The 72089-nt window shown below is 45.3% G+C and overlaps 2 protein-coding genes across 3 annotated transcripts; one reads left to right on the top strand and one right to left on the bottom strand.

The window, feature by feature from the left end:
- Window positions 1-54899: 54899 nt before the first annotated feature.
- On the bottom strand, window positions 54900-57854 carry LOC123137385 (methionine aminopeptidase 1B, chloroplastic). Of its 2 annotated transcripts, none has more exons than XM_044557125.1 (10): window positions 57616-57854; window positions 57456-57543; window positions 57092-57329; window positions 56783-56944; window positions 56640-56684; window positions 56495-56566; window positions 56337-56416; window positions 55804-55898; window positions 55633-55680; window positions 54900-55336 (listed from the first exon to the last, which is right to left on the bottom strand). In XM_044557125.1, exons 1-10 carry the CDS (start codon window positions 57674-57676, stop codon window positions 55191-55193), a joined length of 1035 nt encoding a protein of 344 aa, XP_044413060.1. In that variant the 5' UTR covers window positions 57677-57854; the 3' UTR covers window positions 54900-55190. The 2 variants fall into 2 exon arrangements, with proteins under 2 accessions (XP_044413060.1, XP_044413061.1); XM_044557126.1 differs by having other exon boundaries at window positions 56643-56684.
- LOC123137386 (oxygen-dependent coproporphyrinogen-III oxidase, chloroplastic) lies at window positions 57828-60108 on the top strand. Its single transcript, XM_044557127.1, has 8 exons — window positions 57828-58214; window positions 58391-58466; window positions 58548-58642; window positions 58775-58858; window positions 59066-59153; window positions 59236-59360; window positions 59449-59547; window positions 59845-60108. The coding sequence occupies exons 1-8, from the start codon at window positions 57828-57830 to the stop codon at window positions 59911-59913; spliced, it is 1023 nt and encodes a 340-aa protein (XP_044413062.1). The 3' UTR covers window positions 59914-60108.
- The last annotated feature ends 11981 nt before the right edge of the window (window positions 60109-72089 follow it).

Below are 72089 nucleotides of genomic sequence, written 5' to 3'. Positions count from 1 at the left end.
GAAGATCTTCAAAAAGAGAATGAGTCACTTCGCGCTCAACAGATCAGTCCCGCTCAGGATGGATTTGAACCACCATGTCTAAAATGCATTGAGCGTGATAACGCTACATCTGTTGCTGAATGTTCCACTGTTGCTGCTGTTTCATTGTCTTCAACTACTGATGTGGTTACTAACCCCTCTGCGGAGGATACCACTACTATTGCTGATGAAAATGCTAGGTTGAAGACATTGCTTGAAACAGGGATGTACAAAAGTTTGAAGGGACATCAGACACTCTGCGATGTCCTCAAAAAGCAGATTCTGAACCAAAACCCTAGGAAAGAGGGTGTTGGGTTCGAGAGGAAAATGAATGCTGATGGTTCCTACTGGAAGCCTGAGCAGTATCCCAAAACCACTTGGGTTGCTGCAAAGGAACCTTCAGTGGATCCATCCACTTTATCTGGATTTACCTGTGCTAATCCTATTATCATTGATGAATCATTTGATGCAAACTATAAACTGTTCAAAAATCAGAATGGTGAAGTGTTTGCCAGGTATATTGGTACTAACTGCAGGAATGGACCACCTATGAAGAAGATCTGGGTTCCCAAAAGCTGCCTTGAGAATCTTCCAGTGAATGTCATCATGACACCACCAGGGAAGAAGACAAACCCCAGACCAAAGGCATCATATGGTCCAACGGCTTCATACGAACACAGGACTCACTTGAGTCACCCTAACGCCAATGTTTTGCAGGGAAATCATACTCTGGCTCATGAATATGAGCATGTGTCTTCAAACCACTATGTTCATAGAACTAAGAACTTTTCTGCTTATTCACATGAGTATCATTCATCTCCTGCAAGGCTATTTGCTAGGGCTTCAAAGCCGAAATTCTCAGATGCTGCACTTAGACTCATTGCTTCTAAGCCACCCCTGAAAATGTGGGTGGTGAAGAAGAATTAGCTCTCTTTTGCAGAATGTGGTCTCCAGCCAGCAATCAAAGGTGTCCGATATTATTGCTGGGGACCTAAAACATAAAGGGGCGCATGATAAAATGACTTACTATGTATTCCACATATGAATCTCTTATCTGTCATACTATGTGTTCTAATCTTGATCTAAGCTGTGATAATCCTAGTGTGCGTCAAATGCTTATGCTTCACAACATACCTTGTGAAGCCTATCCTCCTAACTGCACTGTAGGGCATGTCACCAAAAGCTTCAAAATGGATTATTGACAGCGGATGCACTAATCATATGACTGGTGATCGAAATCTTCTCATGGACTCAACCTTACATCCATCCGACAAGAGCAATATCAGATGTCCATGATGGGTGAGCTGAAGTTCTTCCTTGGTCTTCAAATTCGTCAGCAAAGCAATGACATCTTCATATCTCATGAAAAATACCTCAAAGATTGTCTGAAGAAGTTTGGAATGGAAGACTGCTAAGGTTATACGACGCCAATGCCAGCCAAACACCATCTTGGTCCCGAGGACAATGGTAAAGAGTTTGATCAAAAGGTATACCGCTCCATGATTGGTTCTTTACTTTATCTATGTGCATCTAGGCCAGATATTATGCTTAGTGTTTTCATGTGTGCTTGATTCCAAGCGGAACCAAAGGAATCGCATCACTTAGTTGTGAACCGAATTCTTAGATATTTGGCTTACACCCCAACACTCGGAATATGGTATCCCAAGGGCTCAAAATTTGATTTGATTGGATTCTCGGATGCTGATTATGCTGGTGACAAGGTGGATCGCAAGTCTACATCAGGCACATGTCACTTTCTTGGTTGATCACTTGTCTGTTGGTCTTCAAAGAAGCAGAATTGTGTATCACTCTCAACTGCTGAATCTGAATACATTGCTGCTGGATCCTATTGTGCTCAGCTTCTATGGATGAAGCAAACTCTCAAGGACTATGGCATCAACCTGAAACAAGTACCTCTCTTCTGCGACAACGAGAGTGCCATCAAGATAGCCAACAATCCAGTCCAACACTCGATAACAAAGCACATTGAAATTCGTCATCACTTTCTCAGAGATCATGTCATGAAGAAAGATATCGATATCATTCACGTCAACACTGAAGAGCAACTGGCAGATATCTTCACAAAGCCCTTGGATGAGAAAAGGTTTTGCAAGTTACGGTGTGAGCTAAATATCTTGGAATCCTCTAATGTCCTGTGATCAGGCACACATCCTAACACTTATGCATGTTGATGACTTAGATGTGCAACACACAAAGTAATGTATATCTTCAATCAATGAAGATTTACACTCTGAGTGTGAATACATTAACATGGAATTTGACTTCGGAGCGCCACGATAATTGTGCGCCGTGTCTGGGTCTAATACTTCCTATACGGTGGGTAACGCCACCACCAAATTTCTCTGTTTGAAGTGTTTCACTCATGGCGTTACTTTTGCAAAGACTTCGCATTTGGTTTGTCTTCAGTTTCAATTTATCTTCATGATTTTCTGCGCTATGATGATTTGATTGCATATATATATACTAGTGTTCTGTCCTCTACAGCATTCACTTATAGCTATGTCTTCAAGTTGAATCTTTTGAACTAAGTGAATGTGATCGGACCCTAACCTCTCTATGCTTTCTATCTCAAACTCTATCTGTCCAAATCATATGCATTCTATTGAAACTGTCGAATGTCTTCTCTGCGTCCTAGTCAGCAGAAGGCAAAGAGACAAACATTAAATTTGTTTTAAATGACTTATCTTTATTGTTGAAATCCGGAGAAGCCGGAACAACTCTCCGACATGCCTGGCGGGCGTGGGAACGTGGGACAACTCTGAGTATGTTGCAGGCTTGCCACGTGCCCCTCAGATGTGAACCGCCAGGGGCACCAGCGTAATTGCGCTGTGCCGCTCACCTACTTATAAATACTTGTCCCCTGCGGTAAAGAAATCCTTCTTCCACCTCTCCACCTCGTCAAAACCCTAGCGCCACCGCTAGCTCTCGACGACGCCGGCGACGAAGCGCTTAGCTGCCGCGACTTCTCCGACGCCGTCCTCACGCCGGCCGCGGACATCGTCCTCTCCGCCGTCGCCGTAGGTGTCCTCCGTCGCCAAGTTAGGGCACGGTGGGCTGAACTGCTCGGTCTCCTATTCATCCCATCTAGCAGTTCTTCGTGCGGTAATTATAACTCTATTTTTACCACCTTTTTGATCTTCAAGATTCATCCTGTTTACCGAAAGTGGTTTCTTCCTATTCAATGTTAGATCTATTCTGTCTGCGTCTCATACTGCCTAGTCAATTCACTTAGATTTCCTGTCTAGTTTGATTCCTCACTTGTACTTATTCACGGATTGGTACAAATCTGGAACCAACTCACCTATATAAGTGAATGTCTTCGCATCATGAGGTCAATGTCTTCAAACTGATTTATCTTCAAAATCTTCTGAGAATGCATATGACCTCTTCCCCTTCCCTCGCATCTCTAATGCTGTCACAGGTACATGTCCGTGGGAGAATCCCTTGGTTCTCATAGTCTGCATTCGTTTGCAGAATACTTACAGCATCATGTCAATTCTCCTGAAGCCAGTTCCTGCTTGACCAGCAAGCGTAAGTCTCTGAAGCCATTGAACATATTGAAGCCATTCAGTTTGAAGTTCATGGCTGCAGAAAAATCAGCAAGGAAGGGTGGCAGACAGCGCAGAGAAGGAACATCCAAAGATCTGCCTGATGACCTAGCAGAGCTCTACAAGACAGATCCTGAAGAGACATATCATCAGCGCAAGACACGAATCCAATGGATTCGACGCTATTGGGCTGAAGAATGGTTCAAGTACAAATTCGTGACCAAGGAATATGCAGAGAAGAATGCTATCAAGAGTCCTTGGGGCGATATTCTCTATCGAGGCCTTCAACCCAAGAACAGAGCTGAAGCTATTGCACAAGACTTCTATCCTTGCATGGTCCGTGGACCTCAGCCTGAGAATGCCGATCCCACATCATTACTCTGGTGTCGTGATGATGCTCTCTTCAAGCGCAACTTCCAGCACGCAAAGGCTTCGGCCAAGGAAAACAAGAAGTCATTGGGATTAGACTTCAACCCTGGTCCCTCTGCTCCTCGTGCTGACGGCTCTCGTGATGCAGAACCCAATGTCATCGGCCCCTTCTCCAACCTTGACGGCCTCATCACCTACATCTTGGTTCAGGGTGCCAGAGTAGATCATTCTGATAATGATGCTGACACTGATGAAGCCCCAGCTCCTCCTCCGAAGCCGCAGAAGCAAAAGCTTTACGTGCGAAGCCTCTGGCCACTGCACCTCCTGAAGCCAGTGTGCAGTCTGAAGATCAATCCCGTATCTCCAAGAAGACGGAGAAGAAAAAGCAACTTGTCAGGCATACTGATCAAGCCTTGACTCCTGCCGCCATTCTGCGTGAAGAACCCATTGATCTGTCCAGTGATGAAGATCTTGCTGATGATGCCCTTGAGCAACTGATAAAGAGCACGGAAGAAGCAGAAATCTTCAACAACTTGCCTCTCTTTGATGTGGCAATCATTCATAACTTCATTGATGAGTGGTTCGACACCCCCAATCTCAGCTTTGATGATCTACAGCTTCCCATTGGCCTCAGCGTCTCCTTCAATGGCGCCATTGCTTCTGAGCTAGCTCTTGCGCAGCGCATCGTTGAGCTGAAGAACAAAATTGATTATGAGAAGGCTCAATTCAAGAAGCATGTGGCGAAGCTCAGTGTTCAAGACGTCAGAAACTTCAAGGTCATGCTGCATGAGCTTAAAGAAGCTTTTCTGAAGAAGCGCCAAGAAGCTCAAGGCTCTCGTGAGCGCATGAAGAGTTTGGCTGATAAGTGTGTGCTTGCCTACAATGAGGCTGAGAAGCGCAAGTCACTTGGCCGTCCTGGCATTGACCCCAGGATGGCTGCAAAGAAAAAGAAGAAGCTTCCTGCTGACCAGCCTGCACCTTCAAGCCAAGAAGCCCCTCGCATTATCTTCCCAAGCAGCATGACTGGCTCGAAGCCAAAGGTCACCACAACCGCTTCAGAACAGAAGAAGACGAGGGCTGCCGAGGCTGAAGCCAGAAAGAGGAAGAATACTGAAGCCTCTGATGCCGCTCCCTCCAAGAAGAAGCGCAAGACCAAGAAGACTAGGGCTGCTCCCACAGAGCCCTTAGTTGTTGAACCCATTTCAGTGGTTCGCCCTGCGTCAGAACATCAAGAAAGAAGGATGATAGTTCATGAGCCTGCTTACACAGAGGCTCATGAAGCTGAAGATATTCCAACAGCTGAACCCACCGCTGCTAAATACATTGGTCATGATGACAATGTTGAAGATGATGAAGTTCTTCCTCAGATCGAACATAACGTGGTATCATCGCCTGTTCTTACGAACAGCGAACTCATCAGCATTGGTCGTCCTCTGACGCCAATTGCTCAGGATGCATCGTGGGCTGATCACCCACAGCAACAAGACTCCCCAAGTACTCCCGAACAACAACAACAACAAGCTACACCACCCATGCAAGAAGAAGATGAAGACTTTGAGGCCCAGCCAACTCCATCTCCAAAGGCGTTGCCAGCACTTCGCAGGCTTCGCAAAGGACAAAGGCCTCAAGTCCCTCTGTCGAGCGTTCCAGAAGGAGAAGTGCAACGCCAACCTGTTGCACGTCAAGTATTTTCTGAACCCACTCCAACTGTGAATGTCTTCATGTCTCAAGCCCAAGCTGCTGAAGACATTCCGGCTGCATCAGCCGAAGAGAATCAAGAAGACGTACGTGTCCCTACTCCCCCAGTTATTGAAGAAGTTGTTCCTGATGTGAATGTGCCAGTGCCCAATCCTCCTGTTCATCAAGAGGATGTTGAAAATGTTGAAGCTGCCGCCACCAACGCCAATGAAGCCGATGACATTGTCATGGCTGACGCTAATGTGGAGCCTGCACCAACCAGTGTGCCTGAAGCCAGTGAGGCCACTGCGCCTGAAGCTAATGAGGCCACTGCACCTGAAGCTAATGAGGCAACTGCTCCTGAAGCACCTGTTGTGCAGCCTGAAGCCTCAGTTGTTGCCCCTACTCCTATTCTGCCACCAAGGCCCCATACAATTGAGCAAGCATACAGTCATGGTCAGCTAACCATTGTTCGATGGCCCATTCTGGTACCTCCGCCTACTGCCTCTGGACCTCAATTTGATTATCATGTTGAGCATAGGCCTCAGGTCCAGAAGCCAAAGCCAAGACTGCCAAGGTTTCCCGGTACTGCAAACTCACCAGGGTCCTTCAATGCTAATGGCTTCAAAAGCCACAATACCTTCTTTGACAGCACCAAGAACCCCTACTCCAAACCAAGGATATCATCAGATCGGTTCTGGAGCTATCAGCAGAGAAGCTATTACTCCTGCGTTCTATATGATCAAGGGCGCATTTTCCCTCATATGTGCCTTGACAATGAAGCCATTGCTGGACTGCCGTGCTTAGAAGAAGCACTTGATTGCTTTCGTGATGCTAGTCTGCTCAACTTTGTGACAGACAAAGAACACTGGAATGAAGAGCTATTGCTTCAATTCTATGCTACTCTACACATTCGCGGCTACAACAGAGATATCAAGACATGGGTCCTCGAGTGGATGACCGGAAATGCTCATCATGAAGCCAAAGCTCTTGACATCATTGAGCTTACAGGGCTAGCCACTCCTAGCGAGCTATATGAACCTGATTGTCAGCTACACCGCAATGCATTGGAGAGCATTTTCCATAAGTCAGAACCCAACATGAGCCAGATGTTGAGCATGATGAAGCCCTTGCCATCTGACGCTGAATATCCAACAGAGTTCTTTGTTGAAGACCTTGAGTATCTGCCACGCACAATATATCATATTATCAGGCGAACTCTATGGCCTATCAAAGGACATTCATCAGCGGCCAAGCTTGAAGGAGCTATGAAGACTTTGGTCTTCTACATTCTCAATGGCATCAGCTTCAATACTCAAGAATTCTTCATCAGGCAACTTGCTGCTTCTGGATCTGATCTGTTTGGTCTGAAGTTTTATGCTCCATGGGTCATGCGCCTCATCAAGCGACACTCATCTGTCAACTATTTGCCATCTGCTCGCAATCATCTGATCTTTTTACCAGAGGTTGATACATCAGTTGAAGCCATATACTCTGACCCTGCCAAGAAGCCTCTTTGTCTTCAGAATGCCGAGCACCAAAGCTTCACTCAACCCATTGAAGGTGTTCAAGCAGCAACACGAATCTATCCATTGGCTGGAAATACTCGTCTGCCTCATCGAGCACCTACTGAAGCCACTGAAAGCACCATTGCCCAAAGGCCTCGGAAGCGTTCTCGCGTTCTCAATGACCGAGAACTTCTTGTGGCCCTTCATCAGAAACAGGATAAACATCACTTTTGGCTCAAGAGACAGATGCAAAGCCTCTTGGTGGATGTCAATCGCATTCGTAACCATGCCACCAAGAATGCATTTGTTGCTCATGAGACTTGCCAACGATCATGGAAGAGCTTGACCCTGCTTAGTGCTGAAGCAGATCTTCAAGATGATGGTTTCAATGAAAGATTTCAGTTTGACTCCACTCCTCCACGGACTGCTGTCCTACGTCGCACTCCATCTCTTGAAGACTCTGAATATTCTTCCTCCGCGGCAACTGTCAATGCCAGAGTGATCGATGATGAAGATGATGCTACTTCACCACCTCCTACTACCGCACGCATCGACACTGCAACAAGTTCGTATGCACCGCCAACCAACAACGATAACCCTGCTGCTTCACCTGCTCATGAGAACGAGTAGATGCTCTATGTCTTCAAACCTTTTTGGTCCTTACTGACAAAAGGGGAGAAGCGTATGAGTTGACAGTCTTCAAGCGGGTTCATATGGGCGGTTGCATTATATTTTGCCTCGTGCTTACAACTCTTGCTTTTTAAAACATTTGGTTCTTTGAGTTGTAACACCTAAACTTGATGGTCGTCTGCTACTTATTTGCTTTACTGTGATGCGATGATAAATTCCGCATGTGCGATGATAACTTCCGCACTTAGATCATTCTGCAGACGTCCATTTTTCATTATGCATGTCATTCTACTTGCTATATCATTTCATGCATGATGAATTATCTTCATAAGTTGAAGTGGATCTCCACAAGTACAACCTGCCATGTGCATTTGCATTCCAAAAGCAAATTACTTATATGCACATCTTCAGGGGGAGCCCTTGCTACTTATGAAGACAATTCCCTATCCTTTACAATTTCACATACTTTATCCCCGTTGAAAACTTCAACCAGTTTGTCATCAATCACCAAAAAGGGGGAGATTGTAAGTGCATCTAGTGCCACCCCTAGTTGGTTTTGGAGTATTGACGACAAAGTTGGTTGAGGGACTAATGCGTTTGTGAGAATTGCAGGATAACGCAGGTAGTGTCCCTCATTGATTCGGTTTACCTACCGGAGATGACCCCTAAAAATGTATGAAGACATTGAAGACAATGGTGGTATGAGAAGATATTCATATTGAAGACTATGACATGAGAAGACATTGCGTGAAGACTATGGAGCGCGAAGACTGTGTGGTTTCGTTGTTTCCTTTTCTTCTTTGTTGAGTCATAGGAACCACCGTACTGTTAAGTGGGGTCCAAGTGAACTAAGTCAGAGTGACTGAAGTGATGCTCAACCCAAATCCTATGTCTTCGAGCGAAGACAATGAGAGCAAATCTTATCCAGAGCTGGATGAGTCAGCTTTGCTTGTAGCCCAAGTAAAGTTGCCGCGTGTGTTTGAAATCTGACCGTTGGAACACGTGTCAGTTCCTTAGTGACCCAGGGTCATTTCGGACAAATCAGGTCGGGTTGCCTTGTGGCTATAAATAGCCCACCCCCTACACCATAAATTGGTGGCTGCTCAGAGTTAGTGCACGGCTTTTGTCGTTTGAGAGCAACCCACCTCGAAGCATTTGAGAGAGAAATCCTTGCAAGGACGAAGCCCAAACACCCAGAGCCAAAGAGTGTTAGGCATCACTGAAGTCTTTCTGTCCGTGTGACTTGAAGACTTATTACACTTGAGGACTGTGAATCCTCCAGCCGGTTAGGCGTCGCGTTCTGAGCATCCAAGAGTCATTGTGGATTGCCGGTGAACGAAGTCTGTGAAGGTTTGGAAGTCTACCTTGAAGACTTACCAGAGTGATTGGGCGAGGACTGTGTGTTCTTAGCTCAAGGAGAATACAGGTGAGGACTGTGTCCGGACTGGGTCCTCGAGTTTAAATACTCAGCCGCTCCAACCAGACGTACAGTTGTCACAGCAACTGGAACTGGTCCAACAAATCCTGTGTCTTCAACAAGCGACTGGTTCTATCCCTTTCCATCCTTTACTTAAGTTTGTCTTCGTGAAGTCACTGCCTATCTATGTATCTGTTCGACTTCATTGCTTGACTACTACTGTTGATTGGCTTCACACTATCTTCCATCCTGATCCTTACTACTTAGCCGCTATTAGTCCTGTACTTTCACATCATTGCATATTTGACTATGGCTTGCTTATGGTAGTTTATCTTCCGCTGCATATCAACTAGGTCATTTCTGTTGTTTGACTTCGAAACTTCTAAGTTTTGAAGACTTTCATAAAAATCGCCTATTCACCCCCCCCCCTCTAGTCGATACTAGCACTTTCAGATATGATATCCAATTATTCATGTCGATTAGTTGCAAACAATAAGTACTAGACCAACTTGATTCAGATTTTGGATGGTCTCTTACTACAGTTACGATTCTGCATACTTGTCCTAGTAAGCTCACTGGTAATGTTTGATTCACTACCACTATGCTTGCCTTGTCATATTTGTTGTCAATATTCTTTTAGGGTGGACCACCCTATTTCGAAATACTGGAACCGTGGACATGAGTGAATAGTATTTCTCTGTGTGATCTCTTCCATCATGTGTGGGCAACGAACACTGCATTGTATAGAAAGAAAGTGGCATATCCACCTTTTACATAGACTACGATCTTTTACATGGAAAACAATCTGCCTACTTGCTTTGTGTCGCACTACCAGCACTCAACCCTTGAAGCTAAACATTATGCCACTTATAATTCCTTAGTTTATTTGTTCAAATATGAATTTGATATGATTCTAATGTTCCTACTTCAGTTTTGAAATGTGTGGCTGCCTATTATAAAGACATAAGAGGTTTGTATTTCTGTGTGTGGTCTGGTCAGCATGGTTTGGGGGTGAACTTTGTATATGCAAGGGTTTGTAGGGAGACACTCTTTGAGTTGAATCCGCAATGCATTCCATAGATAATCTAACTACTTTTTATGTTTTCATGAATCTTAGATACTGAACAACATCATAATGATTATGAGCTTGTGCGCATGAAAAGAATAAAGCAGAACAATGCCATGGCTGTCAAACTTGGCATTAAGGGACTGGAATCAAGTCTGGATGTAATGCAATGCAAACGCTCTCCACCTACAGATTCATGCTCAGAATATGATCCTAACAATGATTCTGAGCTAGAGGGAGACCTAAGTCAGTGTAGCTCCCTAGTGGAGGAGTCAGAGGCAGATGCCCTATCTTATTCACCCATCAAGGTGCTTGCTCTAACTTTCCAAGGTTATATTGGTTGCACATATCTTGCAACTGATGCTTTGCATTGCTTCTACTTTGTTGCACTGCCATTAGTTTAGTTTGCATATTGTGTGTGTGAATATGCCTTGCCTATCCATTTTCAGTACATATTTCATCTGTCATCATACCATATTATCCATTCAAATGTTGTTCTTGTGTATTAGACGTTCAAAAGGAAGAGGGCGATTGATGATCACGGAGGAGCATAAACAAAGTATTTGGAAAAGGTAGTGACACCTGATAGAACAAAGTATTTGGACGGTTGCAATTTCACCAGACCCAGAAAACACGGCCACAACTCTACTAGACTCTAGCCCTACTACATTGGCCATCTCTGATGACCCAACTCAGCAGACCCCAACTGCAGCAAATAGTATGATGATGCCAGTGGACATAGCACCAGCTCTACGACGTAAAACCCCATTCCAGCAAAGAGTACACCAAATCCAGTTGCCAAATCCCTTTTCGAACGAGAGAGAACCCCAATTGCAGCAAATAGGGATCCTTTTCCACTTCTTCCTAGTTTAGGAGACGAAGCTTATATTGTTGTTAGGAACTTTGTGCGCATCTTTCCTTCATGGAAAGATTATACCACGGACAAAGAACAATTTCAAATCTTCCTCCACAACTTATGTGTAAGTAATGTACTACTGTTATTCATGGTAATTACCGCATATGTTTCCGCTGATAGAAGACACGAGATTTCATTCTTTTAAATAGGCGAGGACTAAACTGGATAGTTGCTACATCTTGAGCTTGCGTTGGTTTTCCTTGAATAGGAAAGGGTGATGCAACAATAGTAGCGTAAGTATTTCCCCTAATGTTCTCGGGGTATGTGGGTATATATAGGAGGAAGAAGTAGGTTGGTGGATGCCCGAGGGGCCCACGATATAGGGGGGCACACCCTCCACTCTCGAGGCCGCCTCGACTGCTTCTTGACTTGCACTCCAAGTCCTCTGGATCATGTTCGTTCCAAAAATCATGCTCCCGAAGGTTTCATTCCGTTTGGACTCCGTTTGATATTCCTTTTCTTTGAAATACTGAAATAGGCAAAAAAACAACAATACGGGCTGGGCCTCCGGTTAGTAGGTTAGTCCCAAAAATGATATAAATGTGTAAAGTAAAGCCCATAAACATCCAAAACGGGTAATATAATAGCATGGAACAATCAAAAATTATAGATACGTTAGAGACGTATCAAGCATCCCCAAGCTTAATTCATGCTCGTCCTCGAGTAGGTAAATGATAAAAACAGAATTTTTGATGTGGAATGCTACCTAGCATAATTCTTAGTGTAATTTTCTTTATTGTGGCATGATTGTTCAGATCCAAATGATTCAAGATAAAAGCTTATAAAACATAAAAAATAGTAATGCTTCGAAGCATACTAACAAATAATCATGTCCTATCAAAATAGCATAGCCAAAGAAAGCTTATCCCTACAAAATCATATAGTTAGGCCATGCTTCATTTTCATTACACAAAATACTCCCATCATGCACAACCACGGTTTCAGCCAAGCAATTGATTCATACTTTTTAACGTGCTTCAGCTTTTTCAACTCTTACGCAATACATGAGCGCAAGCCATGGACATAACACTATGGTGGTATATGGTGGTGGTTGTGAGGACAAAAAAAGGAGAAGATAGTCGCACATCAACTAGGCGTAACAACGGGCTATGGAGATGCCCATCAATAGATATCAATGTGAGTGAGTAGGGATTGCCATGCAACGGATGCACTAGAGCTATAAATGTATGAAAGCTCAACAAAAGAAACTAAGTGGGTGTGCATCCAACTCGCTTGCTCATGAAGACCTAGGGCATTTTGAGGAAGCCCATCATTGGAATATACAAGCCAAGTTCTATAATGAAAAATTCCCACTTAGTATATGAAAGTGACAACATAAGAGACTCTCTATCATGAAGATCATGGTGCTATATCGAAGCACAAGTGTGGAAAAGAGATAGTAGCATTGTCCCTTCTCTCTTTTTCTCTCATTTTTTTATTTTTTATTTTTTTATTTTTTTATTTGGCCTTTCTCTTTTTTTTGGCCTTTTTTTGTGGGCTCTCTGGCCTTTTTTTTTCTTTTCTCTTTTTTTTTCTTTAGTCCGAAGTCTCATCCCGACTTGTGGGGGAATCATAGTCTTCATCATCCTTTCCTCACTTGGGACAATGCTCTAATAATGAAGATCATCACCCTTTTATTAATTTACAACTCGAGACTTACAACTCAACACTTAGAACAAAATATGACTCTATATGAATGCCTCCGGCGGTGTGCCGGGATATGCAATGAATCAAGAGTGACATGTATGAAAATTATGATGGTGGCCTTGCCACAAATACTATGTCAACTACATGATCATGCAAAGAGCAATATGACAATGATGGAGCGTGTCATAATAACAGAACGGTGGAAAGTTGCATGGCAATATATCTCGGAATGGCTATGGAAATGCCATGATAGGTAGGTTTGGTGGCTGTTTTGAGGAAGGTAAATAATGGATGCATGATACCGGCGAGAGTTGCGCGGTATAATAGAGGCTAGCAAAGTGGAAGGGTGAGTGTGCGTATATCCATGGACTCACATTAGTCATAAAGAATTCATATACTTATTGCAAAAGTCTACTTGCCCTCGAAGCAAAGTACTACTATGCATGCTCCTAGGGGAAGGGTTGGTAGGAGTTAACCATCGTGCGATCCCGACCTCCCTCATAAGGAAGACAATTAAAAGAGCACCTCATGCAACAAATTTGTCACATAACTTTTACCATACGTGCATGCTACGGGACTTACCAACTTCAACACAAGTATTTCTCAATTTCATAATTACCCACTAGCATGAGTCTAACATTACCACCTCTATATCTCAAAACAATTATCAAGCATCAAATTGATCCTAGTGTTTTATGCAAAAGGTGTGTACAGCAAAGATGAGTGTGTAAAACTAAAAGGAAAATACTAATATCATCTCAGATGCTCCAAGCAAAACACATATCATGTCGCGAATAAAAATATAGCTCCAAGTAAAGTTTACCGATAAACGAAGACGAAAGAGGGGATGCCTTCCGGGGGCATCCCCAAGCTTAGGCTTTTGGTTATTATTGAATATCTTGGGGTGCCATGGGCATCCCCAAGCTTAGGCTCTTGCCACTCCTTATTCCATAGTCCATCAAATCTTTACCCAAAACTTGAAAACTTCACAACACAAAACTCAACAGGAAATCTCATAAGCTCCGTTAGTGAAAGAAAGCAAAACTACCACATAAGGTACTATAATGAACTCATTATTTATTTATATTAGTGTTAAACCTACTGTATTTCAAGTTCTCTATAGTTCATACCACTTAATACTAGCCATAGATGCATCAAAATAAGCAAACATCACACGAAAGGCAGAATCTGTCAAAAACAGAACATTCTATAGAAATCTGTAACCCTCCAATACTTCTAGAACTCTAAAAATCCTAGCAAAGTAGGAAGTCCTGGAAAATTTGTCTATTGATCTACAGAAAAAAGAATCAACGCAAAATCACGTTTCTGTGAATTATCAAAACTAATTTCGTGTGCGCAAAGTTTTTGTTTTTCAGCAGAATCAAATTAACTATCGCCATAGGTTATCCTATAGGTTCTACTTGGCACAAACACTAATTAAAACATAAAACACATCTAAACAGAAGGTAGATGCAAAATTTATTACTAAACAGGAAGAAAAACATAAAACACAAATAAAATTGTGTTGCCTCCCAACTAGCACTATCGTTTAACGCCCCTAGCTAGGCAATGATAATTTTAATGATGCTCACATGAAAGACAAGAATTGAAGCACAAAGAGAGCATCATGAAACACGTGAAAAACACATCTAAGTCTAACATACTTCCTATGCATAGGCATATTATAAGAAAACAAATTTGCAAGGCAAACAAAAACTAGCATATGCAAGGAAGAAGAAAGAGACGATAGCAATCTCAACACGACAAGAGGTAATTTAGTAAGATAAAAATTTCTACGACCATATTTTCCTCTCTCATAATAATTACATGTAGGATCATAGGAAAATTCAATAAAATAGCTATCACATAACATATTTTCAACGCGATCCACATCCATGCGAAGTTGACACTCTTCCAAAATAGTGGGATTAACATTAACTAAAGCCATGACCTCTCCAAATCCACTTTGATCAAAAAATTCATAATATTGAATATTCTCCATATATGTGGGATATAAAGTTGACACTCTTCCAAACCCACTTTCAATATTATTGCAAACACGATTATCAATCTCATATTCATCATGGGGCTTAAGATCATAAGAAGAATCACCCCAATCATGATCATTGCAACAAGTAGAGGACATAGCAAAACTAGCATCCCCAAGCTTAGGGTTTTGCATATTATTAGCACAATTGACATCAAGAGAATTTATAGTAAAATCATTGCAATCATGCTTTTCGTCGAAGGTATGGGTGCAATAGCAATGATCTCATGTTTAACATAAGGAACTATAGCAAATTCGTCTTCATAAATATTGGCATCATGGCCACAAGAATAGCAAGCATCATGTTCATCAAGGGATATTTCAATCAAATCATCGGGATCACAATTATCTAAAGATTCATGCATATCATTGTTTTCTTTAGAAGCCACGGTCATTCTTTCAATAAATTCTTTGACATAGACATTATGAGCATAGTTTTCATAGCAATATTCAAGTATGTCAAAATTTTCAGATTCGTAAAGAGTAATATCATACTTTTCAATCAAGGAAGCAACTTCATAAGAACCCTTAAAAGCAACAAATTCTTCAATTTGTTCGATATCATAGTAACTATAAACACCCTTTGCATAAGAAGATAAGATTTCATTTTCATTAAACTCACATAGGTAGGGAAGGTGTTTTTTAGGGTTCTTAGAGCAAAAGATAATATCACAAATTTCACAAAGATTCCAAGCATAACACAACAAACGGTTTATTTGATCCCATAAGAGTGCCCCTTTTTGTGACACACGATGATGCACAAAATGAGCATGCTCATCTAAAGATTTCCCATCAACTAGGCTAGTTGGGGTTTCAGCACGAGCGCATAAGGATCAAAGATGATCCAAGTAGAACACTTTAAGTGAATCCATATCAATAGATTTTTAGCAAGCAAGGATGCAAGCAAATAGAAGGCACAAGCAAACATAAAGGCAAGCGAAAGAGAGAGAGGAGATTGGGAAAGAGGGGGCAAATAAAACGGCAAGGGTGAAGTGGGGGAGAGGAAAACGAGAGGCAAATGGCAAATAATGTAATGCGAGGGAGATGAGTTTGTGATGGCTACTTGGTATGTCTTGACTTGATCGAAGACCTCCCTGGCAACAGCGCCAGAAATCCTTTTTGTTACGTCTTGAGCTTGCATTGGTTTTCCTTGAAGAGGAAAGGGTGATGCAGCAATAGTAGCGTAAGTATTTCCCTCAGTTTTTTAGAACCAAGGTATCAATCCAGTAGGAGGCTCCTCAAAAGTCCCATGCACCTACACAAACAAACAAAGAACTCGCAACCAACGCAATAAAGGGGTTGTCAATCCCTTCACGGCCACTTGCAAAAGTGAGATCTGATAGAGACAATATGATAAGATAAATATATTTTTGGTATTTTATAATATAGATTGGAAAAGTAAAGATACAAATAAAAGTAAATTGAAAGCTTATATGATAAGAGATAGACCCGGGGCCATAGGTTTCACTAGTGACTTCTCTCAAGATCGCATAAGTATTACGGTGGGTGAACAAATTACTGTCGAGCAATTGATAGAAAAGCGAATAATTATGAGATTATCTAGGCATGATCATGTATATAGGCATCACGTCCGTGACAAGTAGACCGACTCCTTCCTGCATCTACTACTATTACTCCACACATCGACCGCTATCCAGCATGCATCTAGAGTATTAAATTCATAAAGAACAGAGTAACGCATTAAGAAAGATGACATGATGTAAAGGGATAAACTCATGCAATATGATATAAACCCCATATTTTTATCCTCGATGGCAACAGTACAATACGTGCCTTGCTGCCCCTGCTGTCACTGGGAAAGGACACCGCGAGAATGAACCCAAAGCTAAGCACTTCTCCCATTGCAAGAAAGATCAATCTAGTAGGCCAAACCAAACTGATAATTCAAAGAGACTTGCAAAGATAACTTAATCACACATAAAATAATTCAGAGGAGATTCAAATATTTCTCATAGATAACTTAATCATAAACCCACAATTCATCAAATCTCGACAAACACACCGAAAAAAGAGTTACATCGAATAGATCTCCAAGAAGATCGAGGAGAACAAGGTATTGAGATCCAAAAAGAGAGAAGAAGCCATCTAGCTATTAACTATGGACCCGAAGGTCTGTGGTAAACTACTCACAACTCATCGGAGGGGCTATGGTGTTGATGTAGAAGCCCTCCGTGGTCGATTCCCCCTCCGGTGGAGCGCCGGCGAAGGCTCCAAGATGGGATCTTGCGGATACAGAAGTTTACGGTGGTGGAAATAGTTTTTCGTGGCCGCCCCTGATGTTCTCGGGGTACGTGGGTATATATAGGAGGAAGAAGTAGGTCGGTGGACGCCCGAGGGGCCCACGAGATAGGGGGGCATGCCCAGTAGGGGTGGGCGCGCCCTCCACCCTCGTGGCCGCCTCGATTGCTTCTTGACTTGCACTCCAAGTCTTCTAGACCACGTTCATTCCAAAAATCACGCTCCCGAAGGTTTCATTCCGTTTGGACTCCATTTGATATTCCTTTTCTTCGAAATACTAAAATAGGCAAAAAAAACAGCAATATGGGCTGGGCCTCCGGTTAGTAGGTTAGTCCCAAAAATGATATAAATGTGTAAAGTAAAGACCATAAACATCCAAAACAGGTAATATAATAGCATGGAACAATCAAAAATTATAGATACATTGGAGACATATCAATAGTCAAGATGAGCAAGGGTCGGTTGTGCTTTTTAAGCACTTGTTGATGAAGTATCGTTCCTACCTGAGGCAAGCGCACTTCAATCGCAAGCATCTAAACGAAATTTCTGTAAAGTCTCCGGTGCTACATTTATCAGACAGTGACTGGAATAATCTTGGTACACATTGGTCTCGTCTACAACGTAAGGTACTGTCTATGATATGAAGGAAATATGCCCTAGAGGCAATAATAAAGTTATTATTTATTTCCTCATATCATGATAAATGTTTATTATTCATGCTAGAATTGTATTAACCGGAAACATAATACATGTGTGAATACATAGACAAACATAGTGTCACTAGTATGCCTCTACTTGACTAGCTCGTTGATCAAAGATGGTTGTGTTTCCTAGCCATAGACAGGAGTTGTCATTTGATTAACAGGATCACATCATTAGGAGAATGATGTGATTGACTTGACCCATTCCGTTAGCTTAGCATTTGACTGTTTAGTATGTTGCTATTGCTTTCTTCATGACTAATACATGTTCCTATGACTATGGGATTATGCAACTCCCGTTTACCAGAGGAACACTTTGTGTGCTACCAAACGTCACAACATAACTGGGTGATTATAAAGGAGCTCTACAGGTGTCTCCAAAGGTACATGTTGAGTTGGCGTATTTCGAGATTAGGATTTGTCACTCCGACTGTCGGAGAGGTATCTCTGGGCCCTCTCAGTAATGCACATCACTATAAGCCTTGCAAGCAATTTACCTAATGAGTTAGTTGCGGGATGATGCATTACATAACGAGTAAAGAGACTTGCCGGTTGAACTAGGTATTGAGATACCGGCAATCGAATATCAGGCAAGTAACATACCGATGACAAAGGGAACAACGTATGTTGTTATGCGGCTTGACCGATGACAAAGATCTTCGTAGAATATGTAGGAGCCAATATGAGCATCTAGGTTCCGCTATTGGTTATTGACCAGAGACGTGTCTCCGTCATGTCTACATAGTTCTCGAACCCGTACGGTCCGCACGCTTAAAGTTCAGTGACGATCGGTATTATGAGTTTATGTGTTTTGATGTACCGAAGGTAGTTCAGAGTCCCGGATGAGATTGGGGACATGACGAGGAGTCTCGAAATGGTCGAGACATAAAGATCGAGATATTGGATGACTATATTCGGACTTCGAAAAGGTTTTGAGTGATTCGGGTATTTTTCGGAGTAGCGGAGAGTTACAGGAATTCGTCGGGGAGTATATGGGCCTTATTGGGCCATACGGGAATAGAGGAGAGAGGCGAAAAGGAAGGAGGCGCGTGCCCCCCCTCTTGTCCGAATTGGACACGGGGTGCAGCCCCCTTTTCCTTCTCCCTCTCCCCCTCTTTCCTTCTCTCCTACTCCGGAGAGGAAAGGGGAATCCTACTAGGACTTGGGAGTCCTAGTAGGACTCCCCACACTTGGCACGCCCTCCTCTAGGGCTGGCCTCTCCCTCCCTCCTTTATATACAGGGGCAGGGGGGCACCTCTAGACACGACAATTGATCTCTTGATCTCTTAGCCATGTGCGGTGCCCCCCTCCACCATATTCCACCTCGGTAATATCGTAGCAGTGCTTAGGCGAAGCCCTGCGTCGGTAGCATCATCAACACCATCACCACGCCGTCGTGCTAACGGAACTCTCCCTCAAAGCTCGGCTGGATCGGAGTTCGAGGGATGTCATCGAGCTGAACGTGCGCTGAACTTGGAGGTGCCGTACGTTCGGTACTTGGATCGGTCGGATCGTGAAGACGTACGACTACATCAACTGCATTGTGCTAACGCTTTCGCTTTCGGTCTACGAGGGTATGTGGACACACTCTCCACTCTCGTTGCTATGCATCACCATGATCCTGTGTGTGCGTAGGATTTTTTTTGAAATTACTACGTTCCCCAACAATGGCATCTGAGCCAGGTTTTATGCATAGATGTTATATGCACGAGTAGAACACAAGTGAGTTGTGGGCGATACAAGTCATACTGCTTACCAGTATGTCATACTTTGGTTCGGCGGTATTGTTGGATGAAGCGGCCCGGACCGACATTACGCGTGTGCTTACGCGAGACTAGTTCTACCAACGTGCTTTGCACATAGGTGGCTGGCGGGTGTCAGTTTCACCAACTTTAGTTGAACCAAGTGTGGCTACGCCCGGTCCTTGAGAAGGTTAAAACAGCACTAACTTGACGAACTATCGTTGTGGTTTTGATGAGTAGGTAAGAACGGTTCTTGCTCAGCCTGTAGCAGCCACGTAAAACTTGCAACAACAAAGTAGAGGACGTCTAACATGTTTTTGCAGGGCATGTTGTGATGTGATATGGTCAAGACATGATGCTAAATTTTATTGTATGAGATGATCATGTTTTGTAACAAAGTTATCGGCAACTGGCAGGAGCCATATGGTTGTTGCTTTATTGTATGCAATGCAATCGCCCTGTAATTGCTTTACTTTATCACTAAGCGGTAGCACTAGTCGTAGAAGCAATAGGTGGTGAAATGACAACGATGCTACGATGAAGATCAAGGTGTCGCGCCAGTGACGATGGTGATCATGACGGTGCTTCGGAGATGGTGATCACAAGCACAAGATGATGATGGCCATATCATATCACTTATATTGATTGCATGTGATGTTTATCCTTTATGCATCTTATTTTGCTTTGATTGACAGTAGCACTATAAGATGATATCTCGCTAAATTTCAAGGTATAAGTGTTCTCCCTGAGTATGCACCATTGTGAAAGTTCTTCGTGCTGAGACACCACGTGATGATCGGGTGTGATAGGCTCTACGTTCAAATACAATGGGTGCAAAATAGTTGCACACGCGGAATACTCAGGTTAAACTTGACGAGCCTAGCATATACAGATATGGCCTCGGAACACTGAGACCGAAAGGTCGAGCGTGAATCATATAGTAGATATGATCAACATAGTGATGTTCACCATTGAAAACTACTCCATCTCACGTGATGATCGGACATGGTTTAGTTGATTTGGATCACGTGATCACTTAGATGATTAGAGGGATGTCTATCTAAGTGGGAGTTCTTAAGTAATATGATTAATTGAACTTTAATTTATCATGAACTTAGTCCTGGTAGTATTTTGCAAATAATGTTGTAGATCAATAGCTCCCGTTGTTGCTTCCATATGTTTTATATGTGTTCCTAGAGAAAACTAAGTTGAAAAATGATAGTAGCAATGATGCGGACTGGGTCCGTAATCTGAGGTTTATCCTCATTGCTGCACAGAAGAATTATATCCTTAATGCACCGCTAGGTGACATACCTATTGTAGGAGCAGATGCAGAAGTTATAAACATTTGGCTAGTTCAATATGATGACTACTTGATAGTTTTGTGCACCATGCTTAACGGCTTAGAATCGGGAGTTCAAAGACATTTTGAACGTCATGGACCATATGAGATGTTCCAGGAGTTGAAGTTAATATTTCAAGCAAATACCCGAGTTGAGAGATTTGAAGTCTCTAACAAGTTCTATAGCTAAAAGATGGAGGAGAATTGCTCAATTAGTGAGCATGTGCTCAGATTGTCTGGGTACTACAATCGCTTGAATCAAGTGGGAGTTAATCTTCCAGATAAGATAGTGATTCACAGAGTTCTCTTGTCACCATCACCAAGTTACTAGAACTTTGTGATGAACTATAGTATGCAAGGGATGACGAAAACGATTCCCGAGCTCTTTGTGATGTTGAAATCGACGAAGGTAGAAATCAAGAAAGAGCATCAAGTGTTGATGATTGACAAGACCACTAGTTTCAAGAAAAGGGCAAAGGGAAAGAAAGGGAACTTCAAGTAGAATGGCAAGCAAGTTTTCACTCCCGTGAAGAATCCCAAAGCTGGACCAAAGCCTGAAACTGAGTGCTTCTACTGCAAAGGAAATGGTCACTGGAAGTGGAAATTCCCTGAATATTTGGTGAATAAGTAGGATGGCAAAGTGAACAAGGGTATATTTGATATACAGGTTATTGATGTGTACCATACTAGTGTTTATAGTAGCCCATAAGTGTTTGATACTTGTTCGGTTGCTAAAAGTTAGTAACTCGAAACAGGAGTTACAGAATAAATAGAGACTAGTTGAGGGTGAAGTGACGATGTGTGTTGGAAGTAGTTCCAAGATTGATATGATCATCATCGCACACTCCCTATACTTTTGGGATTAGTGTTAAACCTAAATAAATGTTATTTGGCATTTGCGTTGAGCATGAATATGATTTGATCATGTTTATTGCAATACGGTTATTCATTTAAAGTCAGAACATAATTGTTGTTCTGTTTACATGAATAAAACCTTCGATGGTCATACACCCAATGAAAATAGTTTGTTGGATCTCGATCGTAGTGATACACATATTCATAATATTGATGCCAAAAGATGCAAAGTTGATAATGATAGTGCAACTTATTTGTGGCACTGCCGTTTAGGTCATATCGGTGTAAAGCGCATGAAGAAACTCCATAAAGATGGATTTTTGGAATCACTTGGTTATGAATCATTTGATGCTTGCGAACCGTGCCTTTTTGGCAAGATGACTAAAACTCCGTTCTCCGGAACAATGGAACGAGCTACTGACTTGTTGGAAATAATACATACTGATGTATGTGGTCCAATGTGTGTTGATGCTCGTGGCGAGTATCGTTATTTTCTGACCTTCACAAATGATTTGAGAAGATATGAGTATATATACTTAATGAAGCACAAGTCTGAAACATTTGAAATGTTCAAAGAGTTTTAGAGTGAAGTGGAGAATCATCGTAACAAGAAAGTAAAGTTTCTACAATCTGATCGCAGAGGAAAATATTTGAGTTCTGAGTTTGGCCTTCATTTAAATATAATGTGGAATAGTTTCATAGCTCACGCCACATGGAACACCACAGCGTAATGGTGTATCCGAACATCGTAACCGCACTTTATTGGATGTGGTACGATCTATGATGTCTCTTACCGATTTACCACTATCGTTTTGGGGTTATGCATTAGAGACAGCTGCATTCACTTTAAATAGGGTACCATTAAAATCCGTTTGAGACGACGCCTTATGAACTGTGGTTTGGCAAAGAAACCAAAGTTTTCATTTCTTAAATTTTGGGGTTGCGATGCTTATGTGAAAAAGTTTCAACCTGATAAGCTCGAACCCAAATCGGAGAAATGTGTCTTCATAGAATACCCAAAGGAAACTGTTGGGTACACCTTCTATCACAGATCCGAAGGCAAGATATTCGTTGCTAAGATGGATCTTTTCTAGAGAAGGAGTTTCTCTCGAAAGAAGTGAGTGGGAGGAAAGTAGAGCTTGATAAGGTAATTGTACCTTCTCCCGAATTGGAAAGTAGTTCATCACAAAAATCAGTTCTAGTGATTCCTACACCAAATAGTGAGGAAGCTAATGATGATGATCATGAAACTTTAGATTAAGTTACTACAGAACCTCGTAGGTCTTCCAAAGTACAGTACACACCAGAGTGGTACGGTAATCCTGTTCTGGAAGTCATGTTACTAGACCATGGTGAACCTACGAACTATGAGGAAGCGATGATGAGCCCAGATTCCGTGAAATGGCTTGAGGCCATGAAATCTGAGTTGGGATCCATGTATGAGAACAAAGTGTGGACTTCGATGGAGTTGCCCGATGATCGGCAAGCCATATTGTATAAATGGATCTTCAAGAGGAAGACAGACGCTGATAGTAGTGTTACTATCTATAAATCTAGACTTGTCACAAAAAGTTTTTCGACAAGTTCAAGGTGTTGAATACGATAAGATTTTCTCACTCGTATCGATGCTTAAGTCTTTCCGAATCATGTTAGCAATTGCCACATTTTATGAAATTTGGCAAATGGATGTCAAAACTACATTCCTTAATGTATTTATTAAAGAAGAGTTGTATATGATACAACCAGAAGGTTTTGCCAATCCTAAAGGTGCTAACAAAGTGAACAAGCTCCAGTGATCCATCTATGGACTGGTGCAAGCATCTCGGAGTTGGAATATACGCTTTGATGAGTTGATCAAAGCATATGGTTTTATACAGACTTTTGGAGAAGCTTGTATTTACAAGAAAGTGAGTGGGAGCACTACAGCATTTCTGATAAGTATATGTGAATAACATATTGTTGATCGGAAATAATGTAGAATTTTTTGGAAAGCATAAAGGAGTATTTGAAAAGAGTTTTTCAAAGGAAGACCTAGGTGAAGCTGCTTACACATTGAGCATCAAGATCTATAGAGATAGATCAAGACACTTGATAAGATTTTTCAATGAGTACATACCTTGATAAGATTTTGAAGTAATTCAAAATGGAACAGCCAAAGAAGGAGTTCTTGCCTGTGTTGCAAGGTGTGAACTTGAGTAAGACTCAAAACCCGACCATGGCAGAAAATAGAAAAAGAATGAAAAGTCATTCCCTATCCCTCAGTCATAGGTTCTATAAAGTATGCTATGTTGTGTAGCAGACCTATTGTATACCTTGCTCTGAGTTTGGCAAGGGAGTACAATTTTGATCTAGGAGTAGATCACTGGACAACAGTCAAGAATATCCTTAGTGAGGACTAAGGAGATATTTCTCGATTATGGAGGTGATAAAAGAGCCCGTCGTAAAGAGTTACATCGGTGCAATCTTTTACACCGAGCTAGATGACTCTAAGTCTCCATCTGGATACATATTGAAAGTGGGAGCAATTAGCTAGAGTAGCTCTGTGCAGAGCATTGTAGACATAAAATATTTGCAAAATACATACGGCTCTGAATGTGACAGACCCGTTGACTAAACTTCTTTCACGAGCAAAACATGATCATACCTTAGTAGTCTTTGGGTGTTAATCACATAGCAATGTGAACTAGATTATTGACTCTAATAAACCCTTTGGGTGTTGATCACATGACGATCTGAATTATGGGTATTAATCACATACAGATGTGAATATTGGTGTTAAATCACATGATGATGTGAACTAGATTATTGACTCGAGTGCAAGTGGGAGACCGAAGGAAATATGCCCTAGAGGCAATAATAAAGTTATTATTTATTTCCTCATATCATGATAAATGTTTATTATTCATGCTAGAATTGTATTAACCGGAAACATAATACATGTGTGAATACATAGACAAACATAGTGTCACTAGTATGCCTCTACTTGACTAGCTCATTGAGCAAAGATGGTTGTGTTTCCTAGCCATAGACATGAGTTGTCATTTTATTAACAGGATCACATCATTAAGAGAATGATGTGATTGACTAGACCCATTCCGTTAGCCTAGCACTTGATCGTTTAGTATGTTGCTATTGCTTTCTTCATGACTTATACATGTTCCTATGACTATGAGATTATACAACTCCCGTTTACCGGAGGAACACTTCGTGTGCTACCAAACATCACAACGTAACTGGCTGATTATAAAGGAGCTCTACAGGTGTCTCCGAAGGTACATGTTGAGTTGGCGTATTTCGAGATTAGGATTTGTCACTCGTCGGAGAGGTATCTCTGGGCCCTCTTGGTAATGCACATCACTATAAGCCTTGCAAGCAATGTAGCTAATGAGTTAGTTGCGGGATGATGCATTACATAACGAGTAAAGAGACTTGCCGGTAACGAGATTGAACTAGGTACGGAGATACCGACGATCGAATCTCGGGCAAGTAACATATCGATGACAAAGGGAACAACATATGTTGTTATGCGGTTTGACCGATAAAGATCTTCATAGAATATGTAGGAGACAATATGAGCATCCAGGTTCCGCTATTGGTTATTGACCGAAGACGTGTCTCGGTCATGTCTACATAGTTCTCGAACCCGTAGGGTCCGCACGCTTAAAGTTCGGTGACGATCGGTATTATGAGTTTATGTGTTTTGATGTACCGAAGGTAGTTCAGAGTCCCGGATGAGATCGGGGACATGACGAGGAGTCTCGAAATGGTCAAGACGTAAAGATCGAGATATTGGACGACTATATTCGGACTTCGGAAAGGTTCCGAGTGATTCGGGTATTTTTCGGAGTACCGGAGAGTTACGGGAATTCGCCGGGGAGTATATGGGCCTTATTGAGCCATACGAGAATAGAGGAGAGAGACAAAAAGGAAGGAGGCACCCCCCCCCTGTGGTCCGAATTAGACAAGGGGTGCAGCCCCCTTTTCCTTCTCCTTCTCCCCCTCTTTCCTTCTCTCCTACTCCAGAAAGGAAAGGGGAATCCTACTAGGACTTGGGAGTCCTAGTAGGACTCCCCACACTTGGCACGCCCTCCTCTAGGGTCGGCCTCTCCCTCCGTCCTTTATATACGGGGGCAGGGGGCACCTCTAGACACAACAATTGATCTCTTGATCTCTTAGCTGTGTGCAGTGCCCCCCTCCACCATATTCCACCTCGGTAATATCATAGTAGTGCTTAGGCGAAGCCCTGCGTTGGTAGCATCACCAACACCGTCACCACGCCGTCGTGCTGACGGAACTCTCCCTCGAAGCTCGGCTGGATCGGAGTTCGAGGGACGTCATCGAGTTGAACGTGTGCTGAACTCGGAGGTGCCGCACGTTCGGTACTTGGATCGGTTGGATCATGAAGACGTATGACTACATCAACCGCGTTGTGCTAATGCTTCCGCTTTCGGTCTACGAGGGTACGTGGACACACTCTCCCCTCTCGTTGTTATGCATCACCATGATCCTGTGTGTGCGTAGGAATTTTTTTGAAATTACTACGTTCCCCAACATGATATCACATCACAATTTGAACTACATTTCTGCATGTGCCTTAATGTCTCACTTGTACGAAAAATGTTTGCAGAAAAACATTCATTCTTAAGGGACCACATAATCTCGCAACTATACTGCACACTGCGTTGCTCTTGTGAGTACCTCTTGCCCTGTATGTCCATACTTACTTTCATAGCTGATTGATTATGTAGCATCACTGCACATGTTAGCCTCGTTATCCTTCATTTGGTGGACATTATAAGATCGGTATCAACTCTTACATAAATTTAAAATCAACCAATGCTTTTGAAGAGGTTTAGCTCTGCAGTCCTCTTGTAAAGACTGAATGCCGTCTAACACTGTACTTATATTAATAGCTACTCCATCCGTCCCATAATATAAGAGCATTTTGTATAGTACACCAGTGTTCAAAACACTCTTATATTATGGGAAGAGGGATTGGTTCATTGTGTAGCATTCTGCATCTTATCTCCCTCACCCATCATTTACTGAAAATATCATATCTATATTAATCTTACCAAAAAGTTGAATACACAGACAATGTCGGTGCAGAAGTGTAGCCCATTGCTCTTGTTAGTACATTTTGTCCTATAACGCTTGTACTTCCACGGATTGATAGTTGATTATGTAGCATCAATCTGCATCTTATCTTCATTATCCTCTATCCCTTCAAATATTATCATATCTATAATTACTCTCTAGAAAATGTAGAGTACAGGCAATGCTTATGAAGAAGATTATGTGTTGAAATTCTTGAGTTATCCTTCCCTTGACATGGAGAAGGCCATTATAAAGCCGGTGTTAACTGTTAATGTAAGTCTGTCCTTCTAAAGCCTTTATCCTCAACTGTTGTTTAATTTTCTCATACTCCCTATCGTCAACTACTGTTTAGTTTGTTGTTTCTATCAAAATGCATGTTCGCAACAACTGTAAGATCCAAGTTTTACTTGTAAAACCAAATTCCTTATTCATACTATGCACATTACTCAATACTCCCTATATGTATGTTTGTTTTTTTTGGATCTATAATCCAGTGTGTGGTGAAGCAGCCCACGTTTGCACCTTGTAATCTCCAGTTTTATCTTACTGATGCGCTTGATGATATGAACAACATGCCATGCACATTAACCAAAATAGATACAATGATTGTCTTTGCCTTTCATCTATGCTTGTTTTGTTGACATGGTAATCCAGTAGTGTGGTGAAGCTCCCCGCATTATGAACAATGCCAAATTATGCTATTGATATTCTGAACTTACTCTTTATTTTCTAATTTGAAATTGGATGGAATTGACAGCACAGTTACCATCTTTGTTTATTCACGTGCAAAACTTATCATCTCTCTGTTTGTTTCAGGGTGATATGCTTGATGGCATGCACAAGTCTGCCGAAGGCTGCGAGACAAACCCAACATATATAGCAAAGAAGGCAAAAAATCTTGAAGATAGCGAGACAACCCCAAAGTCTTGTCTTGATGCAGTGTTCAAGTTACTTGAGACTAGTAGTCAGACAAGCTCACAGAATTCGATGTCTGAATCAGTTTGACTTCTTCAGTCCCAAGTTCTAGCAGAAAGGCATTCTACAAATCAACCTCGACTTGAAGTCCTATCTCTAAGAAAGATTGCGGAGAACATGAGAACCTCATTGCAAAATAGCTACACCTGGAAGCTACGACTGACATGCTAGGCTAGTCTCACAGCCTTGCTCAGCAGCTTGCGCAACAGTTCCCACGCAAGGCTAACCTTTCTTGAACTGTCTTGGAAGTGTTCTTGGTTCAGTATTATTTTGTTACGCTGCAATGGCGCCTAGTTTTTGTAATCTGCTTCTTCGTTGCGCTTTATGATCACTGGTGGTGAACTTTGATGCGCAGTGGATGTAATATACCATAAGTCCTTTATTGTATAGTGTAAGCTTATCCTAAGTTACTACGCCGTAATTTCTTTATTGTGTAAAGTAGGTTTGTTCTTAATTCCTACTAGTTAGCGTGTGTGCCATCATTCGGTATCTGAAGAAAAAAGGAGAAAATCTGATGTAGTCGACTGGGCCAAAACATTCGCCTCTAACGGGCCTGCATTTTAGCAGGCCACAATTGGGCCGACCTACAAATTTCTTGGGCCTAAAAGGCCATTGGGGCCTTCACACTTTGCGACTGGCCCACAACTTACACGGGCCTATATTCGGCCCAAAGTTTAGTTGGGCCTTTAGTGGACCCAGCGCTTAGTTGGCCCATGTAGCTTTGGGCCATTAACAGGCTGAATATTCTGCTGGCATGTTACGGCCCAGAAGAAACCATGGGCCTTTAGCAGGCCAAAATGCATGTTGGGCCTCAATTTTCACTAGTCGTCAACAGGCCTTCAGCAGGCTAAAATGTATACTGGGACATTATTGGCCGAGTTATATGATGGGCCATTACCAGGCCGAAACATATCTCGGGCCTTAGTTGGCTCACTGATATTATGAGCCTTTAAGAGGACGAAAGCTTAGTAGAGGCATCAACGGGCCGAATTATACGACTAGCCTTTAGCAGGCCCAAAGTCACATTGGGATGAACTATTGCCACCTTTATCACGGGGCGTTAGAGGGCCGGATGTCGCATCGGACCATATATGCCCCATGGGCAGCACGTGCCATTCCCATGACGAAAGACACACCGGGCTGAAATGGGCCCATGTCTACATCGGACCTCTAACAGGCCGAAATGTCATTGGGACATAATTGGGCCCAAATATTCGGCAAACAATTAACGGGCCAGATCTGGCTTCGGGCCGTAAATGGGCCGTGTTTAAATAGGCCGTTATTGGGCTGGCCCACTAGTACCTGAGTAAATACTATGGGCCTTCGACTGGGCCGGCCTTTTTAACCTATATGGGATTTTGTTGGGCCCTACCATGTGTCAACGTATCATAGGCATGTCTCCTCCATTGGACGGATGACATCTGGCCCACCAAGGATCCGACATGTGTTTCCTTCAGCCAATGATGATTTTACACGTGGAAAATCCTCATTGGTCCGGGCTGTTAATGGGTTATCGGATCCAAACCGGAACCCGATAGCTTAACAGCGACCCGTTACGGTGGATATCACCTGTCGATTAGCCTTGACGAAAGCACTTCCATGATGCGCCATTTATTGTCATGGAAGTGGACACTTCCGTGATGATAATTTTGGAATTGTCATGGAACACTTCTACGACAACACATGTATGACTATCTTTATTCTGTCATAAAATCGTTGTAACACCTGCAAAATCATGCTACGGTAATCCCCTGTTGATGGTGCCATGTCATCATCTTATTGTTGCTAATCCTCATTCTCATTCAAACACCATTCAACTTCAAATTCAAATTAAAGTCAAAATTCAAAATGCTCAAACATGAAAACTAAAATGTTCATCATGTGGAAAGTATTCTTCTGGTAATATTGGTGATGAACTAACATTTTTCCAAAATGTCTAAGTTCCCTAAACTAGTTAAAACTGTGGCTAAAGCAATTAATTAAATGCCTGTTTAATTTATAAAAATTGCAAACTATTTCAAAAGCCTCACAATCTTTTTGTGGCAGTGCCCAATAATTCTTTGAAATTATTTTGTTCAGTAGCATAATTTTGCAAAGTCAATGGTGGCTAAAAGCAAATGCAAAAGCTGCTGAAAAAAAAAGAAAAGCAAAGAAAAGGAGAAAAGGAAAAGCAGAGGGGAGAGAAAGCCCCTGCCCCACTTGGGCTTCGGCCCACCGGCGCCAGCTGGCCCAGCTAGGCCGGCCCACGCCCACTCCCTGGTCGCTCTCCCCTCCCTCATGTTCCCCCGGTGCGCGCTGCTACAGGGGCTCGTCGCCGCTCGACCACCTCGCCGGCAACGCCGCGGGTGGATAAGAGCCCCCCCCCCCTCCGGCTCCTCGAGGTCTCCCCCACCTACCTCCACCCACTCACAGATTCCCCTCGCCCGCTCCTTGCCTCTCCCTCTCGTTCCCCATCGACGCTCCAGCACGGTCGCCGCCGTTCTCCGTCGTCCCCGCGGCTACCGGTGTCCCCAAGCCCGGCAACCGAGCCTGGGAGGTGCACTGTCCTCGTCCATCAGCTGGAGTCGGGGAGGTCGGCGATGTCGGCATCGCCCTCTTCCCCTTCTCGGTGGCCACCGGCAATCACCGGCGCCACAGGCCTCCCTCTACGCTCCCGAACCTCGAAAGGCCTCCGTGTGCCTGCCCTGTAAGCTCCGCCTCCTTCCTCCCCGTCCTTGCACTGTTTCCTCCTTCCCTAGCTAGCTGGCCATAAGCGCCGGCTCCGCCATCTGCCATTGCTGCCGCGCACGAGCTCCCGAGCTCTTCCTGCTCCGTCTAGTCCCAGTAGCGCGTTGCTGGAGGACGGTTGCTCCCGCCTAGCCCTTTCGCCTGAGCTGTAGCATGCCGTAGCACCTTTTCCACCGCCGATCGTAGCCGCTCCGCCATGGACCTTGTCATCGGCGACGTTTTCGGCCAGGTCCGGCGATGCCACCACCACCACTCAACGCGCGGTCGAGTGACCGTTCGAACGTGCCTAGTCGCACCCCTTTCCGTGCCCCATACGCGTTTTCCGGCCAACTCCGGTGACGCACCACCGTGGGTAGGCTCGTCGGCGTCACTCTGTCGCCTGCGCTGACCTGGCGCCGACGTGGCACCGCCTGGGCCACTGGCCAGTGGGCCCAATGGGTCCCGCTGGCCCGGTTAACCCAGCCAACTGCTGACCAGGCAGCCCAGTGCCACTAAAACACGGGCCTCACCGCTATATTAATTAATTAAAATGTTTTAATAATTAAAACCTAATTAGTTACTAATTAGGGACTGACATGTGGGGCCTAGTAGCTATTTAACCTCAGATTAGTTTAATATAAACTTTGCTAATTACAGTGGCTGACATGTGGGCGCCACCTGTCTGGTTTGACTGGTTAGCCAACCTGTTGACCTGCTGACGTTAGCATTGCATCATGCTGATGTCATAATTCCCTTTTCTGTTAATTTAAATAATTCCAGAAAATGGTTTAATCTTTGAAAATTCATACAAAATAAACCGTAGCTCGGTTGGAAAAACTTTATACATGAAAGTTGCTCAGAACGACTAGACGAACCCGAATAAGCTAACCACATACCTGTCAGATGCTTATAACTATCTGAACATGGAACATTCCCCTCTGTTCATCTGTCTGACACAGGTCCGGAACCGGGAATACATTCCTGGTTGAATTCCCCCCTTCACCTATATCGTGTAGACATACGTTAGGTCACACCCGGCACAGCATATTGCCACGTTATGCTTTGTGATGCTATGTTTGCTTTATATTTACTGTTTCTTCCCCCTCTTCTCTCCGGTAGACCTCGAGACCGATGCTGCCCCTGTGATCGACTACGTCGACGAGGACCCCTCCTTGCCGGAGCAACCAGGCAAGCCCCCCCTTTGATCATCCCGATATCGCCCATTTCATTCTCTCATGATTGCATTAGATTTTGCTACTATTATTGTTTGCTGCTATTCTGATGCATAGCCTGCTTTTGTATCTGCTGTTGTACCTTACCTGCTTATCCTAAACTGCTTAGTATAGGTTGGTTAGTGATCCATCAGTGACCCCCACCTTGTCCTTGTTGCCCCTGCTTCATCATCGATGACTCGATCAACGTGATCGACGACCAGAGCCCGACACCTCACATCACATCACATCACGCCTCTTTTGTTGCTCGACTCTGCAGAGTTACCATTGAGTGTCGAGGGTGGAACCTCATACATCACTCCTGATGAGATCTTTGTAGTGTAGCTATTCAGTCATGGTCATCGAGGGTGATTTCCTCCTTAACCACTTCCGATATGACTCTGTCGTGCAACCCCTCAAGTGTCAACATAGAGGGTGGTTCCTCTTACGTTCACCTTGATGATTACATCGAGTGGAATCCACCGAGGGTGGTTCCTCAGTGTTCCCCTTGTTGTTAGACACACGGTTACTATGATTACTATGACTTTACACTGAACCATGTTGCTAAAGACGGGTCGGCCCTGAGGGTTACCCGCGCGAGCTAAATTGCGAGTGATGTGGAGTCGGGTTGACCTGGAAGGTGCCCACGAGATAATTACGAGGCGTGGCCGGGCATTCTTAGCCCTTGCCGCAAGTCCTCGAGATAGGGCGATGGGGTCACATCTTTCGTGAGTCGCTGCTTGTTACCGCGTGTTCCTAATCCACTGCGATTTGGATATTTGATCTGAGGGGCCTCTGGCCTGATAGCACTAACCATCACGTGGGCATAGTATGGGCATTCTGCGTCGTATGCATCAGCCGAAGCTTAATATACGTCAGCAACTGAGCGCCGCGCGCCAGGTTGGAATGCGTAAGCACCTGCCTTTTTAAGGAGGTAGCTAGGTCTGCTCACCGGCCGCCCACGCAACGTGCAGGAGTTCCCGGGGCGATGGCCCATGACCCCTGGGGGCATAGGTTTAGTCCGGCATGCTGACCTCTCTATTAAGCCTAGGTCGGGTTGCGGCTTATTGTTTGGTCGAGGCCAGGCATGACCTAAGAAAGTGTGTCCGGCCGGAGTTAATTGAGCATGGTGGGTAAGTTGGTGCACCCCTACAGGGAAGAAAACATCTATTGATAGCCTGTCCTATAGTAACAGACACTCGGAGTTGTATCCCGATCGATACAACTAGAACTGGATGTTGAGGCATGATTTAGATATGTTGCTGAGTCGAGAAAGGATCCCGGAGCGTTGATACAACAACATAAATATGACTTATGTTATACTACTCTACTCCCTCATGTTGCTGCAAGATGGTGGTTTCCAGAAGATGCTAGTCTTCGATAGGACTAGCTTTTCCTCTTCTCTTCTGGCATTCTGCAGTTCAGTCCACAGATACAGCCCATTTCACTTTACACTGATGCATATGTAGTGTAGATCCTTGCTTGCGAGTACTTTGGATGAGCACTCACGGTTGCTTTGCTCCCTCTTTTCCATTCTTCTCGGATGACGCAACCAGATGACGGAGTCCAGGAGCCAGATGCCACCTTCGACAACGACAACTACAAACCCGAGGGTGCGTACTACTACGTGGATGCCGCCGACGACCAGGAGTAGTTAGGAGGCTCCTAGGCAGGAGGCCTTGCCTTTTCGATCATGTTGCTTTTGTGCTAGCCTTCTTAAGGCAAACTTCTTTAGCTCATGTCTTGTAACGCCCATGATGCGGCTATATCTCCCACGTGTCGAAGCACGACTTAGAGGCATAACCGCATGGCGGTTTTGTCGCAAGAAGGGTCATCTTCACACAATCCCATGTAATGAACAAGAATAGGATAAAGAGAGTTGGCTTACAATCGCCTCTTCACACAATACATAAATAAGATCCATACATCATTCAAAATACACTCATAGACCGACTACGGTCAAATCCAAATAAAAAGAAGATAACCCCAAATGCTAGATCCCCGATCGTCCCGACTGGGCTCCTCTACTGATCATCTGGAAACGAAACATAGTAACGACCAAGATCCTCGTCAAACTCCCACTTGAGCTCGGTTGCGCCACTTGCGCTGGTATCCTCGGCACCTGCATCTGTTTTGGTAGAATCTATGAGTCACGAGGACTCAGCAATCTCACACCCGCGAGATCAAGACTATTTAAACTCATAGGTAGGAAAAGGGGTAGTCTGGTGGAGCTGCAGCAAGCACTAAGCATATATGGTGGCAAACATACGCAAGTGAGAGCGAGAAGAGAAGCAACGCGTCGGTCGAGAAGCTAGAAGTGATCAAGAAGTGATCCTGAAACTACTTACGGTCATACATAACTCAAATCGTGTTCACTTCCCGGACTCCGCCAAGAAGAGACCATCACGGCTACACACGCGGTTGATGCATTTTAATGAAGTCAAGTGTCAAGTTATCTACAACCGGACATTAACAAATTCCCATCTGCCTCATAACCGCGGGCACGGCTTTCGAAAGATAATATACCCTATAGGGGTGTCCCAACTTAGCCCATCACAAGCTCTCACGGTCAACGAAGGATATACCTTCTCCCGGGAACACCCGATCAGTCTCGGAATCCTGGTTCGCAAGACATTTCGACAATGGTAAAACAAGACCAGCAAAGCCGCCCGATGTGCCGACAAATCCCGATAGGAGTCGCACATATCTCGTTCTCAGGGTACACCGGATGGGCAAGACGTCGGGTTGGTATAGACCCTAGTTGCCTAGGGGCCGCCGGACATCGCCCAGGTTGGACCAGCATTTGAAGGAACACTGGCCCGGGGGGTAAATAAAGATGACCCTCAGGCTCGCGAAAACCCAAGGGAAAAAGGCTTAGGTGGCAAATGGTAAAACCAAGATTGGGCCTTGCTCGAGAAGTTTTATTCAAAGCGAACTGTCAAGGGGGTCCCATAAATCACCCAACCGCGTAAGGAACGCAAAATCAAGGAACATAACACCGGTATGACGGAAACTAGGGCGGCAAGAGTGGAACAAAACACCAGGCATAAGGCCGAGCCTTCCACCCTTTACCAAGTATATAAGGTGCATTAATTAAACAAGAGATATTGTGATATCCCAAAATATCCATGTTCCAACAAGGAACGAACTTCATCTTCACCTGCAACTAGCAACGCTATAAGAGGGGCTGAGCAAAAGCGGTGACATAGCCAAACAACGATTTGCTAGGAAAGGATGGTTAGAGGCTTGACATGGCAATATGGCAGGCATGATAAAAAATGACAGGTAGAGCTAACATAACGATAGAGCGAGCAACTAGCAAAGTAAAGATAGAAGTGATATCGAAGGTATGGTCATCTTGCCTGCAAAGTTCTCAGAGTTGTCGAAGGCTTGATCCTCGTAAGCGCTCTCAACAGGTTCCTCGTGCACGTACTCGTCTCCCGGCTCTATCCAAAGCAAGAACACAAGCAATGGAACCACAATCAAACATGGAGCAATGCACAAACAACATGATGCAATACATGACATGATATGCGAGATGTGATATGCAATGCATACGCGGGCTCTAGAAGGGAAAATGATGAACAAGGCATCAACTTGGAAAACCAAGTATGCCGCTGGAAAGATGAGATGATTTCGGTTGAAATCGATATAAAGATCGCCGGGAACGGATGCACGGTTTGCAAATGGCAAGCAAAACAAGAATGACACAATTCTGCGATTAACAGCATGATGCTACTTAGCATGCAACAAGAATCTATGCTACAGCACCCCAATATAATAACAAAGCATATGGCAGTGATCTACAGGAGATGCTTGACAAAATAGGAACACTGAGCTACGGCTAAATCACACCATAACTGGTTCAAACAAGCATGGCAAAAGTGCAAAAGATATCAGGTTGGACATGGCATAAACAGCATCATGTAGCAATGTTCAGAGCAAGCAATCAACTTGCTACAGGAACTTATAATAGCAAAACAAGGCATTACATGATTCTACTCAAAGCATAGAACAAAAGTCCCTTACTGACCATGAGCCAAAAAGGATCAGAAGAAATGATGGCATCCATGTAAACATAGCAAGTTCCGTTAACAGATTCAGCAAACAGGGCATGGCATTGACAGAATTTGAAGGCATCTTCGCGAGCTCGATTCACTCACCACAAGTCATTGCATGACAAGATAAGCATAACATCAGCAATAAGACATGTTTATGAAGCTATCCATGGCAAGAACAAGTTCATAGCATGCAAGGATCAACTACAACAACCTTGGCAAAATTGAATAACATGTAAACAATCTGCCAGGAAACATTTTGTAGCAAAAGTAGAGCATGAAAATGACATGCTAGACTACTCCATAATTGCAAAAAAGGGCATGAATGGATAGATCATATCCATTGGTACAAAATATCCTTACTGAAGTATCTCAAAATATGCATGGATCTCTCTATAGCATCAAGTTTACATGGCATCAAAATAACAGCAGAACAGGGACTCAAATCAGCAATATCACGAGGCCTAGTTTACATGCTTGTGCTAGTCACCACATTGATCACAAAATACATGGCATACACCCCTGTAAAGATGGCATGGCATTGTTCAAAACATATGTAGAGCTCATGCCCATAAGATGCACACAATAAATGTAGCAAAAATGACAAATGCACACATTCTGTTAAGAAACAGGAACTAACATTATATAGCACTCTTGCAACAGATATTCAGGCATCTAGATGACCTCAAATGAATATGGCCCAATGGAACAAAATGAAGAGCACATCCTCACGAACATTTTGATATATTATGCACATGAAACGGAGCTACGATGACGGAGTTATGATGCAATGAACAAGGCTATAAAATACTGCAGACTTGGAGGAAAATCGAAGTCAACCCTAGGTTATTCCAGATATGGATCCGGCTCGTGGATCGAGGTTCACCGGAGCAGCTCGAAGCAGCTCGCCAGAGCAGGGAGATGGCCGGAGAGGAAGGTCGAGGGCGACCGGATCCGGCCAGGGACGCGGTCGGGCGCGAGGAGGCGACGGGGAGGCGACGGGGCACGGCGGCGACGTCCGGCGGCGGCGAAGGCCGGCGACGGCGCTTGGGGAGGCGGTCGGCGCAGCGGTCCGGCGAGGTAGGGCGGCTGCGGAGGCCGGCGACGGCGCGGGCAGGTGGCGGGACTCGCGGGCGGCAGAGATGGGCTCAGGGGGGCCCGACCCGGGCCTCGGTAGGCCGGCGGTGGAGGGCGGTTGCGGCGCCATGTGGCTGGCCATGAGAGGTCGGGCGGCCGGGGCGGACACATCCGGCGTCGCCTGGACGTGTCCGGCGGCACCAGGGGAGCGGTAGCTAGGGTTGGACTGCGAAAATTCCGGGGGGGAAGCACATATTTATAGGTGGAGGGAGCTAGGAGGCTCCAAATGGAGTGCGGTTTTCGCCCACACGATCGTGATCCGACGACGGGGAGCATGGAAGTGACTTAGATGGGTTATTGGGCTGTTTTGGAGGGGTGTTGGGCTGCAACCCAAAAGAGGCCTTTGCGGTTATGCGGTTAACCATTGGAGTATCAAACGACCTCCAAATGGCACGAAACTTGACAGGTGGTCTACCGGTGGTGTACCAAGGCCACTTGGAAAGCCTCGGTCCATTCCGAGAACATTTTAACACCCACACACGAAAAGAGACAAGAGGGGTGCGCAGGTGCACGTGGGATTGTCGGATTGCAAAACGGACAACGGGGAAAACGCTTGGATGCATGAGACGAACACGTATGCAAATGAGATGCACATGATGACATGATATAAGATGCATGACATGAGCAAAATGCAAAACAAAAGACAAAAACCCAACCACGGAGGGAATATCATAACACATAGCCGAAAATGGCAAGAGTTGAAGTTACAAAGATGGAAAGTTACATCCGGGGTGTTACAACACTCCACCACTACAAGAGGATCTCGTCCCGAGATTTAGGACTAAAAGAACTCCAGATATTCGGAACGGAGGTGATCCTCGCGCTCCCAGGTGGCTTCTCGGTCGAAATGGTGTGACCACTTCACTTTCAGGAATTTGATTGACTTGTTGCGAGTCTTGCGCTCGGTTTCTTCAAGAATAGCAACGGGGTGCTCATGATAAGAGATATCTTCTTGGAGGTCAATTTCTTCAAAGTTGATAGTGCGCTCAGGAGTCTTGAAGCACTTGCGAAGCTGTGACACGTGAAACACATCGTGCACATTTGCAAAGTTGGATGGAAGCTCAAGTTGATAGGCGAGATCGCCTCTTTTGCCAATGATCTTGAAAGGACCCACGTATCTAGGGGCAAGCTTCCCTTTGATACCGAAGCGACGAGTGCCTTTCATTGGAGAGACGCGGAGGTAGACATTGTCTCCGATTTCAAAAGCCAAATCATGGTGCTTGCTATCATAGTAACTCTTCTGGCACGATTGCACGGCTTTGAGATTCTCACGAATGACTTTGCACATTTCTTCGGCTTTTGTGATCAAGTCGTTGCCAAGAAGTTGGCATTCACCTGTCTCGGACCAATTGAGAGGAGTACGGCACTTTCTGCCATAGAGAATTTCGAATGGGGCCTTGCCCGAACTCGCTTGGAAGCTGTTGTTGTAGGAGAACTCAGCATATGGAAGACAATCTTCCCACTTCATACCGAAAGAGATGACACAAGCCCTGAGCATGTCTTCAAGGATTTGATTGACTCGCTCGACTTGGCCACTTGTTTGAGGATGGAAAGTTGTGCTGAAACGAATGTTGGTGCCCATGGCCTTCTGAAAGGATTCCCAGAACCTAGAAGTGAAGATGCTTACACAATTTGAAGAGATCAATTGTGGAATGCCGTGCAAGGAGACAATTCTGGAGGTGTATAGCTCTGCCAGCTGAGCTGTTGTGATAGATTCTTTGATAGGAAGAAAATGAGCCACTTTAGTAAGCTTGTCAATGACAACGAAGATAGCATCATTTCCACGCTTGGACTTAGGAAATCCAGTCACGAAGTCCATCTCAATATGGTCAAACTTCCATTCCGGAATAGCAAGAGGTTGGAGGAGACCAGCTGGTCGTTGGTGTTCTGCTTTCACCCTTTTGCAGACATCACATACATTCACGAATTGAGCAATTTCTCGCTTCATTCGAGTCCACCAATACGACTGCTTGAGGTCATGGTACATCTTCGTACTTCCAGGATGAATGGATAGGAGGGAATTGTGTGCCTCATTCATGATTACTTTTCTCAGATCGCCTTTGGGAACCACAATTCGATCCTCGAAGAAAAGAGTATCTTTGTCATCCAAGCGATAACACTTGTATTTGGAAATGCCCTTGTCAATACCACGTTTCACCTTCTTCACCATGGTATCCAGGAGTTGTGCCTCACGAATTTGATCTTCCAAAGTAGGAGAGACTATGAGGTTGGCAAGAAAGCCTTGAGGAACAACTTGAAGATTCAGCTTGCGGAAAGCTTCACAAAGATCCGGTTGGAAGGGCTTGAGAATTAAAATATTGCAATAAGCCTTTCTGCTCAGAGCATCTGCAATCACATTTACCTTGCCAGGAGTATATTCAATACTTGGATTGTACTCTTGAATCATTTCAACCCATCGAGTTTGCCTGAGGTTGAGGTTGGGTTGAGTGAAGATATACTTGAGGCTCTTGTGATCGGTGAAAATGTCCACTTGCCTTCCCAATAAGAGATGTCTCCATGTTATCAATGCATGGACAACTGTCGCTAACTCAAGATCGTGAGTGGGGTAGTTCTTTTCGTTGGGCTTCAACTGACGAGAGGTATAGGCCACAACTTTCTTCTCTTGCATTAACACATCACCGAGACCTTGAAGAGAAGCATCACAGAAAACTTCGAATGGCTTGGATTCATTAGGAGGAGTTAAGACAGGAGCTGTGACTAGCTTCTCTTTGAGGGTGTTGAAAGCAACATCACACTCAGGCGTCCAGACATACTTGACATGCTTCTGGAGGAGGTTGGAAAGAGGCTTTGCAATCTTAGAGAAGTTCTCAACGAATCTTCGGCAATAGCTTGCAAGACCAAGAAAACTGCGGAGCTGCTTGACATTCTGAGGAGGTTCCCAATTCACAACTGCAGACACCTTCGCTGGATTAACAGCAATGCCCTTGGCGGAGATGATATGACCAAGGTAAGGAACTTCATCAAGCCAGAACTCACATTTGGAAAACTTCGCATAGAATTGATACTCTCTGAGCTTGTCGAGCACCAATCGCAAATGTTTGGCATGATCCTTCTTATTCTTGGAGAAGACCAAGATATTATCGAGATACACCAGAACGAATTCATTGGTGTAGGGGTTGAAGATAAAGTTCATCATACGAGAGAAAGTTGGAGGAGCATTGACAAGGCCGAAAGACATGACAGTATATTCATAAGAACCAAAGCTTGTTCTGAATGCTGTCTTAGGAATATCTTGTTCACGAATGTAAATCTGATGATAACCCATACGGAGGTCAAGCTTGGAGAAAACTTTAGCACCTTTGAGTTGCTTGAAAAGCTCATTGATGTTGGGAAGTGGATACTTGTTCTTGATTGTCTTCTTGTTCAATGGACGGTAATCAACACAAAGTCGGTCCGTGCCATCCTTCTTCTGGACAAAAAGAACTCCACAACCCCATGGAGATGAACTCGGTCTGATCAAACCCAGACGCTCTTGTTCATCGAGCTGTTTCTTCAATTCCTTCAGCTCCTTGGGTCCAAGCTTGTAAGGACGCTTGCAAACGAGTTCAGTGCCAGGCTCTAGATCGATAACAAACTCAACTGGCCGATGAGGAGGCATACCCGGAAGCTCTTCTGGAAAGACATCTTGGTACTCACAAACGACTGGAATCTGAGAGATAGCATCCAACTCGCCCTTCTCATTGAGAGAAAACAATCGAATGGTTTCATCACGAGCGGCATAGATGATAACATCCTCAGAAGAGTGTGTCAATTGAATTTCCCTGGCAGCACAATCAAGCTGAGCCTTGTGCTTAGAAAGCCAGTCCATCCCGAGAATTAGATCAATATCAAAGTCGCCAAGAACCATTGGAGAAGATAGAAATCTATAGTCGCCCATCTTGATAGAAACATCCGGAGCCATCATTTTGGTGTTCATGAATAAACCCGGAGAGGAAACCACTATCGGCTTAGGCAGATCAACAGTATGCAAATCGTGCATGGATGCAAAAGGCTTTGATATGAATGAAATAGAAGCACTCGTATCAAATAAAACTTTTGCAGGAATATCATTAACTGGAAGATTACCCATTATCACATCAGTAGATTCCTCCGCTTGCGCTGCATTCATCATGTTCACCTTTGCAGACTTGGAATTATGCTTGACCACAGCATTGCTTGAAGATCTCACAGGAGGAGGAGGAGGAAGGCGCCTTTGGTTGAAGCACTTGTTCGCGTAGTGACCTTTCTGCTGGCACTTGTTGCAAGTCACTTCTGAGAGCGGACGATGATAAGGAGCATTTGACCTTGGAGCTTGAGGCTGGGACTTGTTCGGATAGCCTCGGTTGGGTGGGTGGGAAGATCCACGACAACCTGAGTTCTTTTGCTGGTAAGGCTGACGAAACGGAGGAGGAGGAAGGTAGAACTTCTGCTGCTTAGCTGCCACTTGTGAGGAAGAAGAAGATTGAACTGCATCCCTGATTCTCTTCTTAGAAGCCTCACACTTGAGTTGAGAACCTTCTTGCTTGAGTGCCATATTGTAGAATTGATCAAACTGAGTAGGCTCAACAAGAACGAGAGCTAACTGCAGATCCTCTCTAAGGCCACCTCTGAATTGATAAACCATATTCTTCTCATCCGGAACGTCTTGTTTAGCGAAGCGAGCAAGTTTCTGAAACTGCTTGTTGTATTCGTACACTGACATGTTGCCTTGCTTGAGATTGCGGAACTCCTCATGCTTGCTCTCAACAACACTGGTAGGAATGTGGTGAGCTTTAAAGTCCCGGCAGAAGTCAGTCCAAGTAATCACTCGACCTCCTCTGGAATCCTTGTATTGCTGGAACCAATCAGCTGCTTGGTCCTTGAGCTGAAAAGAAGCAAACTTGACGTAGTCCTCAGGCCTAACATTGCTACATTCAAAATGCTTGTTGATATCCACGAGCCAATCGTCGGTGTCTGTGGCCTCGGCACAGTAGCTGAAAGACTTCGACTGATTTGCAAGGAACTAGTTGAGGGTAGGAAACTGAGGCTGATGATTGAACTGCCCTTGACCTTGATTCCCTTGGTTGCCTTGGCCTTGGTTGCGCTCCTGCATCAGCTGAATCAACAACTGAGCGTTGGCATTTGTGGTTGCCATCAAAGCTTGCCATGCCTCCGGAGGCAGAGGTGGAGGTGGAGGGTTCGCCTAACTCCCATCATTGCGTTCCGGATTCTGACACGTTGGCGGAGCCATCCTGAAGAGGGTGACATCTGTTAGCATCTTGATAGACAGATAGACAAGTTGAATCAACGGATAGAAATTGCAACATATAGTCTTCACAATAAACATTCGAACAAGGATGAACAAATGAATTCCCAAAGCTAACATCACACATCCATTAAGGTGAGAAGCCACATGATAAGAGATTGAAGAATGAAATAAACAAGGTACAACTGGAACAAATAAGTGGTAAGGATTACCCAATCACAAACCAAATATCTGCGGGAAGAAATGCTAGAGCTACTTGAATCCCACCTATAAACTCCCGAAACTTTCTGGTTATGCAATCAGGTGTTGGGGATACAGGGGAAGCAATATATCTCACCCAAACTAACAATCCCTACATCCAGCTATATCCATCCGTCAACACATAACCAAGAAACCTTTGGAAATCGTGTACCTCAACCTTTGAAAAGCATCCATTATACGAGTCATGGCAATACTCCCGAACTCCCCAGTACTGGGTGACGTTGAGGTTATCTCACCAACAACTGCATAAAAGAGATTTTCGATGTCGACAAAACTCAGGTATTCCAGAACTGCAACGATAAAATTGTGACAACAACATCTCGGAGCTCAACTCCCCGGGTCACTGCCACATAAAAGACAGGAGGCACCAAGAACAATGTTCTTGTCACAAAACCATCGGAACGATTCCAAGATACCCGCGTGATCCTAAAAAAATTTTAGTGAAATTTGAGGAGAGGAAAGTCAAAACATCTACGTCAGGAGACCTCACCAGAGCGACGAAGGGACTGAGGAGTAAAAAGAATCCTACTCTCCGATATATATAATCCTAAGGCACAAAACATTTTTTGATCTAGACACAACAACGCTAGCAATCAATCAAGCAGGGGGCTCCTAAGTCGGGGATGGCTCTGATTACCAACTTGTAACGCCCACGATGCGGCTATATCTCCCACGTGTCGAAGCACGACTTAGAGGCATAACCGCATGGTAGTTTTGTCGCAAGAAGGGTCATCTTCACACAATCCCATGTAATGAACAAGAATGGGATAAAGAGAGTTGGCTTACAATCGCCACTTCACACAATACATAAATAAGATCCATACATCATTCAAAATACACTCATAGACCGACTATGGTCAAATCCAAATAAAAAGAAGATAACCCCAAATGCTAGATCCCCGATCGTCCCGACTGGGCTCCGCTACTGATCATCTGGAAACGAAACATAGTAACGACCAAGATCCTTGTCAAACTCCCACTTGAGCTTGGTTGCGCCACTTGCGCTGGTATCCTCGGCACCTGCATCTGTTTTGGTAGAATCTGTGAGTCACGAGGACTCAGCAATCTCACACCCGCGAGATCAAGACTATTTAAGCTCATAGGTAGGAAAAGGGGTAATCTGGTGGAGCTGCAGCAAGCACTAAGCATATATGGTGGCTAATATACGCAAGTGAGAGCGAGAAGAGAAGCAACGCGTCGGTCGAGAAGCAAGAAGTGATCAAGAAGTGATCCTGAAACTACTTACGGTCATACATAACTCAAATCGTGTTCACTTCCCGGACTCCGCCGAGAAGAGACCATCACGGCTACACACGCGGTTGATGCATTTTAATGAAGTCAAGTGTCAAGTTATCTACAACCGGACATTAACAAATTCCCATCTGCCTCATAACCGCGGGCACGGCTTTCGAAAGATAATATACCCTACAGGGGTGTCCCAACTTAGCCCATCACAAGCTCTCACTGTCAACGAAGGATATACCTTCTCCCGGGAAGACCCGATCAGTCTCGGAATCCCGGTTCGCAAGACATTTCAACAATGGTAAAACAAGACCAGCAAAGCCGCCCGATGTGCCGACAAATCCGGATAGGATTCGCACGTATCTCGTTCTCAGGGCACACCGGATGGGCAAGACGTCGGGTTGGTATAGACCCCGGTTGCCTAGGGGCCGCCGTACATCGCCCAGGTTGGACCAGCATTTGAAGGAACACTGGCCCGGGGGGGGTAAATAAAGATGACCCTCGGGCTCGCGAAAACCCAAGGGAAAAAGGCTTAGGTGGCAAATGGTAAAACCAAGATTGGGCCTTGCTGGAGGAGTTTTATTCAAAGCGAATTGTCAATGGGGTCCCATAAATCACCCAACCGCGTAAGGAACGCAAAATCAAGGAACATAACACCGATATGACGGAAACTAGGGCGGCAAGAGTGGAACAAAACACCAGGCATAAGGCCGAGCCTTCCACCCTTTACCGAGTATATAAGGTGCATTAATTAAACAAGAGATATTGTGATATCCCAAAATATCCATGTTCCAACAAGGAACGAACTTCATCTTCACCTGCAACTAGCAACGCTATAAGAGGGGCTGAGCAAAAGTGGTGACATAGCCAAACAACGGTTTGCTAGGAAAGGATGGTTAGAGGCTTGACATGGCAATATGGGAGGCAGGATAAACAATGGCAGGGAGAGCTAACATAACGATAGAGCGAGCAACTAGCAAAGCAAAGATAGAAGTGATATGAAGGTATGGTCATCTTGCCTGCAAAGTTCTCAGAGTTGTCGAAGGCTTGATCCTCGTAAGCGTTCTCAACAGGTTCCTTGTGCACGTACTCGTCTCCCGGCTCTACCCAAAGCAAGAACACAAGCAATGGAACCACAATCAAACATGGAGCAATGCACAAGCAACATGATGCAATACATGATAAGATATGCGAGATGTGATATGCAATGCATATGCGGGCTCCGGAAGGGAAATGATGAACAAGGCATCAACTTGGAAAACCAAGTATGCCGCTGGAAAGATGATATGATTTCAGTTGAAATCAATATAAAGATCGCCGGGAACGGATGCACGGTTTGCAAATGGCAAGCAAAACAAGAATGACACAATTCTGCGATTAACAGCACGATGCTACTTAGCATGCAACAAGAATCTATGCTACAGCACCCCAATATAATAACAAAGCATATGGCAGTGATCTCCAGGAGATGCTTGACAAAAGAGGAACACTGAGCTACGGCTAAATCACACCATAACTGGTTCAAACAAGCATGGCAAAAGTGCAAAAGATATCAGGTTGGACATGGCATAAATAGCATCAGGTAGCAATGTTCAGAGCAAGCAATCAACTTGCTACAGGAACTTATAATAGCAAAACAAGGCATGACATGATTCTACTCAAAGCATAGAACAAAAGTCCCTTACTGACCATGAGCCAAAAAGGATCAAAAGAAATGATGGCATCCATGTAAACATAGCAAGTTCCGTTAACAGATTCAGCAAACAGGGCATGGCATTGACAGAATTTGAAGGCATCTTCGCGAGCTCAATTCACTCACCACAAGTCATTGCATGACAAGATAAGCATAACATCAGCAATAAGACATGTTTATGAAGCTATCCATGGCAAGAACAAGTTCATAGCATGCAAGGATCAACTACAACAACCTTGGCAAAATTGAATAACATGTAAACAATCTGCCAGGAAACATTTTGTAGCAAAAGTAGAGCACGAAAATGACATGCTAGACTACTCCATAATTGCAAAAAAGGGGCATGAATGGATAGAACATATCCATTGGTACAAAACATCCTTACTGAAGTATCTCAAAATATGCATGGATCTCTCTGTAGCATCAAGTTTACATGGCATCAAAATAACAGCAGAACAGGGACTGAAATCAGCAACATCACGAGGCCTAGTTTACATGCTTGTGCTAGTCACCACATTGATCACAAAAATACATGGCATACACCCCTGTAAAGATGGCATGGCATTGTTCAAAACATATGTAGAGCTCATGCCCATAAGATGCACACAATAAATGTAGCAAAAATGACAAATGCACACATTCTGTTAAGAAACAGGAACTAACATTATATAGCACTCTTGCAACAGATATTCAGGCATCTAGATAACCTCAAATGAATATGGCCCAATGGAACAAAATCAAGAGCACATCCTCACGAACATTTTGATATATTATGCACAAAACGGAGCTACGATGGCGGAATTATGATGCAATGAACAAGGCTATAAAATACTGTAGACTTGGAGGAAAATCGAAGTCAACCCTAGGTTATTCCAGATATGGATCCGGCTCGTGGATCGAGGTTCGCCAGAGCAGCTCGAAGCAGCTCGCCGGAGCAGGGAGATGGTCAGAGAGGAAGGTCGGGGGCGACCGGATCCGGCCAAGGACGCGGTCGGCCGCGAGGAGGCGACGAGGAGGCGACGGGGCGCGGCGGCGACGTCCGGCGGCGGCGGAGGCCATCGACGGCACTTGGGGAGGCGGTCGGCGCAGCGGTCCGGCGAGGCAGGGCGGCTGCGGAGGCCGGCGACGGGGCGGGCAGGCGGCCGGACTCGCGGGCGGCAGAGATGGGCTCGGGGGGGTGACCCTGGCCTCGGCGGGCCGGCGGCGGAGGGCGGCTGTGGCGCCATGTGGCGGGCTGCGAGAGGTCGGGCGGCAGGGGCGGACGCGTCCGGCGTCGCCCGGACGTGTCCGGCAGCACGAGGGGAGCGGTAGCTAGGGTTGGACTGCGAAAATTCCGGGGGGGAGCACATATTTATAGGTGGAGGGAGCTAGGAGGCTCCAAATGGAGTGCGGTTTTCGCCCACACGATCGTGATCCGACGACGGGGAGCTTGTAAGTGACTTAGATGGGTTATTGGGCTGTTTTGGAGGGGTGTTGGGCTGCAACCCAAAAGAGGCCTTTGCGGTTATGCAGTTAACCGTTGGAGTATCAAACGACCTCCAAATGGCACGAAACTTGACAGGTGGTCTACCGGTGGTGTACCAAGGCCACTTGGCAAGCCTCGGTCCATTCCGAGAACATTTTAACACCCGCACACGAAAAGAGACAAGAGGGGTGCGCAGGTGCACGTGGGAGTTTCGGATTGCAAAACGGACAACGGGGAAAATGCTCGGATGCATGAGACGAACACGTATGCAAATGAGATGCACATGATGACATGATATAAGATGCATGACATGAGCAAAATGCAAAACAAAAGACAAAAACCCAACCATGGAGGGAATATCATAACACATAGCCGAAATTGGCAAGAGTTGAAGTTACAAAGATGGAAAGTTACATCAGGGGTGTTACATGTCTGTACTCAGATATTGTTGCTTCCGCTGACTCGTTTGTATTCGAGCTGATGTATTCGAGCCCTCGAGGCCACTATCTTGTAATATAAAGCTTGTGTTATTTTAATTTGTGTCTAGAGTTGTGTTATGATATCTTCCCGTGAGTCCCTGATCTTGATCGTACACATTTGCGTGTATGATTAGTGTACAACTGAATTGGGGGCGTCACAATCGTCATGGATGTACATGCATGACAAAAAAGGTGACCTGCCGTGACAAACACGTATCATCACGGAAGTGGTTTTTTTGTAATGAATGATCCTTCTTGGTGAAGAGGAGGGTCTGCATCGAAGCTAGGGTCCTCCTCCGCTGGAATCCTCGAATGACCGAGGTCTTGTCGACCTCCTCGGTGTACTAGCACATCGGGCGAGTTTGGGCCTAAAGATGTTGAACACCACGCTTGAGCGCCACGTACATCACATCAATCAATGTGACCTTCAGACTGATGAAATGTTGCACCTCGCCATAAGCCTGGGCAGCTCCTCCGTGTCCTCCCAGGCATTGTTCTTGAAAATCTATGAGTGGATCCATGTTGGGGGAGTGGCAGTAAAGGGGGTGGTGATGCCTTCTCGATTACCTAGCGGCACATCGGCCATGTAGAACCACTTCTCTTGACAGTTCTTCATAGTCTCGATAAATTCCCTCCAGCCATATCGAGTTTAACGTCCTGTTTATCATGGTGGCCCCACATTTAGTTGTCTTGGAGCCGTTTGTCTACATCTTGATGCATAAGAGCTTCAACCAAAACCCGAAGTGAGGCTCGATGCAGAGGAAGGCCTAGTAGAACGTGACATAGCAGGTGATGTGGAAGATGGAGTTGGGGGCGAGAACATGGATTTGAAGGCTATAAAAATAGAGAAGCCCTTGAGGGAAGGGGTGAATCGAAAAACCCAGACCTCGGAGGAGGTGGAAGAGAAAGGCTACATGCTCACTGGAGCGAGTTTCGGGCACCCTGGCCGAAGTACGTGTACAATCCGGCCCCGGGACCAAGGGAGAGCGAGTGACGGCCATCTCGGCAGGTGGTAAGTACCCATCGCCCCGGAAAGCATTCACCTCCCCCTTTATGACGACGGAGGGTTTCCACAGCCCCTATAGTGCTTGACTTCTGGCCCTCGACGACGAATTTCTTCCGCCCTTCACTGCGGAGGTGGAGGCACCCTCACCGGCCATCTCTTGGTGAGGAAGGGAGGAAGGATGAGTTGGGGGATTTTGATTTGAGGATGAGGGAGGGAGGCAACGAGGGGATTGAGAAAGTTAAGCTGAAATGCCCTCACCTTTTCACCTCTTATAGCAAGAATGTCAATCGCACGTCACACGTGGCAGAATTTCGCATTTTCCCCATGCATCGTGTGTTAAGCGCGCGCAAGGATAGAGGGGTTTTGTTGGTAATGTTGCTGAAAATCCGGCGCACAATCTCCTTTTTATGATTTGATACATCGATGGCAGAGGCCTCGAGCGATGATTTTATTCCACGATGGCCTTTGAAATGATGGCACACAGCGGCAGAGCATGGTGACGCTTCGGGTCGGTCAAGGCTAATACTTCGCCACTTAAGTGACCCGCCTAGGGAGTTGGTCCTTGAATCCAAGACCACTTTTGGGTGTTGCAGGAATCTTTTCTTTAAATATATATATGACACTGGGATACCCTGGATATCCAAGGTATGCGACTCCTCGACCCAAAATGAAATTGCTTCAGAAGGCTACATGGGAGTTGAACCAGCTTGCAAGGTTGAAGACTGGAGATTAAGAGCAGCTCAGGGAGGGCCGAGGTGTGTCCTCGGCCTGAAGACCAGTTCAAGGGCTACTGATGAAGTCCTAGATTAAGGGGTGTTCGGCGAGTTGGTTACCAGTCTCTTGGATGGGCCGAGAACCCCCCCCCCTAAGCCCAGTCTCTTGGATGGGCCGAGAACCCCCCTAAGCCCATCACCAGTTATCCTAATTCGTCTACATCAGGAAGGAAATATCCAAAGACTTGGGTGTCAAAAAAAGATCTGAAGACTTGGTGCAGACTTCATGGCATAGAGATAGACTCTGGCATGTTTGACCCTAGATACAACCAAGCTATTTGTAACCCTATGCACCTGATACCTAATATAAATCGAGGATCGTGATATCCTTAAGGGTCCAAAAAAAAGAATCAACAAACTAAAAAAAGATTTAGAAAAATTACGGAGAGGGCATGTGAATGCTACCTATCTTGCACGTCAAAAGGAGACTATTGTATTGATTGAAAATTTATTGGAACAAGAGGAGATACACTGGCTACAACGGGGTCGAGCAAACTGGTTATTGCATGGTGACCGCAATGCTTCTTTTTTCCATAACGCCGCAAGAGCTAGAAAGAAGAGGAATCAGATAAAAAAATGCTTGACTATAATGGGGTTTGGGTAAAAGACACGGAGATGAAGAATCATATTTTGGGGTATTTTTCTAACCTATTTACTTCAGAAGTTAATCAACCGAACCATGAGGTCCTCTCCCTTGTAAAATGAAAAGTAACGAATGAGATGAATAGGGCTCTCCTTGCCCCCTACACGGCTGAAGAGGTTAGGAAGGCACTTTTTGACATTGGTGATTTAAAGGCGCCGGGGCCAGATGGCCTTCACGCCATTTTTTATAAGAGATTTTGGGCTATGTTAGGGGATGATTTGACTGAGGAGGTTCTCCAAGCAGTGAATACCTGTACTATACCTGATGGTTGGAATGATACTACAATAGTAATGATTCCAAAAGTTAACTTCCAGGAAAAGGTAACTCAATTTAGACCAATCAGTTTGTGCAATGTGGTGTATAAAGTCATTTCAAAGATGATTGCTGCTCGTCTGAAGACAATCCTCCTAGATATTATTAGCCCTACCCAAAGTGCTTCTGTGCCTGGAAGAATGATTACAGATAACATCTTAGTGGCTTATGAATGTTTCCATAAAATAAAAAATAAAAGGACCGGTAAAGAGGGCCTGTGTGCAATAAAACTGGACATGCACAAAGCATATGACCGAGTGGAGTGGCCTTTTTTAAAGGAAATCATGTTGAGACTAGGCTTTCAGTAGGATTGGGTGAATTTAATTATGCAATGTGTGACCTCGGTGGAATATCGGGTTCGTTTTAACATGGAAGAAACAGAGAGCTTCAAACCATCTAGAGGACTGAGGCAGGGGGACCCTCTCTCCCCATATTTATTTTTGTTATGTACGGAAGGCCTGACTGCAGTCCTAGCTAATGCAGAGGAGAATAGAAGTATTTCCGGAATTAAAGTTAGCAGAGATGCCCCATCTATTTCAAATCTCCTTTTCGCGAACGATTCATTAATCCTGATGCAAGCTAATTCCATGAACGCGGAGGCGCTGAAAGCAGTTTTGGATGCTTATTGTGCTGCATCGGGGCAAATGATGAGTGTTGAAAAATCTAGTATATTTTTTAGTCCCAACACGAAAGTGGAAGATAAGGCGCATATATGTACTATTCTGAACATTATGACTGAAGCTCTCAATGACAAATATTTGGGTCTGCCTTCAAATGTGGGTATGGACAAAAGTGATTGTTTCCAATTCTTAATAGACTGAATTGTTATGAAAATCAGTGGTTGGAGGGAAAAGTTGCTATCAGCAGGAGGAAAGGAAATCCTTCTCAAATCGGTTGTGCAAGCTATCCCAACTTATGCAATGTCCGTCTTTAAAATTCCTAAAAAGATTTGTAAATGAATCATTGACGCGATGTCGCATTTTTGGTGGGGTGACGAAGACAATCAGAAGAGAATGCATTGGATGGCATGGTGGAAGATGTGTGTACCAAAATACCAAGGAGGAATGGATTTTCAAGACATACATTGTTTCAATCTGGCCTTGTTAGCCAAACAAGCGTGGCGCCTGCTTGATAACCCTGATTCACTATGTGCCACAATTTTGAGAGCTAAATATTTTCTAGATGGAGATTTAATGAATGCGAGTCTGAAAAAAGGATCCTCTTTCACGTGGCAAAGCATTATGGCCAGAGTGGATTCTCTCAAAAAAGGTTATATTAGAGTTGGTAATGGATAGAATATTGATATCTGGAAAGATGCATGGATCCCGAATGGGGCAAATAGGAAAATTATCACTCCTAGAAGAGGGCAGCTTCTAACAAAAGTTGCTGATCTTATAGATCCAATCAACAATTGCTGGGATGAAGATTTGGTAAGACAAACGTTGTGGCCAATTGATGTCCAGAGAGTGCTTACGATCCCCCTCCCCACGTATGACATGTCGGATTTCATAGCTTGGAGCTTTACAAAGAATGGATTGTTCACGGTTCGTTCTGCTTATCTGGAGGAATGGAAAGCCCAACATGGGAGGAAATTGCAACACTCATATGGCATTGGAGGAATAAATGTCAATACTATTTGGAGCAAGATTTGGAAATTATCTTGTCCAGCAAAAGTGAAGATCTTTATTTAGCGTACCTTACATGGAACCCTCCCATGTCGTGTTACACTTGCTAATAGACATATGAAAGTTTCGCCCACCTGCCCATCATGTTCGAACGGGCATGAAGATACTAAACACTTATTATTTTTATGTCAAAAGGCAAAAGAGGTGTGGGAGAAACTGGGATTGCACGAAGCCATTAAAAAAGCCTATGCGGTCGATCGTGTGGGAGAGGCAGTACTTGAATTTCTAATTTTTATGCCAGAACATGAGCTATCTACATTGGGCACACAGAATGTTCGCGAACTGATCGCTATAACAGCCTGGTATTTATGGTGGGAAAAGACGTTCGCTAGTTCATCAGGGGAAGACCCAAGATGCATACCAAATTTTGATGGGAGCCCGTGCTATAACGACGAACTATGTTATTGCCCAATCCTCAACAAATAAAATAGAGGGATGGACGAGACCCCCTCTAGGTTTTGTGAAATTAAATGTCGATGCTTCTTTCGATCAAGACATGCTTAGAGGCACAGCGGGAGTTGTACTTAGAGATGATAAAGGAAGATTTATTGTTGGAGGGAATTGGAAGATGGATTGGTGTGCAGATGTTTTAACAGCAGAAGCCATGGCACTACGTTTTGGCTTATTACTTGCACAAAAGGCGGGAAGTAACCGACTTGTTGTTAACTCCGACAATATGGAAGTAATTGACACGATGAAGAATGGAGGACATACAGCGGGAGCGGCGGCAGCTGTGTTTGATGATTGTTATTTTTTGGTTTGTGATTCTTCGTTAGTTAGATTTGAACACTGTAATAGGAAGGCAAATAAAGTAGCTCATGAAGTTGCTAGAGTAGCCAAATTTTTTGAGACAAGGGACTAGTTTGAGGAACCTATGAACGATATTGTAAATTTTCTTATAGACGATGTAACCATTATTACTAATAAATAAAGAGGATGTTTATTTCAAAAAAGAGAGGTGCGAGGACCGTAGAGGACAGATTCATTCATACACAATCTTGCGGTAGTTCACATGTATTTTGTACCCCATCCACAATTAATACAACAAAAACAGGATGTAGGGTTTTACATCTTTGAGAGGGCCTGAACCTAGGTAAACACCGGTGTCTATTAGAATAAGTCGCGGCGTGTGTGGCCGGACTCGTCGGGGCGCGTCAGGTGCGCGCGGAACGTGCGGGATACACTGATGTGGTCGGGCTCGTCAGGCGCGTCGGGTGTACGCGAGACGCGCGGGGCATGCGGGACACAACGGCATGATGTGCGTATGTGTGTGTCTGGGCATTGTATGGCCTACGTGCGTGTAGGAGTCTAGGTTGAGTCGGACTGTGGTTGAGCTGTGATCGTGTGGCAAGGCAGGCAGGATGCAGCGGTAGCACGATGGCACCAGGTCTTGCGGAGGAGCGGGCTATGCACGTTTTAGGGAAGACCGGATCGCCATGGACTCCGTGAGTGCTACGTATTGTTAGCTAGATAACTGGCTGTATGTTTGAGTCTGTTACTGCGTGCTTGGGTGCTACGTTTCTGTTGGCTACAAAAACGGTTGTAAAATCCTAGTCTGTACGTGGGTTGATGCTCTTGGAATAGTAACGGGGCTGTGTGGTGCGGCCGGGTGAAACTCCTGTGTATTCTGCTCTTTCTTCTACCTCTAGTCCTGAGTGAGAGAGAGAGCTGCAACAACAATTGATATACAGAGCTTCGGTTCGGGCAATCACCGGCAACCATGGCGCTCGTCCCACACGGCGGCGGCGCGGGCGAATCCGCGACGATGGTGATGCCCATGGTGACCGCGGACAACTACACGGTCTGGGCCATCAAGGCGCAGGCGATCCTCGACGTCCACACCATGTGGGAGGCGGTGGCGCCATGCGACGCGGCGGTGAACGCGCGGAAGGACAAGACGGCGCGCGCGTTGCTACTCGGGGCGTTGCCGGAGGATGTGCTGCTGCAGGTGGCGACGAAGCTCACCGCCAGGGAGGTATGGGACTCCCTGAAGGTGAGGTTCGTCGGCGCCGATCGGGTCCGCGCGGCGAGGCTGGCGACGCTGTGTGGCGAGTTCGACCGCCTGAAGATGGCGGACGACGAGGAGCTCGACGTGTACGGTGGGAGGCTCACGGCGATGGCGGCGAGGTACGCCAACCTCGGGGAGACACTGGGCGACGCGGCGCTCGTCAAGAAGCTGCTGGATACGGTACCGGATTGGCTCTTCCCCGTCGTCGCCGGCATCGAGCAGTTCCATGACGTGACGACGATGGCGTTTGACGAAGCGCTCGGGCGGCTGCGCGCGTTCGACGAAGCGCTCGGGCGGCTGCGCGCGTTCGGCGAGCGAGTTCGGTGTCGATGGCAAGACAGCGGCGAGCGGGCGGACAGACAGCTCTTGTTCATGGCAGTGCAGTGGCGGGCGCGGGAGCGGCAGCAAGGCGGAGCACTGGATGACGACGACGGGCGTAGCGTAGCGTCAGGGAGCGGCGGCAACAGGCGCAGACGCTGCTACAAGTGCAGGGAGCACGAGCACTTCCGGCGCGAGTGCCCGCAACTGCGGAAAGGACCGGCGGCGGAGCAGGCTCTCTTGGCCGGCGCCAACGTCGACGACGACGGACTCCTCTAGGCCGTGGCTTAGGGGGGTGTGTTAGAATAAGCCGCGGTGTGTGTGGTCGGGCTCGTCGGGTGTGCGCGGACATGCGGGATACACTGATGTGGTCGGGCTCGTTGGGTGTATGCGGGACGTGGAGGACACAACAGCATGGCGTGCGTATGTGTGTGTCTGGACATTGTATAGCCTGCGTGCGTGTAGGAATTTAGGTTGAGTCGGACTGTGGTTGAGCTGCGATCGTGTGGCAAGGCAGGCAGGATGCAGCGGTAGCACGATGGCACCAGGTCTTGCGGAGAAGCGGGCTGCGCAGGTTCTAGGGAAGACCGGATCGCCATGGACTCCGTGAGCGCTACATATTGTTAGCTAGATAACCAGCTGTACGTTTGAGTCTGTTACTGCGTGCGTGGGTGCTACGTTTCTGTTGGCTACAAAAACGGCTGTAAAATCCTAGTCTGTATGTGGGTTGATGTTTTTGGAATAGTAACGGGGCTGTGTGGTGCGGCCGGGTGCTGTGTATTATGCTCTTTCTTCTACCTCTAGTCCTGAGTGAGAGAGACCTGCAACAACAATGTCTTCTCGTTTCCTTTTATCATCTAACAAGACTACCAGATTGGGACCCCCTACCTAAAATTTGCCGGATTTAGCTCTGCCACTAACTATTACCTATGTTGACGTCCTCATGTTTTGAATTTTTGATTTGTAGGTTCCAAGGAGACCTCAAACACAACTTTTTCTTCAATTTTCTCTCTAAAGAAAACTTTTCTTCAATGAGACGGGCCGTCAATGGGCTGAACTCGCTTGTGAACATACGCTCAAACGGTACGCTGACGCACCACCTTTCACCCTCTCTTAACACTTTGTGAGAATCTCTGCGCCGTTGACGGTAACCAGCACCGTATGCTCGAACTGCGCGTTGAGGCTGCCATCCACCGTGATGGCGGTCCAGCCGTCGTCCCACACCTCGCACCGTGTGCTCCCCATGGACAGGGTAGGCTCTGCAGGATGAACCATCACAATTCACAAACCAAACCGCCGGTTAGTCACATACTCACAGTCCTACGTTACTTACATCTATCACGAAAAGCAGACGGAGATCATCAGATCTTGTGACATATCTCAGTTACAGCTACACCACCTATGTCGTCTGACAGAGTCATGTTTCATCCTAAGAGTTTGCTGACTGATGGGAAGAAGGGATCAACCAGACAGAAGCTTTGCATTTGGGCTATTTTGCAGCAGAGACAAGTCTGCACATATTGTTATCTTGAAGAAGGCCATGGAAGCGGCTTACCGATTGTGAATGTCTGGCCTGCGACCATGAATCCTGGCTCATAATCATCTGTACAAAATGTGTGTTTAGTTGCTGTTTATGAGGACCAGAGCGTTGCCAAAAAATTGCTCATGTGGCTATCTAGCATTTAGTCCATGATCACGGTGAGTGAAAACAGCTAAGGTTACTTACAGGTGTGCCATATGATGGGTTCTGAATGGAAGATCGTCCCAACTCCGTGCCCGATGAAGGGATCGACGCTGTAGCCGTACTTGTTCACATGTTCGCTGAAATCCATTGGAAGTACAAAAATGATCACCAACAATAACACAACAATTACATGCATTGATAATTAAACTGTTTAGATTCTCAAGTGATAAACAGCATCGAGACATTTTCTGAGGATGCATATGTTTTAAGACAAATAATATCATCATTAACTGATAAACTGCATCAAGGCATATTTTGAGGATGCATATGTTTAAGAAACGGAAATCCTCGTGAAGCCATTCGAGAAGATAATCTTTGTTAGTGAAAAAACAATAGATGCTGATAATTTGGCCTTCTCATCTGTTTCAGACCCTAACACATGAAAAACGATGTGCTGGCATCTGGTAATATTATATTTGTAAGTCAAATTTAAACAAAAAGCAACTGCTTGGTATGGAAATTACCAAAAGCATCATAAAATTCATACTATTGTCCAAAATCTGAGAGAACAACACCTTATTCTCCCTCCAATTGCCTTAAAGCTAACACCATGTTTGCAGGCTGATATGCCCCTCAGCATGCACTCTTCAGTGACCTATTACATCAGACAAGTTCTTCAGGTGCTGTCTGAAACTTATGGTTGGAACTTGGAAGTAATCAGTAGAAACCAGACCTTTACAAGCTGCTTAGTAGGTTCATTGACCTCCCCACACAGATATGTTCTTGAGGTGTCACCATGATATCCCTAGAGCAACACAGTATGTCACACTACACCTCAAAATGTGCTTAATTTATCGTACAAATACGATAGGGCCTACTACATTTAAGTAGACAGTAACATCAATGTTGATGATATCCCCATCCTGCAAAGTCAGCAGGAAACAACCATCATTTCTTTTCAGGACAAAGAGGTTGCTAGCAATTGGAGAATCAGATGAAAAAGATAGGATCATGTTTCGACCCGTAGTGCGCGTGAGTCAGGAATTCCATGGCAGATGCACTCATTCACCGACGTGCAGACGCTCTTCGGGAACCCGCCGTATCCAAGGGGAGAAGGGTAGGCACCAGCATCAATGATCATCTGATGAACTGCCCTGTCGATTTCATCTGTCGTCACGGAGGGCTGATGGGAACACAGAGATTTCATAATTTGATATTAGTGGATATGAACAATCCATTGCAGAATACAGAAGAAAACTAACAAACTATATGATGAAATATTAGAGTGTTTGCCACAAGAAGATGTGGCTTCTTTGTAATGCAGCATTACCTTCACCATTGTTCCTGCATACTGAAGAACTCGGGCAGCAAGCTCGCATGCGGCTCTCATATGAACGATGCTCTCACGGTCATGCATTTGCCGATCGGGATTTACATCTGGCAGACGATCGGTACCATCGTAAGGCGGTCGGCGGATGTGCTCGGGCACCGGGAGGCGTGGACTGACCCTGCCGCGCCTAAGTGGTTCTCTTCCCTTTACTTGTTCAGAGCCATGGGTCGCTGCAACCCTTCAGTTTCAACAGTTAACAGGTGTTCATGATTCATGGCACCAATGAAATGGAAAGGAAAAAAAATCTGCATTTTTTTTTAAATCATGGTTCATGGCACCAAGGTAGCATTGGATTGGATTGTACCTGCAGATCGCCGTTCTGTTGGCTTCCCCGCATTTGCAAGATTCTCGTGTTGCTACCGCATGGAAATGCTTCTGGAGAATAGCCTTACCTGAGAAGATTCTTGTGATCAGACTAGGGGTCGGCGGGAATTATGAGATTCCCAGCAAGAGCGCGCATGGACCTGAACGGCGGCAGGGGGAGGAGGGGAACAGCGGCGGCGGAGGTGACACGAGGAGCTTCATCGCGGGTCGCCGTCGCCGCAATGTACACAGGCGGAGTTGCCAATCGCACTGGCTGGTGGGAGATAAGACGAGTCCACGTGGAGGGGGCGTACTGGCTGGTGGACTCGCCTTGAAATCTCGCTCTCACACCGCCCGCAGACCGCAGGTGGACATGGAGCGGGAGACGCCGGAAGCCGCGCCACCGCCGACATTTCTCCGCGGGGAGGAGGCGTCGTCGGGGTCTTCGTCGGCGCGCGCGCGGTTCGAGCGCCTGATCCGGCGGGTGCAGGCGGAGGTGTGCGCGGCGCTCGAGGCAGTCGAGGAGGGCAGCGGCGGCGGTGGCGTGGTGTTTCGGGAGGACGCGTGGACGCGCCCGGGCGGGGGCGGCGGTATCAGCCGCGTGCTGCAGGGCGGCCGCGTGTTCGAGAAGGCCGCCGTGAACGTGTCCGTCGTCTACGGAGTCATGCCCCCAGACGCGTACCGCGCGGCGAGGCCCGACGCGGCGGCGGGCGCGGAGAAGGCCGGGCCCGTGCCCTTCTTCGCTGCCGGCGTTAGCTCGGTGAGTCTCTGAGAGGCGCCTCCCGCCGGCGCTGCCCAAGTTCGCATGTCTCAGCAATCTGTTTGCGTCACCACCATTTCTGTGTAGGAATAGCTACAGTACCAATTTTCTTGTGTAATAGTGTGCAATTGCTTCCACGGACTTACATGATTCTTGTTTTGGCGTCCGGTCTCCAGGTTATCCACCCAAACAATCCCTTCGCGCCAACATTGCATTTCAACTACCGATATTTCGAGACGGAGGCACCGCAAGGTACTGCTTGTGCTGGCAAGTGAAATAAGTGGATTTTTGTATTAACAGAATTCAAGTCAAATTCAGAGTTTACTCCTGCAGATGCTCCTGGGGCACCCAGGCAGTGGTGGTTTGGAGGTGGTACTGACTTGACACCATCGTACATCATCGAAGAGGATATCAAACATTTTCATTCTGTATGACATCTTGCTTCTGCTATTATCTTGGCTAAAATCATACTACTATGATCCAAGGCCATTTGACACTTCTCTGTTGCTGTCTACTTTGTGTGTTCGATAACCTTTTTAGGTTTTGTTGTACACTTTCAGGTTCAAAAACAAGCATGCGATAAGTTTGATCCAACCTTCTACCTAAGATTCAAAAAATGGTGCGATGATTATTTCCATGTCAAGGTTAGTTTGACCTATGCTCGTTTAGTAAATCTTTTGGGTGATTAGTCTGTACAATGTCTCCGAATTAGGTGACATGATCCAGACATCTGAAAAGTGAGATCAGGCTTGCTAGTCTTATGAATATCCCGCAATGTGTAGTTTGTCCTGCACTGTCTCGTGTTTTTTCCAGAGATAATCATGGAGATGATTACTTCCCTGTGACTGCAGCATCGTGGTGAACGCCGTGGGGTGGGTGGAATATTCTTTGATGATCTCAGTGACCATGATCAAGAAACTCTTCTTGACTTCGTGACAGGTATCAATAGATAGAACTCTGAATTTGGGTCCTTTTCTACCATCTTCTGAAATGCTAAGGCGCCTGCCTTCCTTCCCTGCAGAGTGTGCGGCCTCTGTAATTCCTGCATACATCCCCATCATAGAATGTCGGAAAGATACCCCATTTACAGAAGACCACAGGGCATGGCAGCAGCTACGGAGAGGTCGCTATGTGGAATTCAACCTCGTAAGTGCTCCGACATGGCCACGGTCATCATGCTTGTTAGTACAGTATTAGCTTTACTCTGGTTCTTAACTTTTTGCTCCTTGCGAAGGTCTACGATCGTGGCACCACATTTGGCCTCAAAACTGGAGGAAGGATTGAGAGTATCCTTGTTTCCCTCCCTCTGACCGCACGGTGGGAGTATGATCATGTAAGTTAAGATGCTCTGTTACTGTTACATAACTCTGATAAACACATAATTTTGATCCCCGAAAAAAAATACACAAACTTTTTGAGTTTGTACTGTTTAAAGGCGCTACAATATTTAAAATCTTCAAATTATTCTGAAAATAAAAGGTTTTCAGTTTTAAATAGTTTGGAAAGATTGATTTGACACGTTAATTGATAGACTCGTAGTGTGTTGTGATGCATCTTTTGATTGGGTCAGGTAAAATTTTGTTACAGCAGTGGTATTTTGTCAAGTTTACTCACGACCATTTGTATGCAGAAACCGCAAGAAGGGACTGAAGAATGGAAACTTCTCGACGTGTGCATCAATCCAAAGGAATGGATCTGATTGGTTGGAACTGGAAGTGCTTGCTCTCCAATTTTGAAGCGTCTTCTGTGTGTAGATTTTGTGCATTTGCATGCTGCGGTTTGGTCCGGTGAGCTTATCAAGCTTGGAAATCTGTGTTTGGCTGTTTGCTTAATTTTCGTATAAGAAAAAAAAACATGGTCTTGTTCCTTCCAATAGAAACCTCCGTTCAAGTGAGATCTCTACTGCTGCAACATAGCAGATCATGACAAAGAAGAGTTTTTTATCTAAAAAGAGGGAAAAGTCCACCGGCCTCTGCCATAATTGATGCACTCAACCTTCTATTATTGCAAAGTTTTAAGATCCAAACACGGGAGGCTCGACCAAGATTTTCCCCCTGGTACGAATAGTTGGCGATGTCCTACTCGATGCTGACCAAGGCTTCGAATCACGGAGATCACGTGTTGCAAGGTACAGGTAGTGTCCATGAAGAAGCAACCACCTATCCACAATGGCTTCTGACCACAAAGATCTTGCCTTACTCGAAGTAGATTTTCATGAAGTAGATCTCCAGGCTCATACAAACTTCTTGGATCATTCACTATGTGCCGCCTCACGTGGCCGCCTCGTCGGCATCGACCTCCGGAGGCGCTGCGGGCGGTGGACCATCTCGCGGCCGCCAGGGGCCGAATAAGAAGAAACGCCGCTGTCAAGGCCGCGGCAACCCGGCTGCTCCTACCCCGCTCGCTCCGGGCTCCTCTGCCGCCCCTGGGCCCGTCTCCGGCCTCCCCCGTCCCCCGTGCTTCAATTGCGGGGTGGTGGGCCACTCTCAAGTCAATTGTGTCAACCCTCAGTGCTGCTACATCTGCAAGGACCCCGGCCACCCCGCCCTCCTGTGCCCGAATAGACCGGCGACCTATGAGCTCATGATGTATGACCACGGCATCGAGGGACTGGGGTTCTTCCACCTCGAGGTCCCCGACATTCCCCCTCCCACCCCCTCGCTCCAAGCGATTGTCACGGTAGTGGATAGGGTGGCCTCCCCGGAGATGATCGAGGCCGAGCTCAACCACCTCTACCGGCGCCAGTGGGATTGGGTGGTCACGCCCACCGCCGGCAACATCTTCACCGTGATGTTCCCCGACGCCATCAGCTATGGCTATGCCACCCGCAGCGGTCAGATCATCCTCGCCCTCAACCAGCTCGTCGACGACATCCCCGAGCCGATCCTCGGCCCGGAGGCGGTGGCCGTCCTAGACACAGCTTGGATCCTTGTGCTCGGCCTCCCAGACATCGCTCGGTCTAAGCCCGTCATCCGCCAGATGTCCCGGATCTTGGGCAAGGTGGTGGTGGTTGACAAGTTGTCCTCCGCAAGGAGGAGGAGGTCCGGGTCAAGGTCAAGTGCTTGGACTCCTCCAAGCTCCAAGACACCGTCCGAGTGTTCTTCAACGACCAGGGCTTCGACCTCAGGATCACACCTGAGCCGCCCAACTGAAGGAAATATGCCCTAAAGGTAATAATAAAGTTGTTATTTATATTTCCTTATATCATGATAAATGTTTATTATTCATGCTAGAATTGTATTAACTGGAAACTTGGTACATGTGTGAATACATAGACAAACAAAGTGTCACTAGTATGCCTCTACTTGACTAGCTCGTTGAATCAAAGATGATTAAGTTTCCTAGCCATAGACATGAGTTGTCATTTGATTAACGGGATCACATCATTAGAGAATGATGTGATTAACTTGACCCATTCCGTTAGCTTAGCACTTGACCGTTTAGTATGTTGCTATTGCTTTCTTCATGACTTATACATGTTCCTATGACTATGAGATTATGCAACTCCCGAATACCGGAGGAACACTTTGTGTGCTACCAAACGTCACAACGTAACTGGGTGATTATAAAGGTGATGGTGTTTGTTGAGTTGGCATAGATCGAGATTAGGATTTGTCACTCCGATTGTCGGAGAGGTATCTCTGGGCCCTCTCGGTAATGCACATCACTATAAGCCTTGCAAGCAATGTGACTAATGAGTTAGTTATGGGATGATGCATTACGAAACGAGTAAAGAGACTTGTCGGTAACGATATTGAACTAGGTATTGAGATACCGACGATCGAATATCGGGCAAGTAACATACCAATGACAAAGGAAACAACGTATGTTGTTATGCGGTTTGACCGATAAAGATTTTCGTAGAATATGTGGGAGCCAATATGAGCATCCAGGTTCCGCTATTGGTTATTGGCCGGAGACATGTCTCGGTCATGTCTACATAGTTCTCGAACCCGTAGGGTCTGCACGCTTAACGTTCGGAGAAGATCGGTATTACGAGTTTATGTGTTTTGATGTACCAAAGGTTGTTCGGATTCCCGGATGAGATCAGGGACATAGCGAGGAGTCTCAAAACGTTTGAGACATAAAGATCGATATATTGGAAGGCTATATTCGGACATCGGAAAGGTTCTGAGTGGTTCGGGTATTTATCGGAGTACCGGAGAGTTACGGGAATTCGCCGAGGAGTACATGGGCCTTATTGGGCTTTAAGGGAGAGAGAACGGGGCTGCCTAGGGAAGCCCCCCCCCCCAAAGGCCTAGTCCGAATTGGACTAGGGGGAGGGGCGGCGCCCCCTCCTTCCTTCTCTTCTCTCTTCCCTTTCCTTCTCTCCTACTCCTACTACTTGGAAGGGGGGAATCCTACTCCCAGTGGGAGTAGGACTCCCTAGGGCGCGCCATAGTAGAGGGCTAGACCTCCCCCTCCTCCACTCCTTTATATACGGGGGAGGGGCACCCCATAGACACACAAGTTGATCATTGATCTCTTAGCCGTGTGCGGTGCCCCCCTCCACCATAATCCACCTCGGTCATATTGTTGCGGTGCTTAGGCAAAGCCCTGCATCAGTGGCATCATCATCATCGTCATCACACCGTCGTGCTGACGAAGCTCTCCCTCGACACTCTGCTGGATCGTGAGTTTGTGGGACATCGAGCTGAACTTGTGCAGATCGCGGAGGTGTCGTATGTTCGGTACAGGATCGGTCGATCATGAAGACGTACGACTACATCATCCGCATTGTCATAACGCTTCCGCTTTCGGTCTATGAGGATACATGGACAACACTCTCCCCTCTCGTTGCTATGCATCACCATGATCTTGCGTGTGCGTAGAATTTTTTTGAAATTACCGCGTTCCCCAACAGTGGCATCAGAGCCAGGTTTATGCGTAGATGTTATATGCATGAGTAGAACACAAGTGAGTTGTGGACGATAATAGTCATACTGCTTACCAGCATGTCATACTTTGATTCGGCGGTATTGTTGGATGAAGCGGCCCGGACCGACATTACGTGTATGCTTACGCGAGACTGGTTCTATCGACATGCTTCGCACATAGGTGGCTGGAGGGTGTCAGTTTCTCCAACTTTAGTTGAATCGAGTGTGGCTACACCCGGTCCTTGTTGAAGGTTAAAGCAGCACATACTTGACGAAAAATCGTTGTGGTTTTGATGCGTAGGTAAGAACGGTTCTTGCTAAGCCCGTAGCAGCCACGTAAAACTTGCAACAAGAAAGTAGAGGACATCTAACTTGTTTTTGCAGGGCATGTTGTGATGTGATATGGTCAAGACATGATACTAAATTTTATTGTATGAGATGATCATGTTTTGTATCAGAGTTATCGGCAACTGGTAGGAGCCATATGGTTGTCGCTTTATTGTATGCAATGCAATCGCCCTGTAATTGTTTTTTATCAGTAAGCGGTAGCGATAGTCGTAGAAACAATAGTTGGTGATACGACAACAATGCTACGATGGAGATCAAGGTATCGCGCCCGATGACGATGGTGATCATGATGGTGCTTTGGAGATGGAGATCAAAGGCACAAGATGATGATGGCCATATCATATCACTTATATTGATTGCATGTGATGTTTATCCTTTATGCATCTTATTTTGCTTAGTTCAACGGTAGCATTATAAGATGATCTCTCACTAAATTTCAAGCTACAAGTGTTCTCCCTGAGTATGCAATGTTGCGACAGTTCTTCGTGTTGAGACACCACGTGATGATCGGGTGTGATAGGCTCTACGTTCACATACAACGGGTGCAAGCCAGGTTTGCACATGCAGAATACTCGGGTTAAACTTGATGAGCCTAGGATATGCAGATATGGCCTCGGAACACTCAATACCGAAAGGTCGAGCGTGAATCATATAGTAGATATGATCAACATAGTGATGTTCACCATTGAAAACTACTCCATCTCACGTGATGATCGGACATGGTTTAGTTGATTTGGATCACGTGATCATTTAGATGATTAGAGGGATGTCTATCTAAGTGGGAGTTCTTAAGTAATATGATTAATTGAACTTTAATTTATCATGAACTTAGTCCTGATAGTATTTTGCAAATTATGTTGTAGATCAATAGCTTGCGTTATTGCTTCCCTATGTTTTTATATGTGATCCTAGAGAAAACTAAGTTGAAAGATGATAGTAGCAATGTTGCGGACTGGGTCCGTGATCTGAGGTGTATCCTCATTGCTGCACAAAATAATTATGTCCTTGATGCACCGCTAGGTGACAGACCTATTGCAGGAGCAGATGCAGACGTTATGAATGTTTGGCTAGCTCAATATGATGACTACTTGATAGTTTAGTGCACCATGCTTTAAGGCTTAGAATCGGGACTTCAAAGACGTTTTGAATGTCATGGACCATATGAGATGTTCCAGGAGTTGAAGTTCATATTTCAAGCAAATACTCGAGTTGAGAGATATGAAATCTCCAACAAGTTCTATAGCTAAAAGATGGAGGAGAATAGCTCAAGCAGTGAGCATGTACTCAGATTGTCTGGGTAATACAATCGCTTCAATCAAGTGGGAGTTAATCTTCTAGATAAGATAGTGATTGACAGAGTTCTCTAGTCACCATCACCAAGTTACTGGAACTTCATGATGAACTATAGTATGCAAGGGATGATGAAAATGATTCCCGAGCTCTTCGTGATGCTGAAATCGACGAAGGTAGAAATCAAGAAAGAGCATCAAGTGTTGATGATTGACAAGACCACTAGTTTCAAGAAAAGGGCAGAAAGGGAACTTCAAGCAGAATGGCAAGCAAGTTGTCATTTCCGTGAAGAAGCCCAAAGCTGGACCAAAGCCTTAAACTCAGTGCTTCTACTGCAAAGGAAATGGTCACTAGAAGCGGAAATGCCCTGAATATTTGGTGGATAAGAAGGATGGCAAAGTGAACAAGGGTATATTTGATATAAAGGTTATTGATGTGTACCTTACTAGTGTTACAGTAGCTCCTGAGTATTTGATACTTGTTCGGTTGCTAAAATTAGTAACTCAAAACAGGAGTTACAGAATAAACAGAGACTAGTTGAGGGTGAAGTGATGATGTGTGTTGGAAGTGGTGTTGGAAATATGCCCTAGAGGCAATAATAAAAGCATTATTATTATATTTCCTTGTTCATGATAATTGTCTTTATTCATGCTATAATTGTATTATCCGGAAATCATGATACATGTGTGAATAATAGACACCAACATGTCCCTAGTAAGCCTCTAGTTGACTAGCTCGTTGATCAACAGATAGTCATGGTTTCCTGACTATGGATATTGGATGTCATTGATAACGAGATCACATCATTAGGAGAATGATGTGATGGACACGACCCAATCCTAAACATAGCACAAGATCGTATAGTTCGTTTGCTAGAGTTTTCCAATGTCAAGTATCTTTTCCTTAGACCATGAGATCGTGTAACTCCCGGATACCGTAGGAGTGCTTTGGGTATACCAAACGTCACAACGTAACTGGGTGACTATAAAGGTATACTACGGGTATCTCCGAAAGTGTCTGTTGAGTTGACATGGATCAAGACTGGGATTTGTCACTCCGTATGACGAAGAGGTATCACTGGGCCCACTCGGTAATGCATCACCATAATGAGCTCAGAGTGACCAAGTGTCTGGTCACGGGATCATGTATTACGGTACGAGTAAAGTGACTTGCCGGTAACGAGATTGAACGAGGTATTGGGATACCGACGATCGAATCTCGGGCAAGTAACATATCGATTGACAAAGGGAATTGCATACAGGGTTGCGTGAATCCTCGACATCGTGGTTCATCCGATGAGATCATCGAGGAGCATGTGGGAGCCAACATGGGTATCCAGATCCCGCTGTTGGTTATTGACCGGAGAGCGATCTCGGTCATGTCTACATGTCTCCTGAACCCGTAGGGTCTACACACTTAAGGTTCGGTGACGCTAGGGTTGTAGGGATATGTATATGCAGTAACCCGAATGTTGTTCGGAGTCCCGGATGAGATCCCGGACGTCACGAGGAGTTCCGGAATGGTCCGGAGGTAAAGATTTATATATGGGAAGTCCTGTTTCGGGCATCGGGACAAGTTTCGGGGTTATCGGTATTGTACCGGGACCACCGAAAGGGTCCCGGGGGTCCACCGGGTGGGGCCACTTGTCCCGGGGGGCCACATGGGCTGTAGGGGGTGCTCCTTGGCCTACATGGGCCAAGGGCACCAGCCCCAAGAGGCCCATGCGCCTAGGGTTACAAGGGGAAAGAGTCCTAGGAGGGGAAGGCACCTCCTAGGTGCCTTGGGGGGAAGGGAAACCCCCCCCCCCTTGGCCGCTGCCCCACCCTAGGAGATTGGATCTCCTAGGGCCGGCGCCCCCCTTGGCCCTCCTATATATAGTGAGGGAAGGAGGGCTTTTCTCCCACACCTTTGGTTGCCTCCTTCTCCCTCTCCAACACCTCCTCCTCCTCCATAGCGCTTGGCGAAGCCCTGCCGGAGTACTGCAGCTCCATCAACACCACGCCGTCGTGCTGCTGCTGGTGCCATCTCCCTCAACCTCTCATCTCCCCTTGCTGGATCAAGAAGGAGGAGACGTGGTTGTTCCGTACGTGTGTTGAACGCGGAGGTGCCGTCCGTTCGGTGCTAGGATCTCCGGTGATTTGGATCACGTCGTGTACGACTACCTCATCCCCGTTCTTTGAACGCTTCCGCTTGCGATCTACAAAGGTATGTAGATGCATCCGATTACTCGTTGCTAGATGAACTCATAGATGGATCTTGGTGAAACCGTAGGAAAATTTTTGTTTTCTGCAACGTTCCCCAACAGTGGCATCATGAGCTAGGTCTATGCGTAGTTCTTCTTGCGCGAGTAGAACACAATTTGTTGTGGGCGTAGATGTTGTCAACTTTCTTGCCGTTACTAGTCTTATCTTGCTTCAACGGTATTGTGGGATGAAGCGGCCCGGACCAACCTTACACGTACGCTTACGTGAGACCGGTTCCACCGACTAACATGCACTAGTTGCATAAGGTGGCTGGCGGGTGTCTGTCTCTCCTACTTTAGTTGGAGAGGATTCGATGAAAAGGGTCCTTATGAAGGGTAAATAGAAGTTGAAAAATCACGTTGTGGCTTTCACGTAGGTAAGAAAACGTTCTTGCTAGAACCCTACTTCAGCCACGTAAAACTTGCAACAACAATTAGAGGACGTCTAACTTGTTTTTGCAGCAAGTGCTTTGTGATATGATATGGCCAAAGTTGTGATGAATGATGAATGATCTATATGTGATGTATGAGATGTTCATGCTATTGTAATAGGAATCACGACTTGCATGTCAATGAGTATGACAACCGGCAGGAGCCATAGGAGTTGTCTATATTTTTTGTATGACCTGCGTGTCATTGAGAAATGCCATGTAAATTACTTTACTTTATTGCTAAACGCGTTAGCCATAGTAGTAGAAGTAATAGTTGGCGAGCAACTTCATGGAGACACAATGATGGAGATCATGATGATGGAGATCATGGTGTCATGCCGGTGACAAGATGATCATGGAGCCCCAAGATGGAGATCAAAGGAGCTATGTGATATTGGCCATATCATGTCACTATTATTATTTGATTGCATTTGATGTTTATCATGTTTTGCATCTTGTTTACTTAGAACGACGGTAGTAAATAAGATGATCCCTCATAATAATTTCAAGAAGTGTTCCCCCTAACTGTGCACCGTTGCGACAGTTCGTTGTTTCAATGCGCCACGTGATGATCGGGTGTTTGATTCAAACGTTCACATACAACGGGTGTAAGACAGATTTACACATGCAAACACTTAGGTTGACTTGATGAGCCTAGCATGTGTATAGACATGGCCTCGGAACACAGAAGACCGAAAGGTCGAGCATGAGTCGTATAGAAGATACGATCAACATGAAGATGTTCACCGATGTTGACTAGACTGTCTCACGTGATGATCGGACACGGCCTAGTTAACTCGGATCATGTTATACTTAGATTACAGGAGGGATGTTTATCTAAGTGGGAGTTCATTATAATTTGATTAGATGAACTTAATTATCATGAACTTAGTCTAAAATCTTTACAATATGTCTTGTAGATCAAATGGCCAACGTAGTCCTCAACTTCAACGCGTTCCTAGAGAAAACCAAGCTGAAAGACGATGGCAGCAACTATACGGACTGGGTCCGGAACCTGAGGATCATCCTCATAGCTGCCAAGAAAGATTATGTCCTACAAGCACCGCTGGGTGACGCACCTGTTCTCCCTACAGAACAAGACGTTATGAACGCTTGGCAGGCACGTACCGATGACTACTCCCTCGTTCAGTGCGGCATGCTTTACAGCCTAGAGCCGGGGCTCCAAAAGCATTTTGAGAGACATGGAGCATATGAGATGTTCGAAGAGCTGAAAATGGTTTTCCAAGCTCATGCCCGGGTCGAGAGATATGAAGTCTCCGACAAATTCTTCAGCTGTAAGATGGAGGAAAATAGTTCTGTCAGTGAGCACATACTCACTATGTCTGGGTTACATAACCGCTTGACTCAGCTGGGAGTTAATCTCCCGGATGATGCGGTCATTAATAGAATTCTCCAGTCGCTTCCACCGAGCTACAAGAGCTTTGTGATGAACTTCAATATGCAGGGGATGGAAAAGACCATTCCTGAAGTATTTGCTATGCTGAAATCAGCAGAGGTAGAAGTCAAGAAGGAACATCAAGTGTTGATGGTGAATAAAACCACTAAGTTCAAGAAGGGCAAGGGTAAAAAGAACTTCAAGAAGGACGGCAAGGGAGTTGCCGCGCCCGGTAAGCAAGCTGCCGGGAAGAAGCCAAAGAATGGACCCAAGCCCGAGACTGAGTGCTTTTATTGCAAGGAAAGTGGTCACTGGAAGCGGAACTGCCCCAAATACTTAGCGGACAAGAAGGCCGGCAAAACAAAAGGTATATATGATATACATGTAATTGATGTGTACCTTACTAGTACCTGTAGTAGCTCCTAGGTATTTGATACCGGTGCAGTTGCTCACATTTGTAACTCAAAGCAGGGGCTGCGGAATAAGCGGAGACTGGCAAAGGACGAGGTGACGATGCGCGTCGAGAATGGTTCCAAGGTCAATGTGATCGCCGTCGGCACGCTACCTCTACATTTACCTTCGGGATTAGTTTTAAACCTTAATAATTGTTATTTAGTGCCAGCTTTGAGCATGAACATTGTATCGGGATCTCGTTTAATTCGAGATGGCTACTCATTTAAATCCGAGAATAATGGTTGTTCTATTTATATGAGAGATATGTTTTATGGTCATGCTCCTATGGTGAATGGTTTATTCTTAATGAATCTCGAGCGTAATGCTACACATATTCATAGTGTGAGTACCAAAAGATGTAAAGTTGATAATGATAGTCCCACATACTTGTGGCACTGCCGCCTTGGTCACATAGGTGTCAAACGCATGAAGAACCTCCATGCGGATGGACTTTTAGAGTCTCTTGATTACGAATCATTTGACACGTGCGAACCATGCCTCATGGGTAAAATGACCAAGACTCCGTTCTCAGGAACAATGGAGCGAGCAACCAACTTATTGGAAATCATACATACTGATGTGTGTGGTCCAATGAGCGTTGAGGCTCGCAGTGGCTATCGTTATGTTCTCACCCTCACTGATGACTTGAGTAGATATGGGTATGTCTACTTGATGAAACACAAGTTTGAGACCTTTGAAAAGTTCAAGGAATTTCAGAGTGAGGTTGAGAATCAACGTGACAGGAAAATCAAGTTCCTGCGATCAGATCGTGGAGGAGAATACTTGAGTCACGAGTTTGGCACACACTTAAGAAAATGTGGAATAGTTTCACAACTCACGCCGCCTGGAACACCTCAGCGTAATGGTGTGTCCGAACGTCGTAATCACACTCTATTAGATATGGTACGATCTATGATGTCTCTTACCGATTTACCGCTATGTTTTTGGGGCTATGCTTTAGAGACTGCCGCATTCACTTTGAATAGGGCTCCGTCGAAATCCGTTGAGACGACACCATTTGAATTATGGTTTGGGAAGAAACCTAAGCTGTCGTTTCTGAAAGTTTGGGGATGCGATGCTTATGTCAAGAAACTTCAACCTGAAAAGCTCGAACCCAAGTCGGAAAAATGCGTCTTCATAGGATACCCTAAAGAAACTATTGGGTACACCTTCTACCTCAGATCCGAAGGCAAGATCTTTGTTGCCAAGAATGGGTCCTTTCTAGAGAAAGAGTTTCTCTCGAAAGAAGTAAGTGGGAGGAAAGTAGAACTTGATGAAGTATTACCTCTTGAACCGGAAAATGGCACAACTCAAGAAAATGTTCCTGAGGTGCCTGCACCAACTAGAGAGGAAGTTATTGATGATGATCAAGATGCTTCTGATCAAGCTCCTACTGAAATTCGAAGGTCCACAAGGACACGTTCCGCACCAGAGTGGTACGGCAACCCTGTCTTGGAAATCATGTTGTTAGACAACGGTGAACCTTCAAACTATGAAGAAGCGATGGCGGGCCCAGATTCCGACAAATGGCTAGAAGCCATGAAATCTGAGATAGGATCCATGTATGAAAACGAAGTATGGACTTTGACTGACTTGCCCGTTGAGTGGCGAGCCATAAAAAATAAATGGATCTTTAAGAAGAAGACAGACGCGGATGGTAATGTGACCATCTATAAGGCTCGGCTTGTCGCTAAGGGTTATCGACAAGTTCAAGGGGTTGACTACGATGAGACTTTCTCACCGGTAGCGAAGCTAAAGTCCGTCCGAATCATGTTAGCAATTGCCGCATTCTACGATTATGAGATATGGCAAATGGACGTCAAAACGGCATTCCTTAATGGTTTCCTTAAGGAAGAATTGTATATGATGCAACCGGAAGGTTTTGTCGATCCTAAGAATGCTAACAAGGTGTGCAAGCTCCAACGCTCGATTTATGGGCTGGTGCAAGCATCTCGGAGTTGGAACATTCGCTTTGATGAGATGATCAAAGCGTTTGGGTTTACGCAGACTTATGGAGAAGCCTGCGTTTACAAGAAAGTGAGTGGGAGCTCTGTAGCATTTCTCATACTATATGTAGATGACATACTTTTGATGGGAAATGATATAGAACTCTTGGACAGCATCAAGGCCTACTTGAATAAAAGTTTTTCGATGAAGGACCTTGGAGAAGCTGCTTATATATTAGGAATCAAGATCTATAGAGATAGATCGAGACGCCTCATAGGTCTTTCACAAAGCACATACCTTGATAAGATATTGAAGAAGTTCAATATGGATCAGTCTAAGAAGGGGTTCTTGCCTGTGCTGCAAGGTGTGAAATTGAGCTCAGCTCAATGTCTGACCACGGCAGAAGATATAGAAGAGATGAGTGTCATCCCCTATGCCTCAGCCATAGGTTCTATTATGTATGCCATGCTGTGTACCAGACCTGATGTAAACCTTGCCGTAAGTTTGGTAGGCAGGTACCAAAGTAATCCCGGCAAGGAACACTGGACAGCGGTCAAGAATATCCTGAAGTACCTGAAAAGGACTAAGGAAATGTTTCTCATTTATGGAGGTGACGAAGAGCTCGTCGTAAAGGGTTACGTCGACGCTAGCTTCAACACAGATCTGGATGACTCAAAGTCACAAACCGGATACGTGTATATTTTGAATGGTGGGGCAGTAAGCTGGTGCAGTTGCAAGCAGAGCACCATGGCGGGATCTACATGTGAAGCGGAGTACATGGCAGCCTCGGAGGCAGCGCATGAAGCAATTTGGGTGAAGGAGTTCATCACCGACCTAGGAGTCATACCCAATGCGTCGGGGCCAATCAAGCTCTTCTGTGACAACACTGGA

The sequence above is a fragment of the Triticum aestivum genome, chromosome 6B (genome assembly GCF_018294505.1).
Source record: "Triticum aestivum cultivar Chinese Spring chromosome 6B, IWGSC CS RefSeq v2.1, whole genome shotgun sequence".
NCBI lineage: Eukaryota > Viridiplantae > Streptophyta > Magnoliopsida > Poales > Poaceae > Triticum > Triticum aestivum.
The sequence above is the reverse complement of the archived record's forward strand: the minus strand, read 5'-3'. Positions and strand labels throughout refer to the sequence as shown.

Excerpts from the sequence above, each read along its gene's own strand:
- LOC123137385 (XM_044557125.1), bottom strand. The coding sequence starts at position 57,676 with ATGAAGCTCCTCGTGTCACCTCCGCCGCCGCTGTTCCCCTCCTCCCCC. Across the intron at positions 55,899-56,336 it reads GCAATTGGAGGGAGAATAAG|CGAACATGTGAACAAGTACG; the intron begins GTGTTGTTCTCT and ends AATGGATTTCAG. Across the intron at positions 55,681-55,803 it reads ACCCATCATATGGCACACCT|ATGATTATGAGCCAGGATTC; the intron begins GTAAGTAACCTT and ends CATTTTGTACAG.
- LOC123137386 (XM_044557127.1), top strand. The coding sequence starts at position 57,828 with ATGGAGCGGGAGACGCCGGAAGCCGCGCCACCGCCGACATTTCTCCGC. Across the intron at positions 58,467-58,547 it reads CGAGACGGAGGCACCGCAAG|ATGCTCCTGGGGCACCCAGG; the intron begins GTACTGCTTGTG and ends TTACTCCTGCAG. Across the intron at positions 59,361-59,448 it reads GCTATGTGGAATTCAACCTC|GTCTACGATCGTGGCACCAC; the intron begins GTAAGTGCTCCG and ends CTCCTTGCGAAG.